A 64,080-nucleotide genomic window follows, 5' to 3' on the forward strand; every position below is an offset into this window, starting at 1 on the left:
GCTGTTAGACAGATCCCTGGTAAAGTTACCTCGAATTGTAACTTTACCAGCTTCGCTTTAGTATTGGATTTGCTGGACGACGATCACACAGATATATTACGTCGATCATGCTTATGGCCATTGTATTCATTGCGTGATGTATAGTGGTCTGGGCAGCTGCTGGATGCTCTGTTATGTCACTTGCTGAAGCCAGTTGACGGAGACGCCCTCCATTTTGATCTTGGGGGCAAGGTAGCCACGTTCTCTATATTTGAGTTTGCCCTCGTCACTGGATTGCGATGTACGGACTATGCAAATGCGAGGGCCTGTGTTCCGAGGAACAGGAGGCTGTTGAATGAATATTTTCATGGACAGACGACGGTTACTCTAGCGCAGCTAGGAGATGCATTAAGGAGATGTGATCGGATGTCTGATAGGTTGAAGTTAGGCTTGGTGCTTATCATCGAAAACATACTCCGGTGTCATCACAAGAAGACATCGATTGACATTTTTCATTTGGAGGTTGTTAATGATATTGATGCCTTCAACAACTACCCATGGGGTCGGAGATGTTTTCTTGATACATTACGCGTGTTTAGGAGGGGGTTTTCAATGCCAAAGGGGGATAAGCCCGAGCGCAAGTACGATTCTTGATACATTACGCGTGTTTAGGAGGGGATTTTCAATGCCAAAGGGGGATAAGCCCGAGCGCAAGTACGATGCATATGGACTGCCGTTGGCGCTGCAGGTATATGTTTAAGTTAATGAATTACCTACACTTTTTTTATTGAATTCTATACATAATAATTGTAATTGTTTCAGATATGGGTGTACGAGACTGTCCCCATCTTGGCCAGTCGGTATGCGAGGAGAGGAGAGATACGCTATCCTCGGATGCATCACTAGCGAGCACAAGACAAGCCGCTTGCCAGACAGTTATCGGCTCTCCTCGACGATCCTGAGGTACGTATTATACAATTGCTATTTATGTTGTACGTCCTTTTACAATCTGAATACATAGTCATTAACTGTGACATATCAAAATGACAGCTTGAAGTTCTCACTGAATTAGCACCGTCGATCGAGGAGGAGAGTCAATTTTATATTCGCGAATTGCCTCTTCGTACTACACATGACGATCAGATGTTTGAGTCCAGGATGGATCGAGATAAGGTATGTCACTGTGCAGGATTTGTTGAATATCGCTTTGATCTTGTAATTAAGTGCTTCACTTGTAATATTTATTTTTTCAGGAGGATCGTTCAGTACTACATCCATTGATGATATCACCTCCACCGAGGAGAGCACGTCCAGCGAGGATGTCACCTCCGCTGAGAAGATCACGTCCAGCTACGCCAGAGGTTCAGATGCCTGAGTCCAGCGTTGATCGAGATAGAGTATGTTACTTAAAAATAATTCTTCGATTGTCGTTTTATTTTATTTGTTAGGTTATTCATTTGTAATAGTTATTTTTTCAGGAGGGCCATCTAGTATCGCCTCCTGCACCTAGTCCCCGTGCTTCGGCGATTGATTTGTTCGAACTCCTGATGGAGATGAGAGGAGACATGGCAGAGTTACGGGATAATGTCGTGACACTACGAGCTGAGTTCGGGGACATGGCACAGTTATGATATGATGTCGCGATGTTACGAGCTGGGTTAGGAGACTTTCATGCTGAGGTTGCAGCGATACGGGGTGACATAGCAGGCTTGCGTGGGACGAGCGATTATCGAAATGGAGGAGATAGTGGAGGGACAGGTCACTATCGGGATGGAGGGGGTGACGGAGGGGTCGGTGGTTATCAGGGGAGAGGGGGTCAGATGGGGTATGTTGACTCATCGTGGCTATCAGTTGCTGCATTTGATTCATTTTTAAATGACACGATGGGGATGGAGGAGCGAGAGAGAATACCTGTGGTGGAGGGGGTGCCCGTGCAGGATATACCTGAGGACGTGGAGGGGGTACATGAGGAGGAGAGGGTACCGGAGATGGAGGTGGAGGTGGTACCTGAGATGACGTCACCCGATGCAGAGGGGATACCCGAGGAGGTGGGGGTGCTTGTGCAGGGGATACCCGAGGACGTCGAGGGGGCATCGGAGGTGGAGGTGGAACCCGTGCAGGGGATACCCGGGGATGCCGAGGGGGCACCGGAGGAGGATAGGGTACTGGAGATGGAGGTGGTACCCGTGCAGGGGATACCCGAGGATGCCGAGGGGGCACCGGAGGAGGATAGGGTACTGGAGCTGGAGGTGGTACCCGTGTACGGGATACCCAGGGATGTCGAGGGGGCACCGGAGGAGGTGAGGGTACCGGAGGTGGAGGTGGTACCCGAGAAGACGCCAGACTCGCCGGCCGTGGTCTTTGTGTCGGAGGAGGTGGTCCCGATAGCGGGCGAGGGGGTCGTCCCGATGGTTGGGGAGATGGAGATTCTCGAGACGCATGATGAGAGGACGATGGCTGTTGACGTGGTGGAGCGGGTGGTCGGCAAGAGGCCAAGGGTGCCATCACAGTACGTTCTTTCTTCCTTTACCACGGAGGTGAAGAGGAGAAGGTTCGTCGACGGGACGCACCCGAATTTATTCAGGGAGGTGGACCACGCCAAGTGGAAAGCCTTTGAGACAGAGTGGAGAGCACTGTAGCCTGGGTAAGTTTTGTATTTTATGTAATTAGTATAGTACGCAGACGCAGACGCTGACGCTGACGCATGTATACTTCTTATAACTAAAAATTCTGTTCTTATTTTTTCAGGGCCAACCGCACGATTGCTGAGAAGACGATCTCAAATGCTTACAAGTGGTTCCATGACATCACCACTTCAGGGGCTTGACTCGCCGATGATGTAAGTGAAATGAAAATATTGTTATTTATTATGTATGTTCAAAATCAATTTTTTGAATGAAATTCATAGATTAACTCCTTTCTTTATTGGTGTTTCTTGATGTAGCACATCGACTTGAGCATGGATTTGCTGCGAGATCATGCTGAAAGACATCCAAAATCGTTCAACATTCCTGGCAGACTCATATTGAACACCGAGTTCATCCGTGCCGTTGACATTGAGTACAAGTCGTTCCAGGCCGTGGGTAGCGAGTACACGGTGTCGGAATATATGATGGAATGGGTCGTAGGGATGTGGCTGAGTGTCGGTGGAAAGCCATGGGATGGCTGTACGCATATGTACGTACCAGTATGTGTGAATCATCACTACATTGCAGTGGAAATCGTATTCGCCGACTCCACGATGTATGTGTACGACCCCGATCATTCATGCCTGACACAAGGCTAGCTCGAGCAAAATCTAGAGTTGGTGTCTGTGATCGTTCCCATGATAGCTAGACGAGCGAACATCACTGTACATGACAGATTGGCCACCGTGCGGAACACGACGACGGCGATGCAGCAAATATCGTAAGTGTTTGTAATTTTCTTTTTGTCATTTACATCTTAGGTTCTAACTAATTTTCGATGTGCTAATACAACATTGTTTAATTGTAGGGGTGATTGCGGCATGTTCGTCATCAAGTACATAGAATTTTTGAGTGTGGCACATAAGGTTGATGCAATCAACCAGGCATGGATACAAAATTGGAGAAATAAACTAGCACGTGATTTATTTGAATTTAATGGGGATCTGTAAATAATTGTACATATTTTACATTTATTTAAATATTGTACAGTTCATTCATTTATTTGTAATTACGAAAAAATTGTAAAATGTTGATTATTTATGTAATATTTAAATATTTATTTTACAATGCAGCCTACCGTATAATGCAGTGTCTAGAAAAAGTTTCGATTTCAAATAATTAACATAAATAATATGAATAATAAATGAATGTAATGAATAAAATGTTTGAAAAAAATACTAAATCTAATAATTCACATAAATAATATGCATAAAAAATTAACGTCAATATTATAAATAATTACATTGCCAATAGTTATTAAAATTACACATCCGTTACATTGTCATGTAGAGGAATCTGACTTGTACAATATCTTCTAGTATGCCCTGTTGCACCGCACCTACTGCACTTACGAGGCTGGGGAAACTCTCTGGTAGATGGTATTCTAGACGTACGTGTACGTCCAGGAGTACGTGGTCCAACTGCTGGTGGCAACAAGTTATTCAGTGGAAGAATGTGGTCGGGCACTTCCCACTCGACTTCATTTGGTACAGGAAATATTGTTTCCGCATATGCTGCTCTCCAATAATCAGTCATGTAATACACACTGCATAAGGTGTGTGGTGGTAATCCTCTATGCATAGTCACTGCCACTGCATGTGTACATGAAAAACTCTCCAACTGAAACCGTCTACACGTGCACGTGTTATCATTCAAGTCCACAATGTATCCGAAATTACGTGCACATCTCACGGAGAAGTGAAATTGATCAAGTGGTTCTACATATACTTTTCTTGCCACATCTAGATTCTTGAAGAGCTTATCTTCTTGAGCCGGGGTTAGCACACTTGCACAACTCTGTGATTCCTCACGTCGATCATGAAACCACTGTTGTAGCTTGTCACGAATGTTCTCAATCATTGCGAGAATCGGTAACTCTCGATCTTTCTTGAATGAAGCGTTAAGCGACTCCGCATTGTTCGACGTCACCATGTTGTATCGACGTCCTGGAAAATGTGATCGTGCCCAATGTTCAATCCCTATCTCCGTTAGATACTCCCATGCAGCATGCGATTTACTGTCTATTTCGACCATGAACTTATCAAACTCTTTAAAACTGTAAGCCTCTGCAGCTCTCCTAAGCAACGTAACGACGCCATTGCCTCGATACCTGGTCTTCAAGTTTCCCTGTATATGGTACATACAATAACCATGATGTGCCTCGGGGAAGATTTCGGCGATACCATTTATTATTGACTGCCCTCGATCGGTTACGAATGCAAGATTTTCGACATCTCCAATTACTTCCCTCAACTTCGTGAAAAACCAACTCATTGCTACATCATTTTCTCCGTCGACTATGCCGAACGCAAGAGGGTAAATTTGGATGTTCGCATCTTGGCATGTTGCAATAATCAACTTGCCCCCGTATCTCGCCTTAAGGGTTGTACCGTCGACTAAGATTAGGGGTTGCATTGCATTTCGAAATCCTCGAACACATTGTCCAAGGGCCATAAAGAAATATTTGAAGCGATTTTCGTTATCCTTCTCAATAAAAAATGCCGACCCAATATTAATTCTTCCCATGTTATAGCAATACCTGGCCAATGTAAATAAAAATAATCATAATTTAGATAATATATTAAATATTAAATGAAGAGAAAAATAAACAATTCAATTAACTAATTAATTACATATAAATAAACAATCGAAATTAAATAATTACGGACTACAAGAACTCATTCGTGTCTATCTTAGTCGCTCGCAAACGCCAATGGCAACTGTCGTCAACGCAGATAATTGTGTACGTCGACTTGTTTGATTTCTTCACTTTAAACTCGAAGTTATGTTTTAAAGCAATCCGGTGCACAGCTTCTTGTAATTCTTTCTTTGATTCGAATAGTTGCTCGACATATACATCTACATCATCGGGAACTACACGCGAACAATTAGAGGACCGTGTACTCGGTCCGGCCTGTGAGCTCCCACCCGACTCATGTCTCCTACGAGATAAAGCAATCAAATCCTCGTTTGTAAATGCATTTTCATTCTCGTTGTTTTCAACTATCGATGGAATTCTGTGCGTAACAGCGTGATCATGGTGAATAACAGTGTTCTCGGGAATAACCACATCATCTTCACGAACAATCTGAATTGTATCACAAACATCATTTACATTACGATTCTCTTCATTTGAAACTTCGTGTTCACCCTCGCGGACATTCTTCCCCAATAAAGTTACGCAAATAGGAGTCGACTTTCGGCCTTGGTTCAATTTAATTAGATGTTTCATTTCCACTTCAGAAGTAACTTTCATAGGTGGAATTGAAACGGTTGAATGCTTATGAAACAAAAATCCCAATTTCATATCGTACTGAGAGGGATCGACGTTAAGCATGTTTTGTATATCACTGTACATTTCTGCGAACGATGTACTCCTTGTTATAAAAATTGCTTTAACCCCATCTCCTTCACTCGTCCATTTCCATTCCCACTGAGCATTTTCATTCATTTGAAATTCACCAAAGTAACAAATTGGGACACATGCTGATATCATATCTGCCACAAATTAAAAATAAGGAATTCATATATAATTTTTTAAATTGTTCATTTCATATTTAATTTAATTTAATATTTTAAATAATTCATTGATTATTTTAATTGTTTCAAAAATATTTATTTCAATTTGTATTTAAATATTCATTAATATTTATTTTAATAAACATATATTAATGAACAAATAAATTCTAAAATCTGAAAAGGGAAAAAAAAAAAAGCTGGCTGTTTCCAGCCGGCCCGGACAACTGGGCCGGCTGGAAACATTTGGCCTAACTTTTTTGTCCGTTTCATCTGAAATTTATGCTCAAATTTTTTATTTTTTCCCTTTTTCAACGAAATAATGTTTAAATATTTATTTTACAGACACCTATAAATTTTTCATGTAAAATATATGCATACAGAGATGAATTTTTTTGTTGTTTTTGCTATAAAAAAATTATAAATCTGTGTTTAAATACTGTAAAATTCATCTGCCTTTGTCAAAAAAATGATTTAAAGATTCAAACAGTAAATTTAACTAAAACAAAATTAAAAATACGTATTTATACTTACCAATTTCCAGTGCTAACTGTGAGTATTGTTTATTTGTTGAACCTTTGATAATTTTGGGAGATTTCAGTATTTTAGCAGATGGAAGGAAAAAATTCTTTTTTACTGTATTGGAGAAACTGATAAGCAAAACTGATTTTAAAATTTACGTATGAAAGTAACTGAATTTATTTAAACTATTAAGGATATTATTATCTTTTAAAGAATTGATATACTTTTGTAATTGTGAAACATAAATAAGGGCACAATTGTCTTTTTATTGACAAGAAGCCAATGTGGTGAATAAAAAAAAAAAATTGATTAAACTGAAAAATTGGTTATTTGACCAAGCCAATTTAAAAAGTACCCCCCTAATAATCCTCCCTTCCTCTCATTTCTAACAGCAAAAATTCTAAATATTTATGAATTTAATGGTTTGAGATTAATTTGTTTTTATTTCCGCTCAAATTGAATCTTCCCTTTAAATTCCCCAAATAGATCCCTGTAAATGAACAAGGAAATCAAAGTGTCTGCTTCCGAAATATTCCACGCTTCAATCTCCTCTCCTTTTTTCTATGGAGGTGAACTTTTGGCTATTTCTAAAATAATTAAGTAAATTTTTTATACATTTTTGTTTATATTAATTTAGTTTCTGCAATTTTGAATGATGTTGTTGAATTGGAATTTTGGGATTGCAAATCTTGTTAAATTGAATCTTTACTGAATTGAGAAAAATGACTCATGAGGTAGATTCTGAATTTATTAGTAATAAAATTTTGGTTTTGTTTGAATGCTATTGTGAATGGGCATCTTGTCAGTTTCAGGAAATTTGTTTCAATGACGTGATAATGTGAATCATGAATGCAACATTTTCGATGCCCCATTTTATTCATAATAAGTTTGGAGTTGAATGTATTATTTCAATGCCTTGATAATGTGAATCATGATTGCTTCATTTTTGTTGCCCATTTTATTCTTAATAAATTTGGAGTCTAATGTATGAATCACTTTTCACAACTAGTAGGCTATTCCCAATGAATTGTTTATAACAATTAATGATGTTAACTGTCAACCTAACACAACCTGCCTTCCTTCTGAGGATGGGATCTCCAGTTAAGAGCAAAACATAAGAAGATTGGATTCTTCATTTATACTTTCTATTAATGTTATAATTAATCATGAGGAAATGTGTTCATTGCTTAACATCCCAGATAAAGTAGTCTACACTAATTTGATTGGTAAGTTGTTTAATATTGCTATTTGAAGTTGCAAACTCTTGTAATCTTATTGCTGCTTTTTTCTTCAGTGTGCGATCTTGCAAAACAGGAGCTGAAGTGGATAATTATTTGTTTACGAACACCTTATCTGTATTAGACAAGCCAAATTCTTATCATTTTTTCATCGTTGATGATCAATTTTCTCTTATACAGATACGATGCATCTTTACCCCCATTGTGGATAGTATTCTATCACGGCTTTTAGCAGTCATAGAAGATCTTAATTCACATACTACATAGTCTTGAAATAATTAAAGCATTAATTTATGCTCGATGCATTAGTCAATGTGCTTCATGACCAAGGGGATATTGACTAATGCATATTCATGTGGCAGGCATTTGATGATCACATATGAATGAATAACTTTCTCCACTTCATAATCGCTTGAGCTTTAGATGAGATGAGATGATATTATCAAATATGGCATATTAATGTTTGTATTATCTGTTCAATTTGTATTTACTGATCTTATTTATTTCTATTTTTCTTGACTGGCAGAAAAATTGGAAAGCTGTGCCTGAATTTGGAGGGTGGGATAACAAGGCTGGAACTAATACTAATTACTCAGTAGTGTTTTCACAAGCTCGTGCCAATAGGAAGCAGCACAAAAGTGACTTAACACGCTACAGCATTGGAAACGAACAAGAACTTCTGACTAAACCTTCAAATGATGAACCTGGTGTGGTAAGTTTCCATTTCATACCTAATTGCAATTTATTTTTTGTTATTTTTTATGATGAAATCTGCTCAGCGTGTTAATCATGATGCGTTTAAACTATCTTCTACATAAGATTTTTCTTCAACGTGTACTCTAGCATTGTTTCGATCCATATCCCCTTGGTCAAACTCAATGCACATGGATCTTGACATGCCAGAGAATGTTGTTCTATACTATATCAATTTTACAGGAGTTGTGTGTCGTGGCACGTATTTACATGTGTCTAACATGTTATGTGATGTGTTTGATATGCTAGGTGTGTTGTGAAAGCTCCAGTAAGTTTTAGGCAAAATGTAAAAGAGAAAACAAACACAAGAAATTTGTGTGTTAGGCGCTTAGCTTAGGTACATAGGCGGAGAGAAGAAGATTTTTACTAAACAAAAGCGGAGAATACAAAAGAGTACTACATACTCAATCTTGAACCCCCTACAATACATAATAAGCTAAGAAGCACAAACATGTTTTCAGAAAAGTAAGACGAGGACACGTCGGTGACATCTATTTAAATTCTTTAAACTTTCACATTTAGTAATTTTATCGTATGTTATATTTTTTATTTTTATTTTTGAATATAGGATATGAATAATCAAAGTTTATTAAATCAATCATTCCACATAGGAGTCATTCCTTAGCTATCTTTCTACGAGATTCTAATATTAGATCTTCTTATTATAAGGAAAAGGACGTTAGGGTGCATGGCATGTCATACACTTGTTCGAGGAGTGTATTTAATGTATCTCTGAGTGTATCAAATTTTAAAATTATAAAAATAGGAGATGGTATACTACTTAACAGTTACATTTTTTGTGAAGTCCAATGCGTGTCGGCGTTGAACACGACACGTGGACCTAATAGAAGTGTTAGTATTTGATAGGACACAAAAGTGATCCTAAAAGGAGTCTTTGTACTTTTTGGATACTGAAAGAGTACAAGGTACTCCAACCAAAATCCCCCACCAAAAGTAGGTGGACTAGGTGAGCACAAAAGGTCTGAGATTCTCACCCCAAAATAATGTATGACTTTGTCCAAATTGACAATTAAAAAATACAAAAGGAAGCTCATAAATATATAGGTGAACAAAGGGGTTGACTTGCTATCTTTCTTTCTTTTGACATAGGACTAGTAAACCTATTGTACATAGATGATAGAACGACAAAGTCACCTTATAGCGTAGAATTGAACAAATTCAATTTCTACCGTTTGTGGGACAACACAAAGTCAACATACAACACAAGAAACATTTACCAACACACTTTCGACATTTTTATCATGTCACGTGGTCAAATTCAATGCACGTGGAGCATACCAGACTAAATTACATGTTTTTCAAAGCTTATAATTGCTTATAAGTTGGCCAAATTCTATTTTTATCTATGCATTCGTAAGACCACAATTTTTATCTACTTTTGAACCACGCAGTCAATGGGACTCACCGCTTATAAGCAATTATAAGCTTTGATAAATATGCACAAAGAAGGAAGGTATGTAATTACATTTAGTAAAACGTTGACATTCCTCTTAAGGTGGAGTCATGTATGTTCTTAGGACACATTAGGCATAGGACATGTATTGACTACTGCTTGTCCTACATATATATGAAATATAATCTACTAGGCATCGATGCTTAATTATGTTAAGCACTTGTAACATGTTACATCAATTAATTTGTAAATAAGTTTTGATAGGTCCTAAGAATTAAATTATTTGCCTATTAATTGATGCACCATGCAACTGTCATTTACCGGTGCTTATTATATCATTTTTCACTCTTTCTCTATATATAATATTGTTTTCTGACAAGCGAGGGACATGCCTTCAACATGTCAAGGACACCAAAACTCCTATCCTATAAATTTTAATATGTAGAATCTAGGAAGCTTTTAATTGTGCTATCTTCCTACTAATATTGGAGCCAGAATCTAGTCTAAATTACATCACAAACATGTGAAATGGGTTGAGCAACTCAAAATTGAGCCCCGATTGAGAGTTGTAAAATATATTATATAAAAAAACTAGGGCATATGGCTACCTTTCGAACATAATTCAATTTCTTCTGAATGGAAGGTATAAAGTTCTCCAGCTTTTTTCCATACTGTCTTGAGAATTTGTTATCAAAGAGACAAAAATCTATGTGCAAAGTAAAAAGAAGAAAAGGCCTTGGAGTACTACTAAGAACCTAACACAACTTATAGAAATATAGAAGGAGCAAACACTTGTTTAAATTATCAAAGTAATGTTAGAAAAAACTTCATATACTTCATTTCGAGCTTGGTTTGCATCTACTATAGGCATTTTTTTGATACATGAAGATTTGTAATTCGTTGACACTAGTAACAAACAGGATTATCATGATCCGAAGTTATCTTGATAAATCAAATGGCCACTCATTTAATTCAAAAGATTGCAAATGCCAACTTTAAAATCAGAGGTGAAATGTATTAATTATGCTTAAACTTCAAAGTCAAGAAGCATAAAACTAAAGATCATATAATATATTATTCTATAATTTTAATTGATGTATCATACTACTATTTTAAAACATTACGGCATCTTCACGTCGTGCTGGTGTCTGTGTCCGTGAATTATAGGCTACCTGCATCACTCTTTCTAATCTTGTTGAGAACTGTCCATTGTGCAGAGGAAAAAGAAGATGCTGAGGTGCTTCAGTTGTTGTGTTCTGCCCTGATTTCATCATTGACATGATCTTGGACTGTGTATATTGCTGAATATCTGCAGCCTGTTTATTCAAGAACTGAAGCAAACTAAAGCAGATATGGTTATATGCCCGTGTAAATAATCAAGAATGTATCTCTATGTGGATGTAAATTGTTCAATGAATGCAAATGAATATATACACATATTATATATTTTTTCGTCTTTCTAAGTGAGATGGTATATTAGAGCATATCATAAAAAAAATCATCAAATCTCAGTGTCTATGAAAATTCTAGTCATTGGGCATTCAACGTAAAATGAATTCAGTTTTAGTGCCACATGGGAATGTTTGGCTTAGGTTTAATTTGGCTTCTTTTCTAGCTTTCATGACTGTATCAAGTGTGACATTGTACTTGAGCAAGGCCAAACACAACCAAAGTTATCAAAACATCAGATCTGGTTTATTTTAGGTTGCTTCGTACTTGATACTCTATAGAATTTCAAATAGAGCAAACATGTAAACCATGTTACTTTCTTTTTCTATACAATCCACTTTTGTGGAATGCTTGGTCTTGTAGATTAGGGAAAAAAATGTAGAATGGTACGAGAAGAAAATAGCTCCTGACCTTAAAAAATTACAATAGTAAGAGAAATACATACAAGAATTAAACTCAGGGATACAAGCTTGCCTCATAAGGTTGGGAAGAGGATGAAGAAGGTAAGGAAGGGACGATTGAAGGTAGGGGAAGTGAAGGCTTGGACGGAGCAGAAGAAGAAGGAAGTGAGAGAACATCTTTAAAAAGGAGCGAGATGTTCTTCAAGGAGACCCATGTGCATTTCTTCTATTCTGTGCGGTGTTCTTCAAGGAGACCCATTTGCATTTCTTCTATTCTGAGCTCTTGATACCAAGTGCCTTTAGTTTAAGTATAGGTCAGTTGATTAAATCTATCTTGATGGAATTTTTGCTTTTGTTGTAGCATAAAAAGGATTTATGTAATAGGTAGCGTCAAGACTGGTAGTATCAACAAGAGGCTACATCATCAATAGCTGCAACTTTTTTCCGGGTAGGGTAGGCTTGAAGTCAGAAGTCCTATTTTTCAGTTTTGAAAGAGATTTAAATATAAATATACGGTAAGCACTTAATCAAAGAAATACTCCGAGCACTATATAGGTGGGTTTGAGTCATCAAGATTGGAGATGGCCTCACCCTTGTTCTTTTCAACTGTTTTGTTCTTCAGGAAATTAACTGTAAAACATAAATAACTGCCAAGCATGACCTGGCCCGACCTAGCCTGTTAAAACTATGGTATTGGATCCCCATCGGGCTTATCTGACCCATTTTATGCCAGCGGCCTGGGAAAGATTTGAAACCAAAACAAGAAAATCCCATTATACTGCCTTTCTTGTATTCTTGTGTCTCTCTATATTATCTATTTACTGATTCATCTGAATATTATATAATTTATTAGTTTACAACAGGTGAGCCATTTTTTTACTTGGTTTTCTTGCATTTTGTTGAACGAATAAATTGAATTCTTTCTTCTTTCGTTTTGACAAGATATGGTCTAGCAACTCCCTCATTCTTCCATGAGCAGTGAGGGTGATTGTCTTGGAGGATTCATTTGCCTTATTCATTGAGGTGAAAAGAAAATAGAAAGTTTTGAAACCAAATGTTTCCTGCTTAAATAAACAGAACTAAAGTTTTCGGAACATCTGTCAAAATTCTAGTTCAACAGACACTGAGAAATTCAGAAGACTGAAACTGGAGCTTTTCTGAATATTGAGAAAATTTGCCCTGAACTAATGATTGAATGCAGAAGTTCATCCTTCAGACTTCAATGTTCCTGGTCACAAATTTCACCACCACTGAACGAGAGGAATTAGTTCTGTTTGCAGTTCCTACTATCTCCTTATTTAGTGTTTATGTTGGAGTGTTGCCATTGTATATATTTGTTTTGGGAATTGGACTGTTTGCAATATTATTGCAAACTGCCTCAGCATTTGTGAAACTACATCTTTTAGATTTTGCATTATCTAAAATTGATTCAATTGCCATTTTCCAGCATTATTTATTGATGTTTCTCTAGATTCGCCTGATCCCATTTCGAAGAAACATAATCAACTTAATAAGGGTTCCCAGATTTGCAAAAGCTCCAAAAGTCGTCAGCTAGATGGCTCACCCGATCAGGTTCTAGTCTGGTTATAAGAGTAGTAGTCAGCAGGTATGCTGTTTTGATGCCTTTCTGATGACTAATTTTTTCTTTTATGTAACATTTCTATGAAAATCTTTATAGTTCTCTAAATCTTGTTTCTCTTGAGGTGGCTTTAATTGTGCTTTCAAAAATGTGCATACCTAGTGTAGTTTTGTTATTCGATTTTCCCTTCGTTGGCAGAGAGTATTTAAGTTCTTGTTTTGTAGTGCTTATAAGTTGTTGATTTTACGGATTATATGGATAATAAATTGATAGTAAGTTGTGGATCCCTACGAATGTGTGATAAAAAGTACGTTAATTTATGCTTTGCCAAGCATGCTTTTAGACACTTAATATTTCGTAGTCAATCGCGTATTACTTGCAGGTATTTGGAATATTAGCTTTAACCGATCTTCTCCAATGAACTGCTTTGTCACTGTGTAATGCAGATAATTTTTCATGCCATTGGATATGCATGGCAGTTAATTAATTGCTTGTTGACAGCATCATATTCTGTGGGTACTCCTATCTCTTACATTACTTCTCAATAAGACAATGAACGATATGATGATTTTTCTTATTATGTCACCGTTACCTTTATAACAAGTGATCCCAAGTGGGTTTTGTTGATCTAGGTAAGTGTATGAGCCTGTGACAAGGTTCCTAGAGTTTTTTACGGGGATTATTCTATATGTACATAAAAATGGTATATAAGGAATTACATAAAATGATATGGATGGAAAATATTGGACAAAAAATTTATTTGTATTTTAAACTGACAAATAAAAGAATGACATGCGGTATTATGCAAAGTTTAATGTACATATAACAATGTCTTTTTAATGGTAGATTTTAGAAAGGAACCAAGTGAGAAGTACGAATATTGTGAAGTTGTTACTTGATGAAGATGTCTTAGGAGCCTTTGACGAGAATTCTTGTAGGAGAGTCATTTGAGTTCACCGAATAATCTTGCGTTGTAACAGTTGTCAGCTTTAAGTCCTCGTTTGTTCTAATTATGGATGAATTATCTGAGGGTATTCGCGATGAGATCCCATATTGTATTGCTTTTTGTGGATGACATTGTCTTGAGGATGAGACTGTAAGGGGAATTGTTTCCATTTAAGAGTTCTAGAGAGAATATGGTGAAAAATTATGTACAGGTAATTTTTTATATATATAACGGGCTTAATCAGAAGGAGAGGAGAGGAGAGAGACGATGGTATCAATTGTATCAAAGCAGTTCAAGAATTAAAGTGATCATGACATGTTTGTTAAAGAGAACTGAATAACACCCGTGGGATCGTTAAATACTTTTTTTTGTTGGTATCCTTCTCTTTAAAGTCCAGACATGGTAAGTTCCTATCAACTTTGCATGCGTAACGGCTTTGTTATAGTACAAACCACATGTTAACTCATCCCGCGTTTCGTGGGCTTGTCGGTAGGAGTGTGTTTTGCAAGAGTAAAATTCACGACGGATCTCAATCTTTAAGAACTTTTGTAACTTGCTCTATGAATCAGTAGCTTTTTTTGGTCTCCTTTTTTCTGAAGAATTACGCTAGCTAATTTTTCTCATTTTGATTGATGTTGTGATAGAAATTGGTCATTATGTCTCTTGTATCTCAAAAGCTTCATGTTTTATGCAAAATACTGTAGATGTTTAGATGACAAAATAAACAAAGGCCTCGTTTGTTTCTCATTCTTTGATCACAAAAATGAAAAATATGACCGTTATGAATCACATCAAACCATAATATTTGACTTTCTATCTCATGTGTAAAAGTCCCATAATGATTATATTTTCCATTCTCGTTCTTATAAGCATGAGAATCAAACGGGGGTAAAATTTTAGTTTTTTTTTGTTCTCTAAACTATCCAATATTGTAAAACTCACGTTATCACATCACTCCATGTATGAAAGTCACCAGTTGTGCCTGCTGTGTTGACGCCAGGGACGAATTTAGGGGTTGAGTTCGGCTAGGGTGAACCGCGAGCGTTGAAAGCTTACTATCGACGGTCAACGTTCGTGATAGTAGGATTGTTTATTAATATTTGATTAAATAATGTTGACCTTGAAAATTGGACTTTCCACGTGGCCAACCGATAGCTACTCCACGTATTCCTCCCTGCACATAATCAACGCACGTTCAGACGCACACGGCTGGGACCAGTGGGGGCGGCGGCGGCCGTATACACTCCGACGATCAAGTCAGGTTCAGGTGGTTGGAACAGTACTCAGATGTTGTGTCAAAAACACTAAGGGGAAGAAGAAAATATATAAACTTGCTATGGAGTGCTATGTAGTAAGAGTTTCATTACCTTTGTCTCTTGCCAAACCTTAAGGTATTTATAGGTGAGATGAATCGTTGAATGTGGGACATGTGTATACATCTGACGGTATGAGGCGTTCGCTCATAGGCGTCTATCAGCCACGTCTGTAGAGTGGGCGGGCAATTTGTTTCTCCCGAGTTGAGTTGACATAAAGTTGATAAGTCACGTCAACTAATCTCATGGAGACGTCAAATCAATTTAAACCTTAGGTGCAGAGAGAATCTTGGCAAAAATCTCTTTCTGAAATTGGCGGCGAATCTTCTGACAGAGGTCCACTTCGCTTCGGCCTCAGGGGCGAGGGCGCTTCTATCAGTTCAGCAGGGTCGCTTATGTCTCGCAGTGTGTTATCAGGTTGTTAACATTGGTGAGATCACTTCAAAAACACTTCGGATGGGTGTCTATCAGGTCGGAATGTGTGGTTGTAGGCATTTCGAGGCGTTTTAGATAGGGACGTAACAGTGGTCCCCCAAGTCCAGGTATGAATATTTATATCATGGGTGGACTTGCTTTCGTGATCGGATGTGCATGCCTCGGTACTGGGGATCGTGACTCGTGGGAGCTTGTGGGTCGATCTTCTGCAGTAACTGAAGCCATGATCTTAGGCAGATGTGCCAAACCTTCGTTACTGCATAAGGGAAACAATAACTGATGTGAGGTCGAAGTGCTGCAAGACTGGACGATTAGTAGAAAAAAAGGTCAATGCGACAATCGAGGCGATGACCCACAGGGGACTCGCGTCAGGCGTGCCTAAGCTTTGTAAAATTCAGTGAGGAGCTCATCTGCCACCGGTGCGCTAACTCACGGGGGACAACACGTTGGGAGATGATTAAAACTTCGTCAAGTTTAGGAGGGGACGCAGCGGCCAAGGCGATGACCCACAGGGGACTCCGCGTCAGGTGCGTCTAAACTTTGTAAAGTTGAGTATGGAGCTCATCTGCCACCGGTGCGCTGACCCACAGGGGACGACGCGTTGGGAGATGGCTAAAACTTTGTAAAGCTTAGGAGGGAACGCAGCGGCCTAGGCGATGACCCTCAGGGGACTTCGCGTCAGGTGCGTCTAAACTTTGTAAAGTTGAGTGAGGGGCTCACCTACCATCGGTACGCTGACCCACAGGGGACGACGCGTTGGGAGATAGCTAAAACTTTGTAAAGCTTAGGAGGAAACGCAGCGGCCGAGGCGATGACCCACAGGGACTCCGCGTCAGGTGCGTCTAAGTTTTGTAAACTTTGTAAAGTTGAGTAAGGAGCTCACCTGCCACCGGTGCGCTGACCCACAGGGGACGACGCGTTGGGAGATGACTAAAACTTTGTAAAGCTTAGGGGAGAACGCAGCAGCCGAGACGATGACCCATAGGGGACTTTGCGTCAGGTACATCTAAACTTTGTAAAGTTGAGTGAGGAGTGTTGACCCCAAAAAGTGCGCCAACAGATGCCAGTCCCACCCGCGCTTGCGTGGGCGAATGTCCAACACGCTAAGACACGTGGATGGTCTCAAACGAGCGGTTCAAAGGGCGTGGGAGTAGCCCAACGACGCAGGACGGTGACGTTCGGAATCCGACGGGTTGTTCGTAATTCGATTGTACAATAATTACCAACCGGTGTTCATAAATGTATATGTAAATGTGTATAAACTTGATTTGTGTATTGCAAGTGAACTGAGAGAGAGTTGAGTAAATGTAGTTCTTTGTATTGATTATTGCATTAGTCTTTTGATATTACACAAGGGAGTATTTATAATAGTACATATGAAATGGGAGCCCTTGGATGAAGTGGCACGTGGCCTCATCTCTTTAGTTCAACCATCTCTTCCTAGGTATGGGGCTTGACTTGCTAGCTTACGGCGCATTTATTGCTTGTGCAGGGCCTCCATGCTAGTGACAAGACTCAACCTTTATGCTTATGACAAACGTTCCATCAATCATTCGAATAAGATCTGTGCAGGTGATCTCTTGGGAGAAGTGACCATGGAGGATGTTTCTTTGTGGTTCAGAGGCTCGCGCATCAGATTCGGGGCTTCGGCCATTTGTCATGATACTTCCACTTCAGGGCTCAGCTGCTCTCAACAGGTTCCAGCAGCCTGGCTTCGGTTAGTAGGCCTTGGACAAAAAGGAGCCTCGATAGATGGACTTCGGCTCGAAGCAGTTCGGATGTAGCCCACCTCGACATTGTGTGCCACCTTGGCAGGAATGCCACGTGGATCGCCATGAGTGGGCCATTATCCCAGGTAGGTGGGCCTGGTGTGACAACCCGCAACAATAGTCCCACAAGTCTAAGTATATTCATTTATGTCATGCGTGGACTTTAATGGAGTAAAAAATTGAAAGAATTTTTGAACCCCAAATAATAATCCCCCAAGTCCAAGTATAGATATTTATATCATGGTTGGAGTTTAAAGAAGTGTTGCTGTGGGTTTGCGATGAAGTAGGCGAGGTGTTGAACTTTTGAAGATGAAGCCGAAGTGGTTGAGGAACCGAACCTGTTAGGCTTGTTGCTGAATGATGAAGAGGAGCCGAGGTGGTTGAGGAACCGAACCTGCGAGGCTTGTCGCTGAATGGTGATGTGGGGCCGAGGCGATTGAGGAACCGAACCTGCGAGGCTTGTTGCTGAATGATGAAGAGGAACCGAACCTGCGAGGCTTGTTGATGAATGATGAAGAGGAACCGAACCTGCGAGGCTTGTTGATGAATGATGAGGAGGAAGCCGATGTCGAATGGTAATGATTGTGTCTTGATAGTTGAGCCAATGATTTGATGTCTTGTGCTTGTTTTCGAGGAAAAGTGGCTGAACCGTTACGACTTCCAAGGTGCCTGCTGCCGTCGTATTAATAGCGCAATTATGAGGGCAGCTGGCGCTTCTAGAAGCAGACGCGCTGGAAGAGGTGCGTGGGCGGTACGCATGAATCTGAGGCATAGGATTGAAAAAGCCTTTGAATTCAACGCCTCGGATTGGATCTGAAATTGAGGGCTCAGATTGAGTGAGATTCGATCTAACGGTCGAAGTTCGTCCTGGACCCCTATAAAAGGTGAGGAAATCTCATTTTTCAGGATTTTCGAACACTTGCACTCTGATATTCTCTCAAATCTTCAAAATTTTTCGGCGTCGAGGTTGATTGTAATTTCAATTTCCGGCCAATCTCCGTTTGTGTCGAATTTCGTTAGGTATTTTTTGCAGAAAATTCCATTTTACTTTCTTTTTACCGGAAAAATGGAGTCCACTTCGGGTAGGGAGCTAGTGACAGTGGCGTCTTTAGACCATGGGGTCGGTCAGATGGGGGAGTCCGAGGTGGATAGGTATGCCAGGACCAAGGACCCTGTAGATTATACCCAGGAGTGGGGGGCATCTAGGGTACCTTCGAACATGAGGTGGAAGAGGTTGGGGGAACTTAGGGAGAGGTATAGTGTACCCCACTCCATAGAAATGTTAGTCCCCGAGTCGAACAAGCGGGCCTGCTATCCGAGGCCCGGCTGCGTGGCCGTCAGTGAATACCTGTTCAAGGTAGGTATGCGTCTACCTCTGCACCCCTTCTTCAGGGCGGTGCTTGGGAACTTTATGCTGTCCCCGACCTAGGTTCTGCTGAATGGTTAGAGCCAGCTGGTCGGCTCGTACTTCCTATGGAAAGAAGTGTCACTTGGGGAGGACATTCCTCTCCATGTATTTATGACCCTGTTCCAGCCTCGGGTGATTGGGAAGGAGTCTAAGGGGTAGTACTACCTCACGCCTTGGGGGGCTCACGTACCTTTTGTGGTGGGACTTCCTTCCTCTATCAAGGGGTGGAAGGAGTCTTGGTTCTGGGTGCGAGGTAAGTGGCAAGCAGTGGAGGGGGACAAAGCCCCTACTTGCACCATGCCGACCCAGTACTACGAAGCTCGTGAGTCTCCCAGACCCTACTTGTTTTTTGAAGCCAAGGTTTGAATTTGTCTAACTGTTGGGACTTCCTTTGCAGATAGTAGTACGAGGTTCGAGCTCAGCCGCGAGGAGTTCGAGGTGATAGAGGACATCTACAGGAGGCCTCTGAAGCTTCCCCACTTCGACCATTTGATTGACAGGAGTCGTTATTTTCTGGACTTTGAGCTGATGGCATCCAGAGGTACGAAGCTCCCACAGTTACAATTTTCTTGTCCCTTTGTTCTGATACTGATGCTGACCTAATGTATTGTGCAGATAAATTCAAGAAGAGGGAGTATCCAGCTCCAGATATGGCTTCCATTCTGAAGGCCACTTCTACCGTGAAAGCGAGGCCTCTGAAGCTGGGCTCCAATGGGGCAAAGGAAGTCCGAGGTAGGGTTGAACGCCTGTCCAAGGACTGTACTCCGCGGGCCTCGGATGAGGCAACACCTCAGAGGCAGGAGAAGCCGAAGGAGCCTCGGGGGAAGGAGAAGGTTACTAAGGAGCCAAAAAGGAGGAAGCTGGTGCATATCTCCAGCTCGACCGGAAAATTTGGGACCTCTGTATCCTATGAGGCAAAGCAAACTGGCGAGCCAAAGTTGCTTGCAGCCGCCTCAAAGGCCATCAAAATTGAGATGGTTAGAGAGGTAGAGGCCGAGGAGGCTAGAGCGGATGCTGCGAGGCGCGCTTCGGAGGCTGCCGAGGAGGAGGCTGCGAAGCAAAAGCCGGTTCGTGAGAAGGGGAAGTCTCCGAGCTTCTTAGCTGGGAGGGAGGAGGCACTGGCCCCCACCTTGGTGGAGGCTCTCCCTGAAGAGATCCGAAGTGCCACTGAGAACTTCTACAAGTTCTGGACAGAGAGGTGGCAGCTGCACGACTCCGCTTGCGATGCCACTGATCTGACGAGGGCATTAGTGAGCCAGAGCGTCAGGACTTTTGGCCTCACGCTTGAATGCAGGGAGGCCCTTAGTGAATTTCAAACAAGGACCCAGGCCTCGGAGGGGAAGATGGCCTCCCTCGCAGAGGAGCTGAAAGTTGCTAAGGCCGAGGCTGAGGAAGCCAAGGCCCAAAAAGTTGAAGAATCGACGAAGCTTGAGTCTGCACTGGCCTAGATCGAGGCCTTAAAAAAGGAAGTATACGAGTCATAGTGCGAGGTGGCCTCCTTAACAAAGAAGGTGGAGGTCTCCAATGAGCACCAAAAGGTGACTGCTGAGGCCCTGGAAAAGGCAAACCTCTCCTTGACAGGTGCTCAGGACGCTTATAAGTATCTGGAAGGCCAGATAAAGTGGTACGTGGACGACGCTTCTTATGCAAGGGAAGAGGCCCGAACTGCAGGGGAGGAGGCGGTGAAGGAGTACATCGCCAACTTCCATACAACCGAGGAATATAAGAGCTTTAGTGCATACTGGAGGAACTTCGCCTATGCCGAGGTGATGGAGCGGGCGGAGGAGCTGTATCCCAACTTGGATTTGACTCAACTCAGGTCTGAATTTGTGGATTAGGTTTCTCAGACCCCAGCTGAGAAGGTGCAAAGTGATGAGGCAGCAGATGCCGAAGCCCCAAATGCTGAGGCAGATGAAGCAACTGCTGATGCCCAAGATGCTGAAGCCCCAAGTGCTGAGGCGCCTCCGCCATCTAGCCAGGCTTAGACTAGGTTTTCCTTTTCAATACTTTGAATGTAATGGCCAGAGGCCCTCCTTTGTAGTCCCTTTTGAATATTAATATAATGTTTTTCTTCATTCATTGTTGTTCTTTATCCAAGTTTTTGTGCCTTGTTTAAACAAACGAACTGGAAGTTGATAAGAGCACGAACTAAATAACTTTAACTTGGTACCTTGACTTTAATCAGTCAACTGTATGAGCCTCGGACTTAAGCAAATGAACATAACTTCAACTATTGGAGCCTAGGACTTAAGCAAATGAAAAACTTAAGGAGATGAACTGTGTGGGCCTCGGACTTAAGCAAATGAACATAACTTAAGGAGATGAACTGTGTGAGCCTCGGACTTAAGCAAATGAACATAACTTAAGGAGATGAATTGTGTGAGCCTCGGACTATGGCGTTGGTGGCTTCTCCCCTTTGCGTTCGGCGGAGGCATGTGCTAATGCCTCGGAGTTCGAGCGAGGTGGCCCAGAGATGGGTCCCATGCCTCTCATCCGAGGCTGCGACGCATCCTAGACATGATGGATGGTGCAGCCATGTTGATGCTTCTCCCCTTGGTGTTCAGCAGGGCCAAAGGGAGGCATGTGCTAGCGCCTTGGAGTTCAAGCGAGGTGGCCCAGAGGTGGGTCGCGAGCCTCTCCTCTAAGGTGACGACGCATCCCAGACATGGTGGATGGTGCAGCCATGTTGAGGCTTCTCCCCTTGGCGTTCAGCAGGGCCAAAGGGGGGCATGTGCTAGCGCTTCGGAGTTCAAGCGAGGTGGCCCAGAGGTGGGTCGCGAGCCTCTCCTCCGAGGTGACGACGCATCCCAGACATGGTGGATGATGCAGCCATGTTGAGGCTTCTTCCCTTGGAGTTCAGCAGGGCGAAAGGGAGGTATGTGCTAGCGCCTCTGAGTTCAAGCGAGGTGGCCCAGAGGTGGGTCGCGAGCCTCTCCTCCGAGGTGACGACGCATCCCAGACATGGTGGATAGTGTAGCCATGTTGAGGCTTCTCCCCTTGGCGTTCATCAAGGCCAAAGGGAGGCATGTGCTAGAGTCCGGAGTTCAAGCGAGGTGGCCTAGAGGTGGGTCACGAGCCTCTCCTCCAAGGTGACGATGCAGTACAACACGCTGATTTAACCAATGAATTTTATTGAACCATAGAAATATTACAAAGGCTGGGGAATGTCATCCAGCATGTTGGTACAATTTATTGATAATAGATCCTGAGGTGCTCAATGTTCCATGGACGGGGTTGTGCCTTGCCGTCCATGTCTTCAATCCAGTAGGTGCCAGGTCGAACTTCCTCTCTGATCTTGTATGGGCCTTCCCAATTCGGGCCTAGGGAATCGGAATCAGGTTCCTTTGAAGATAGGAAGACCTTTCTGAGTACAAGGTCGTTGATTGGGAATGACTTTTTCTTGACTTTGGAGTTGAAGTACTTTGTCATTTTTCTTTGATAGGTGCCGAGCTTCAGCTGGGAGTCGTCTCTTCTCTCTTCAATGAAATCGAGGTCGAGCCTCCGAAGCTCGTTGTTAGTCACTTCGCTGAAGTGTAGACGTCATGGAGATGGAAGTCCGACCTCCACGGGGCTCATCGCCTCAGTTCCATATGCCATGAGAAAAGGGGTCTCCCCGGTTGGGGTCCTAGTGGTGGTTCGGATCGCCCAAAGTACTTGGGGCAGCTCATTAACCCAAGCTCCTTTGGATACATCAAGCTTCCTTTTTAGGACGTGCTTGATGGTCTTGTTTACGGCTTCTACTTGGCCATTTGCTTGAGGGTGGTGAGGTGTGGAGAAGTGCTTCTTTATGCCGAGCTCCTCACATAGTTGTCTGACCCTTTTGTTGTCAAACTGTCTGCCATTGTCTGAGACGATCGAGTAGGGAATTTCGAACCGGCAAATAATATTTTTCCATAGGAACTTGGAAGTGTTGGCTTCTGTGATTTTTGCCAGTGGTTCAGCTTCGACCCACTTTGTGAAGTAATCAATGGCCACTATTGCGAAACTTGCACCTCCTCTACCCTTAGGTAGGGGACCTATGAGGTCCACGCCCCATTTTGAGAAAGGCTAAGGGCTGGAGACTACAATCAAGTCCTGTGATGGTTGTCTTTGCACGGGAGAGAATCGTTGGCATTTATCGCATTTTTGTACAAATTCGAGGGCGTCCTGTTTCAGGGTAGGCCAGTAGTACCCTTGCCTCAGTATTTTTTGTGCCAGAGATAGGCCTCCGGAGTGGTTGCCGCACACTCCATCGTGGATTTCTCTTAGTATGTAGGGAGCCTCTTCTCCTCCGACGCATCGTAGGAGTGGAGAGGAGAAGCTTCTCTTGTAGAGAATGTCATCAATGAAGAGGAAGTGGGCCGACCTCCTCCTTAGCTTATAAGCCTCATTCTTGTTGGTGGGCAGCACCTGGTCCTTCAGATATGCTATGATCGGTTGTATCCAGGTGGGAGTTCCCGCGACCCACATGACATTAGGGGCCTAGGTTGAAGGCAGGAGGAGGTGCTCAATAGGCACTACTATGAGTAGCTCTGAGTCTTTGCTACTAGCAAACTTTGAGAGTGCATCCGCATGTGTGTTTTCGATGCGGGGAATCTGGATTAACTTGAACTTTTCAAAGGACGGGATGAGGTTCATCACCGTTTTCAAATAAGAGGCCATCGTTTTGTCTTTGGCTGAGAAGTTACCATTGACCTGGCTAACAACTAGCTGGGAGTCACTATTGATGAGTACCCTCTTTACTTGCATTTCCTTGGCCAGTCTGAGGCCCGCAAGGAGTGCCTCATACTCCGCTACATTATTGGTGGCTTTGAATCCAAACCTCACCGTCGAAGTGAGCTTGTGACCCTCGGGGCTAATGAGGACCACACCGATGCCTGAGCCGATCTCCCCAGCTGAACCATCGACGAAGAGGCTCCACATGGGGGGCTCAATGGGTTCCATAATTGCATCCACCTCGGGTAGGTTAGCGAATTCAACCACAAAAGCCTTAGCCTTGAACACAAGGTCGAATTCACTTAGTTCCACTGCCAATTTCAATAGTCTTCCTGAGGCATCGGGCTTTTGGAGTACCTGCCTCAGGGGAAAATTTGTAAGTACATGGATGGTATGGGCTTGGAAGTAGGGCCTCAATTTCCTGGAGGCTGTGATTGAGGCCAGAGCGAGCTTCTCCATATCGGGGTAATGGGTTTCCAACGATAGGAGCGCTTTACTCGTATAGTAGATGGGGAGTTGGGTGGACCCTTCTTCTCGAATCAGAACCGAACTGATGGCCTCATTGGAGACGGCCAGATATAATTGCAAGATATCACCGGGCTTCGGCTTGGAGAGGAGGGGGCCTATCCCAGGTGCCTTTTCAGGCCTTGGAAGGCCTCTTCACATTCCTCAGCCTATTGGAATTTCTTCCCAGCCTTAAGTACTTTGAAAAATGGGAGGCATTTGTCAGTCGCTTTGGAGACGAAGCGACTAAGTGCTGCCATTCGTTCAGTTAAGCTTTGCACTTCCTTTGGCTTTTGAGGGGATCTCATCTAGCACAAAGCCTCAATCTTCTCGGGGTTGGCCTCGATTCCTCGTTGGTTGACCATGTACCCCAAGAACTTGCCGGAAGCCACCCCAAAGGCACATTTAAGCGGGTTGAGCCTCATCCTGTACCTTCTGAGGATTTGGAAGGTATCGTTGAGGTGCGCTATGTGGTCCTCTGCTTCTAAACTCTTCACCAGCATGTCATCCACATAGACCTCCATTGTCTTGCCAGTGAGGTCCGTAAACATTTTGTTCACGAGTCTTTGGTAGGTTGCTTCGGTGTTTTTCAACCCAAAGGGCATCATTCTATAGCAATAGAGACCTCGGTCCGTGATGAAAGAGGTGTGCTCTTCATCGGCCGGATGTATGGGGATTTGGTTGTAGTTGGAGTATGCATCCATGAAGCTCAACAACTCGTGTCCGGCAGTGGAGTCTACCAATTGGTCAATCCTTGGAAGCGGAAAGCTGTCTTTCGGGCAAGCTCTATTGAGGTTGGTAAAGTCGATGCATACCCTCCATTTGTCATTGTGTTTCTTAACCAGGACTGGGTTGGAAACCCACCTCGGATAGGTGGCCTCCCTGATGAAGCCATTTTGGATGAGCTTCTGAACCTCTTCCTTCAGGGTCTCATACCTCTCAGGGTTGAGGGCTCTCCTTTTTTGTCTATGCGGGGCAACCTTAGGATCAATCTTCAAGTGGTGGCAGCTGACCTTGGGGTCAATGCCCACCATGTCCTCATGCCTCCAAACAAAGATGTCAAGGTTCTTGCCTAGGAAGTCCTTAATCTTTTCTCTCAAAATATCGGATAGGCCTTTGCCTACCTTCAGCACCTTGGAAGGGTCTCGGGGGTCGGCTGAGAAGCTCTCAAGTTCCTCTACAGGGGATGCTTGAGGCTCATGTTCCATTATGCGGGGGTCAATCTCGTCAGTAATCAGCACCTCAGGATTAAGCGGCGCGTTAATCATATCAACATCTTCTTGTTCAGCGGGAGCGTCACCTGGGACATCCGCCATGACCACATCAGCCATGATCACGTGGATGTCCCGGGGCTCTACCTTCTTAATGGAGCTTAGATAGCACTCTCTCGAGCCTCTCTGGTCGCCTCTCACCGTTACCACCCCGTTTTCTGTCGGGAATTTCATGCATAGGTGGTGGATGGAAGTGACTGCTCCCAATTCCTTTAGGGCTGGTCTGCCCAAGACTCCGTGGTAAGTCGACCGGCTGTCAACTATGAAAAATTCCATGAAGTTCATCGTAGTTTGAGGAGACTCTCCCATTTCCATTGCCAGCATTATCTTTCCCCTCGGAGTGATGCTATCTCTGGTAAATCCATACAGTGGAGTGGTGGTGGGTGTCAACTGATAGTCCAATATCATTTTGTCAAAGGCGGACCCAAACAGGATGTTGACGGAGCTGTCGTGTCGACTAGCATTCGTTTGAGCCCATTCCGGGCTATGACAGCCCTCACCACAAGCGCATCGCAATGGGGGTAATGAACTCCTTCGGCGTCTTCCTGGGTGAAGACAATGGGTGGTACTTGATTTCTTCGGGAGATATTGTCCACAATGTAATTCGTCAAAGGGGGGTGTTTAGCCTCTCGAGCATAATTTCTTTTGGCGTTTCGTGTTTCGCCACCAACATAAGGGCCTCCAAATATGGTATCCACCTCGTGGATAGGGGCCTCATCTTGAGCGTGCCAGTTTCTTCGGTGCCTACGCCTTTCCCTGGGCCTCTTTGCATCATGCTCCCTTCGTCGTGGGATTCATCCCTTTGACGGGGAGCGGCGTCCTCATGCCCACGTCGGTTGTCGTACCTGGGCGGGGGCCTGTTCGCCTGGGCCAATCATGTCTGTCTCTGGCGGGTTCCTGTTGGGAGTGGTGTACATAGTCTCTGCAATCCACGGTGTCATGCCCGTAGGACCTGTGGTACAAACAGTATCCTGGGAGGTTCGGATTGGACCTATTTCTAGGTGCAAAGCCTCGGCCTCGGCCTCTCCCCTTGCGGGGTCCCCGCTGGGCCTCCATCTGATGTGGGTCAGCAATTGGGTTGACATCCTCATATGCCGTGGTAGGAACCAGGTTCAAAGTTGTGGTGGCCAGTGCTTGTCTAGAGTTCTCATTTTCGGTCTGGTTCATCTGGTAGTCCATGAGGTGGGAGGTCGGACCCCTACCTCGCTGCCTTTGAGGAGGTGGGAGGCCTTTGTTTGCCCTGTTCCTATGCTCAATCAATTCCTCATTGATTATCTTCCTTCTCATCATCTCTAGTAGGGCGTCATAGGTGGTGGGGTCTTGATTCTGCACATTTCTCCAGAATAGGGTGTTCATGTTCAGGCCTCCCCTCAATACAGATAGTGCTTCTCTGTCGGTGACTTGTACACAGTAAGTCATCTCGTCGGTGAAGCGTGATAGGAAGCTCTTTAGGGACTCTCCATGTGCCTGTCTCATGTCTTGGAGACGTTGGATGGGGGCCTCTCCTTCCTTGCTCACTGCAAATCGCTTCAAGAATGTTGTCTTGGACCCGAGCCAGCTTCGGATGCTCCCAGACGGCAACCTGCTATACCAGATTTTAGCCGCTCCACTGAGGGTTAAGTGGAAAGCCCTGCACTTCACGGCTGGGGTGGCACCCCTAAGGCTCATGTGAGTTTTGTAAGCGTTGAGGTGCTTCTCCGGGTCGCCTCTCCTATCATACTTTGGTATTTTTGGCATGACGTAGTGGCTCAGGACCTGGGCATTCCTTAGTTCTCTTGAGAATGGTAGGTTCTCATCATCATCATCCAAGTCACAGGACCTCTGCTGCTTATCAGAATCGTAGTCATCGGCCTCGTACCTTGGTTGTTGGTGAGAGGGTTTGGGCCGGTTCCTAGCCTCTTCCTCCCTCCTTTGCTGGGCAGCGCGGGGGGTATTTTCATGCCTTCTCTCCAACTGCTGGGGCATTGGAGGTGGAGGCTGTGGCCTCTTCCGAGACTGCTGAGCCTGCTGTTGATTGAGCCTTGGTTCGGCGGGGCTAATTCTGTCAAAAACACTGCCAGCTCTCCTATGTCTTGGATCTTGCTCATATGGAGGTGGAAAATTATCGTGGCACAATTGGGCCTCGATGGGTCGGCCAGAAGCATAGTTGGAGGAAATGTCGACTCCCACTTCCCTCTCGAACGGGCTTCCACCTCGGCCATAGTTTGGTGAGGCAGCCCTATGACTCTGAACCTCGTCCTCTTGCTGATAGTGCCCGTGGGGGGCGTATGGAGGAATGGGGAAGCCTCCTTGGCCTTGCATTTGGGCCATGAGCTCCCTCATAGCTAAGTTTTGGTTGGCAATATTCCTTATGTTGGCTGCCATAGTAGCCATTTCTCTTGACAGTCATGCTGTCGCACGCATTTCACCTCTCCTTTGGTGGTGGTGGAGCCTTGGCCGAGCTGCTGGGGCAGCAGGCTAGGGAGGCACATTCGTGCTTTCTCTTACCCTCCTGGGAAGGGGTATCTTCGTTGGAACTCATATTTCTTTTATCAAACTCAGATTTGTCCAAGTGATAGGGGTTCTTCCTTTTTTTTTCGAGAACAAATCCTTTTTTAAGGGGGGTTGCCCAAATATTTTTCAGTAAGCTTTTACCACAATGTTGCTCGTGGTTATGGTATGGTTTCCCACAGACGGCGCCAATCTGTTGACCCCAAAAAGTGCGCCAACAGATGCTGGTCCCACCCGCGCTTGTGTGGGCGAATGTCCAACATGTTAAGACACGTGGACGGTCTCAAACGAGCGGTTCAAAGGGCGTGGGAGTAGCCCAACGACGTGGGACGGTGACGTTTAAAATCCGACGGGTTGTTCGTAATCCGATTGTATAATAATTACCAACCGGTGTTCATAAATGTATATGTAAATGTGCATAAACTTGATTTGTGTATTGCAAGTGAACTGAGAGAGAGTTGAGTAAATGTAGTTCTTTGTATTGATTATTGCATTAGTCTTTTGATATTACACAAGGGAGTATTTATAATAGTACATATGAAATGGGAGCCCTTGGATGAAGTGGCACGTGGCCTCATCTCTTTAGTTCAACCATCTCTTCCTAGGTATGGGGCTTGACTTGCTAGCTTACGGCGCATTTATTGCTTGTGCAGGGCCTCCATGCTAGTGACAAGACTCAACCTTTATGCTTATGACAAACGTTCCATCAATCATTCGAATAAGATCTGTGCAGGTGATCTCTTGGGAGAAGTGACCATGGAGGATGTTTCTTTGTGGTTCAGAGGCTCGCGCATCAGCTTCGGGGCTTCGGCAATTTGTCATGATACTTCCACTTGAGGGCCTCAGCTACTCTCAACAGGTTCCAGCAGCCTGGCTTCGGTTAGTAGGCCTTGGACAAAAAGGAGCTTCGGCAGATGGACTTCGGCTCGAAATAGTTCGGATGTAACCCACCTCAGCATTATGTGCCACCTCGGCAGGAATGCCACGTGGATCGCCATGAGTGGGCCATTGTCCCAGGTAGGTGGGCCTGGTGTGACAACTCGCAACAAGGAGCTCATCTGCCACCGGTGCGCTGACCCACAGGGGACGATGAATTGGGAGATGGCTAAAATTTTGTAAAGCTTAGGAGGAAATGCAGCGGCCGAGGCGATGACCCACAGGGGACTCCATGTCGGGTGCGTCTAAGTTTTGTAAAGTTGAGTGAGGAGCTCATCTGCCATCGGTGCGCTGACCCACAGGGGACGATGCGTTGGGTGATGGTTAAAACTTTGTAAAGCTTAGGAGGGAACGTAGCGGTCGAGGTGATGACCCACAAGGGACTTCGCGTCAGGTGCGTCTAAACTTTGTAAAGTTGAGTGAGGAGCTCGATCTGAGGCGATTCAAATGTCAAATGATTGGACAACTGTTGCGTATTTCCAAGGTGATAGTTGGGTGTCATGCCCATTCTCCTAAAAGGTTGCTGCAGCTACTTATTATTGACGGCTGGTGGTGACCGAGGTGACGCGTTTTAAGCGAGCGTAAAGGTCATAGCGACATCTTGGGCGTAGATCAAATCTGACATTTCATTTCAATGGCCTAGATTGAAGATGCGACGAACGGTTTAGATTGATTGCATTTGAATTCAACGGTGAAGATCGGATGGGTCTTTCTATAAAAGGCGGACTCTGAGCTTTTCTCAAGCTTTCTATCCTTGCGAAAACAGACAATACACTTTGCTCTCAAGCCATTTGCGGTTTTCGGCGTTTTCTAAGCAATTCTGGTGAGAAACTTGAACTTCCGGCGAGAAATACCAACATCCGGCGACCTTACACCATTTCCGACTAGGAAAACCTTCAAACTCGTAAGTTTCAGTACCTTTTAGGATTTTTAACTTCTGAAAAATAGCTTCTGAGGGGATTCTGGTTCGGGGAGGGGGTTAGAACTAGTGAGGATGGACGAGCCCATTGTGGCGAACTCTTCAGAAATAGTCGAAACGATAATAGGAGGAAAATATATGGAAGCGATCGCATAGCCCAGTAAATACTTCTGTGCACTGGGGGGCATCGGACTACTCATCTAAACTAAGCGAGGCCAACCTGGAGAGACTTAGGGTAGAGTATAGGATCTCAGATAATATAGATCTGATCCTCCTCGAGCCCGAAGAGAGGGCCTATTACCCTAGGCCAGGTTGTGTGGCCATTAGTGAGGTGATCCTTAGGGCCGGACTTAGGTTGCCAATTTACCCATTCTTTAGGATGGTGCTTAGATCCTATGGGCTAGCCCCGACCCAACTCAATCCGAACTCCTGGAACCAAATGGTGGGCTCCTGGATGTTGTGGAAAGAGGCGTCACTAGGGGTGGAGATGCCCTTCTTCGTCTTCCAGACCCTTTACATACCTAAGGTAACTGTCGAGGGATAAGACCCGGGGGTGGTACTACCTTACTTCATGGGGTTCCCACACTCCATTCGTGCTCGATCTGTCGAGCTCTATCAAAGAATGAAAGAGCTCGTGGTGCTGGGCCGCTAGGCGATGGGACACGATAGAGGGGGACCCCTGGCATCCCTTATGGTCCCGACGAAGTACTCAACACTTAGTGAGTATAGTAGTTGCTTTTCTTCATATTTCTCTTTGGTTTGAACCGTGACTAATATTTGCATTTCTTTTGTAGGTACTCTTCCTCGATGCGAACTGTCTTCCGAAGACTTCAACACCATCTGCATCATCTATCAGCTGCCTCAAAAGAAGAGGTCATACTATCGGCTGATCCGGAAGAACATTCACTTCGTTATACATGACTTGACGGCATCCCAAGGTAACCGGACCGAAGTCTTTACCCTTTATTCTGAACTTTTAACACTTGTACTAATTCGTCATTTGTTCCTTGTAGACAATTTTAATAAGAAGATGCCTGTGCGCCCCAACTTTAAGACCATCCAGCAGATGATGGCAGAGGCACGGGCACTGAAGGTCTCCTCCTCCTCCTACAAGAAGCAAATGGAGGATCTGGTGGATGCCAGTAAGAGGCTTCAGCCTCTGACAGAGGAGGAGGTACCGGAGGCTGATCTATGGAGGAAGGGCAAGATGAGCGCCGCCTCTCCAAAACGCCCAACTGTGGCGAGGCTACCCCTCGTTCTGAAGCAGACCACAATTCCAATTGGGGTGGCCATTCCGGAGAAGAGGCTACCATTGCCCCGGCCACAGCACCACTTGCTGCTGTGCCAATCGCTCAAGTACCAGGGCAGCAGAAGAGGAAGAGAGTCCGTCCCTCTAAGGAGGTCGACTTTTGGGGCACAAATCCAGAGGAGCCGGTGAGGGAAGTGCTAGAGGCCCTTCCTCCAGACACAGCTGCAGTGGCGGTGGTCCACAACAAATATTGGACCGAGGAGTGGAAGGACCACACCGCCTCCTGCACAGCTGAAGACTTGGTGGCTGCCAACAGCGCTTGCGTGGCTCGAGCCCTGAGTATAAACATCCAACTCGAGGACCTGGTGAAGGATCTGAACTCCAAGAAGGAGGACCTCGCCAAGTGCCTCGAGGAGGCGATGCAATATGGGGATGCCGTGTGAGAGGCCCGGGCCAAGGCCACGAACGGAAGAGGGAAAGAAGGAGGCCGAGGCCCAGCTAACTATCATCAAAGCAGAAGAGCGGCTGAAGAATGAGTTATACGAGGTGGAGTGCCAAGTGGCTGCTATGACTCGGTGAGTTGATCACGCCAAGGAGCACCACAAGCTCACCATCGAGGCTCTGGAGGCCTCAAACAAAGAGAAGGCGGAGCTGAGGCAGAAGGCAGAGGTTCAATCTGAGAAGATTGCCTCCTTGAAGGAGGAGTTGAAGTCTGCAGGGGAGGTGGCAGTTCAGAACTTCATCAACCATTTTGAAGACCATCCCCTGTATGACGACTTCGCCAATTTTTGGGCCTCTTGGAGTGTCCAAGGCTTATTGGGTCGACCGAAAGAGGTCTACCCCACTCTGGACATCTCCTCTTTTGAGGCAGATTTCGAGGGACCAACTGGAGGTTGGCCTGATAGGCTTGCTGAGGAAGTTTCGGAGGCCCCGGAGGCGGTCGAGGCAGAGGTCCTCCCACTAGAATAGGGCCATCTTTTGTAATGGCTTCGGCCTTCTTGTACTTCAATTCTCATTAAATGAAATGAAATTTTTTGCTAAGTATTTATGCTTCTGCTTTCTTACCTTTTGGATCTGTTTATACTTGTATGAATGATAAACATCAGACTAAGCGTCTTGTAACAATAACCAGTTAATAATTGAGGATCGAACCCCTCAAGTTAATATATGTTGAATCACTTAAGCGAACATGAAGAGCCTCTTAACGTTAATCAGTTAATAATTGAAGATTGGATCACTTAAGTAAACATATTGAAGGACTGAGGAAACTATTTACTAACCGATGTGGCACAGAATTGAAGTTTCATTCCTTGAGATAAATTACACCACTCTTTACCAAGGCAATTCCAGCACTTAGTAAGCTAGGGAATTTACATCTGAGATCAGATCAGAACAATCGATTCATTAAACAATATTGAGATCGGATCGGAACAAAGGCTCATCATTAATAGTACTTCCTCAAGTGTTCGATGTTCCATTGATGAGGCAGTGCCTTTCCTGCCATGTCTTCAATTTCAAAAATACCAGGTCGGGACTCCTTGCGGATGCGGTAAGGGCCCTCCCAGTTTGGTCCAAACACTCCTAACCCGGTCGATTTTGAAGATTGGAAAACCCTTCTGAGGACGAGGTCGCTCAGGTGAAGAGTTCTATTTCTGACCTTGGAGTTATAATAGCGGGTCATCTTTCGATGATACTTTGCCAAGTTCACTTGGGAGGCATCCCTCTTTTCCTCAAGAAGGTGCAGTTCGCTTATTCGAGCCTTATCGTTGCTGATTTTGTTGAAGTGTATTCGACGGTGTGATAGGACCCCGACCTCGACTGGGCTCATGGCCTCGGCTCCGTAGGTCATGGAAAATGGTGTTTCACCTATTGCAGTTCTGCTAGAAGTTCTGATAGCCCAGAGGACGTGGGGGAGTTCGTCAACCCAGACTCCCTTTGAGGTGTCAAGCTTCCTTTTCAGGGTGTGCTTGATAGTCTTGTTCATTGCTTCAACTTGCCCATTTGCTTGAAAGTGATGAGGCGTTGAGAAGTCCTTCTTAATGCCCAGCTCGTCGCACAATTCTCGCATCCTCCTGTTGTTGAACTGTCTTTCATTGTCGGATACTAAGGAGTGGGGAAATGCCGAACCTACAAATGATGTTCTTCCAGACGAATTTAGTAGTGTTCGCTTGGGTGATCTTGGCAAGGGGTTCAGCCTCGTCCCACTTAGTGAAGTAATCAATGGCGACAATGACGAAAGTTGCGCTTCCTCTTCCTTTTGGGAGGGGACTAATGAAGTCAATGTCCCACTTGACGAATGGCCAGGGCTGGTTACTACAGAGAGGATCTGAGAAGGCTGCCTTTGAATATTTGAGAAGCCCTGGCACTTATCGCATTTCTGGACAAACTGACATGCGTCCCCTTTTAGGGTCGATCAGAAGTAGCCTTGACAGAAAAGCTTGTGTGCTACAGCCGTTTCTCCGAAGTGATTTTCGCAGATTTCCTCATAGATTTCCCCGAGTATGTATGTGGCCTCTTCGCCTCCCACGCATCGGAGAAGTGGCGAGGCGAAGCCTCTCTTGTAAAGGGTATCTTCTTGTAGGACAAAATGTGCAGGCCTTCTTTTTAACTTCCACGCCTCGCTTCTAGAGGCAGGTAGGGATTGATCTTTCAGATTTCCGACTTTCGTAGCGAGTTTAAGTAGCATGCCTTGGAGCCCATCTGATCGCCTTGGACCGTAGCAATCCTATGTTCAGTTGGGAGTTTCATGCACAAGTAGTGGATGGACGTGACGGCCCAAAGATCTTTCAAAGCAGGTCTGCCCAATACTCCATGATAGGTCGATCTGTGATCTACCACCAAAAATTCCATGAAGTGCTGGGCCACTAGAGGTACCGAACTCATCTTGACGGGCAGAGTAATCCGCCCTCGTGGGATGGTGCTGTCTCCAGTGAATCCGAATAGTGGGTCGGTCATGGGGATCAACCCATGTTCAATTTGCATTTTGTTAAAGGTGGAGCTGAACAATATGTTCACTGAACTGCCATTGTCGACGAGCATGCATTTCAGTCCGTTTCAAGCCACTACGGCTCTTACAACCAAAGCATCACAATGGGGGTGGTGAACTCCCTTTGCGTCTTCCTGGGAGAAGGTGATTGAGGCCATCCTATCAGCTGCTTACGACTCGTTGACAATGTAAGTGATCATTGTCGGGTCCTTTGCTTCCCTTGTATAATTCCTTTAGGCATTCCTGGTATTGCCACCGATGTGGGGTCCTCCAATGATGGTATCGATTTCCCTGGTGACCTGGCTCCCAGAAAATGGGGCATGATTTCTCTGTCTAGATTGACCTCGGTCCCTTGATTCTCTTCTCCGAGGTGATTGCTCTCTGTGACCTCTCTCTCCCCTGCTTGGGGAGGCGGATCTGCGAGGATATTCATTCCTGCTGGAAGGGTGTGGGTTGCTTCGATCAAGGCACCAATCGACGTCTTGGCACTCACTAGTGTCATGCCTATACAGTTGATGGAAAGTGCAAAACCTTACTCCTTCCAAGGGCCTGTTTGATTGTTTCTTCTTCTTTTTCTTGCTATCGGTTCTTCCAGATGCCACGCGATTTATGTAACGTGATTTTATGCCGCAAGCGCACGGTGTCAAGTTTTGGAGTATATTAAAGAATTGAAAAGTGTCGAACCCACAGGGGTTGATATTCGACTTCCACTGAGTACTATAATTAAGTTGCGTTTACTTTATCTAGACAATCGGATGTTAAATTGATATTTGAATGCTAAACTAATGTCGATGAATTTAATAATGCAAGAAAAGTGAGGCAATTTCTAAATATTAATTCAGAATTTCGTAAAGTCTAGGGAGTGATTTCACAGTATTATCAACATGATTCTCAACCCCTATAGATACTTCCATTAATTATTTCTCGAATTCATAGGCAAGAATCCTAAATTAATTCTATTTCCCCCTCTCGAGCGTCAAATAGAACCTATCTCTATAATTCAACCCCAATATCTCTATTCCGAGTTAAATTTATAAAGATTGTCACGCGCTTGGTTCTTGTTTTACCCTCAAAGAATTGTACTTTCTCTCGAAATCTACAAATCTAGGTTATATTGTTCTTAGATCATGCCTAAATTTCCCTCTCTCGAGCGTTAAACTTAGAGCATCAATTCATTCAATTGGTGATCAANTTCTTCTCTCAATTAGTGTATATCCTTGCCTCCTTTCTTCAGCCGTCAAAAACCTCCTTTCTTAGATCTATCCATATGTATTTATAATCCCCTTAATTTGCATTACGAGTTGGAGTTGAGCCGGGTCAAAAAATATTTGAAAAATCGTGTTTTTTCTTTTCTCGGCATGCAGCGCCTGGGCGCTGCCAAAGTGGCGCCCAAGCGCTGCGTTTCTGCATCGTTCTCAGGCGCTGCACTGTGGCGCCTAGGCACTGCAATTCTGCTTCCTCTCTGATTGTGCAGCGCCTAGGCGCTGCATTGTGGCGCCTAGGCACTGCAGTTCTGCTTCCTCTACGTGTTCAGCGCCTGGGCACTATTTTGTGGCGCCTAGGCGCTGTGTTATAGTTGGTTTTCTTCCTTCTTTCTTCCATCATCTTCCACGTGTATCTTGATGCTTTTTCTTGTCCATTCACTTCTATGAAACTTTGACTGTTTTCTACCCTTCAAACTCACCATTTCATCAATTTGGTTTACTTATAAAACAACACGAATACCCGCATCAAAACGTTCTACTTTTCTCGAAAACAATCAAATATTTCAAGTTTATGAGACATTAAATTAATGAGTGAAATTCACTCATCAAACACCCCCAAACTTAAGATTTTGCTAGTCCTTGAGTAAATACTAAACCAAAGAAAATCATTGGCAAACACACAGGCACAATTAAAATCATGCACGATCACTTTAGAATAAATTCGTTAGATGCCTTGCCTTCATGGCTCAAGATTAAAAACATAGCGTCGACTACAAGAATTTCTTCAAAACTATAATACATAAGTCAAATTCCCGCCAAATCGATGCAAATGGGTTTGTGTGTGGAGAGTTAAGAGCAACGCTGTGCCATAATAAGTTGACCCAATTCCCAAGCTTAAAAGTCAAATATTTCCTTGCCTCGCTCGTGGGATTCACACACCCCCAAACTTGTTCTCTTTTCACTTCTCAAGGTCGATTCTAAAATTACTTTTCAATACTAATATCTTACACCACTCAAGTTTGGTTAGATTTTACTGATTGTAGTTCAACATACCAACAAATGAGGACTCTCCTTATTTTTGACTGCTTCAACCTCTAGGAATCAACAAAGTTACTAACCCCTTATCAAAGATCTAATCCTCTAAAACAAGTGTTCGGGGTTTAATTAAGGCATTTGTTACCTATTTTTTTTAAATAGAAATTTATTCTTTAATCATCATTTGTGCGGACGTCTCTCCCTTAAGCTTTCTAAATGACCTATGTAGCGAGCTTTAGGTCGATGACTCCCAAATCAGACGACTTTAGGGCACCAGGTTTTGAACCCTTGCAGGATTAATCACTTGAGTCGTAAAAGCTATGAAGAGACGATTCACAATGAGATTATTAAAGTTGTCCTCATTGGGATCTTTTCTCTCTTTTTTTTTCAATACAGTGATTAGTGCAATGCCCCTTATTAAACACCTATTCTCGAAAATCGACATCTAACTTAAGGTTTTCACCCAATTTTCATCCTATTAGTCTCAACCGATCCACACAAAATTTAGCACACATGGAATCCACATTTATCTCCAAATTTTCCTACAACAGTGCAATCATCCAAACGTTCTAAGTTTGGTTTAAGGGTATTGTGATGTTTAATGGTTGTTTGGATTTAGCATCTAAGTTCTTTATCCAACCTATAAATATGAATCAACCTACTCATGCACAACACCACAATTAACTCACGTGCAAAAATAGTTTCCGTTTCACATGATTAATCAAAAATTTAACCTAAACACATAATTCATTCATAATCCAAGATCAACGGATGATCTCAATAATATATATCATCGCCGACAGGGATATCTAACTCACACAAGCATGCAAAAAATAATTTTTTTTTTATAAGAGTGGATAAGTTGACTGCTCCCCCCAAACTTGAACCAAACATTGTCCCCAATGTTAAGAAAAAGAGAAAGGAAGAGGATGTAACTGAGCAGAGATATCAAGTGTCTCCATCGCTGTCCATGTCACGGTGAGGTGGGTCGGAGTTGCGATCGGAAAGTAGCGGTGGTTGGGGAAAAGTCCTATCCGAGTAGACGGATCCCAAAACTGCATTAAACTCATTTTGGTGACGAAACTGCTCATACATGACATTTTGCAGCGTATTCATTTGCAGTTGCATCCCACGTAACTGGGTAGCGAGATCATTGCTCGGGTCACTGGATGAGCGGGGTCTACGTGATTGAGCTGGTCGTGTCTCCGATCCCGAGGGTGTGGTACTAGTGGAGCCCTGCCGGCTCATGAACTTCCAAGCCCAACTCCTAGTGATAGGTGGTTTGGGATGTACCACCTCTTCCGATGAGAATGTTATAATGCCCCCCTTTCTGCACAATTCATAAATCAAACACGGGTGCCCAAGACTGCCAGTCGTTGAACCTTTCAGGGTATGCAAAATACTATTGTGAATAACCTGACCAACATCTATGGACTTATCACATTGAATAGCATAATTGAGTATTGCATGCTCCTTCGTGACTTCACCGAGGTTGCTACTTGGGAGGAATTTGGCTGAGATGAAATGATGCCACGCTTTATGTTCAACAATCATCCCAGTGACAGGAAAATATGGCACGTCGTCACCAACCCATTTCCAAGTAGTGCCCGGACGAGCTAACACTCGTAATAGTTCACCGGGATCTACTCCTTCTTCACGCAACATAGAGTAGTCACTGTTATCCACATCCGGAAGATTGTAAAATTGATTGATGGAAGTTCTGTCAAAAGCAATCCATTTGCCCCTCACAAATGCCCGAAAATTTCTGTGTTCCTTTGCGTTAGCATAGAACTCCCGAACAACAGGAATAAGGGCTGGTTGCTGCTGTTGAGCAAATAATTGCCATCCCCTCTGTTGAATTTGTGTAGTCATATATTTGTCAAAACCCCTCTCCTGAATATAGTTTTTATGCACCACCGAAGTGTTGTACCGTTCCGCAGCTGCTTCACTTATAAATTTGGTTCTGTCAAAAGAAGCAGAGGAAGAAGAGGTGGTGTTGCGAGCCCGCTTGGGAGGCATACTGAAATATAAACAAACCTGAGCAAAGTGCAAAAGTAAGCAATTAGCTTGAGGTTATTTCAACAAGAAAAATTCTCCTAAGAATTTAATCAAACACCTTGGGAGCAAGGCAATTTCATCATATTTCGCATAATATCCCAGCAATAATTTTATCCCATCAGATTTTCAATCATCACAACTCCATAAAAAAAATCCAAGAATCCAAATATACCCAATCAATAATGAAGTTGAAGTGCCAAAATAAAAATTGAAAGTTAGAGCACTTACAAGTAGAAAGATGGAGATCCCAAAGATCAAGCAAGTGGCCCCTTCACTAATTGTAGAGTATGAAATACAAGAAAATGTATTGATTGTGTTTTAAAAGAAAAAAATTAATAGTGAAATAGAAGAGGAGCAATTCTTATAGGGGAGGGGAAAGAGAGGAAAAAAGGAAGGAATAGAATAAGGGGGAAGGTAGGTTTTTGTTTTTTTTTTTTGTTTTTTTTTTGTTTTTTTTATATAAACTAAAATTTTTTTTTAAAAGACAGCGCCTAGGCGCTGACTTACTGCCCCGGTTGGGGATTACAGCGCCTGGGCGCTAAGTTTCTGAATTTTTTTTTTTTTTTTTTTTTTTTACCTTCCATGTAGTCTTACAATGTGGTCCTTCCCTATTTCCTTTCTTGGTTTGATGCTTCCAATTCGAGCATGTACCTATAAAAAGAAGACGAAAATCAAATCACTTAAATAGATAAAATAACGAAAACCGAAATAAATGAATTTTATGAAAACTTAAGGATAGAGCTTGGGTTGCCTCCCAAAAAGCGCTTCTTTTACGTTTTTAGCTAGACGTGGATGTGGTTTCAAGTTGGTTCATCAAGGGCAATTTCTTCCACATCCCAATTTTTCTCTTCATAGTAATGTTTGAGGCGTTGCCCATTTGCCTGAAAGGTAGACCCGTCCTCGCCTACTAATTCCACTGCACCATAAGGGAATACCTTACGGATTACAAATGGTCTTGACCATCGGGATTTGAGCTTGCCTGGAAAGAGTTTCAAGCAAGAATTGAATAGGAGAACGGGTTCTCCTGTCTTGAAATCCCTCCTTAATATTCTCTTGTCATGCCACATCTTTGTCCGTTCTTTATATATCTTTGCATTTTCATATGCATCGTTCCTGAATTCCTCCAGTTCATCAAGTTGCAACAAGCATTGTGGACCGGCCAATTTCATGTCTAAATTCAATTTCTTCATCGCCTAATAAGCTTAATGCTCCAATTCTACCGGTAGATGACAAGCTTTCCCGAATACTAGATGGTAGGGCGACATTCTAATTGGAGTCTTAAATGCTATTCGGTATGCCCAAAGAGCGTCATCTAGTCTGAGAGACCAGTCCTTCCGATTGGTATTCACTGTCTTTTCCAAAATCTGTTTAATCTCTCTGTTAGACACCTATGCTTGCCCATTTGACTATGGATGATAACCCAATGCCAACTTGTGCTTGATATCATACTTAGTTAGAAGAGAATTGAATAGCTTGTTACAGAAATGTGTACCTCTATCGCTTATGATCGCCCTAGGCATGCGAAATCGAGTGAAGATATTTTTCTGTAAAAATCTCAACACCACTTTTGCATCATTTGTTGGTGTGGCAATGGCTTCAACCCACTTAGACACGTAATCTACTGCGAGGAGAATATACTCTTGACCAAAGGAAGGTGGAAATGGACCCATGAAATCAATACCCCACACATCAAATAATTCCACTTCAAGCATACTGGTTAATGGTAGCTCATGATGTCTTGAAATGTTTCCAGTGCGCTGACAGCGGTCACATGTCTTTACAAAAGCATAACAGTCTTTGAACAGATTTGGCCAATAGAAACCAGATTGCAATACCTTTGCAGCAGTACGTGTAGGACCGAAATGACCTCCATAAGGTGAAGAGTGGCAATGCTGCATGATTGATGGTGTTTCTTCCACAGGGACACACCGCCTAATTATTCTATCAGCATACCTTTTGAACAAGATTGGATCATCCCACATGTATGACTTGACATTATGTAGGAATTTCTTCTTTTGATGAAAGGTCAAGTCAGGTGGCAATCTTCCAGACACTAAATAGTTAACAAAATCAGCATACCATGGGACTTTGTTGATAAAGCTAGCAAGATCTCATCGGGGAACGTTTTTCGAATTTGACTATCATCCACCACCTTTTCATTCTCCAATCGTGAGAGATGGTCTGCAACGACATTCTCACTACCTTTCTTATCCCGAATCTCTACATCAAATTCCTGTAGTAGCAGTATCCATCGAATTAGGCATGGTTTGGCATCCTTCTTTTGAAAGAGATAACGGATTGCAGCATGGTCCGTGTAAATTATCACTTTGGTGCCAATGAGGTAAGATCTGAATTTGTCACATGCAAAGACTACTGCTAGCATTTCCTTCTCTGTTGTTGTGTAATTTAGTTGAGCTCCATTAAGAGTTTTGCTGGCATAGTGGATTGACCGAAAAATCTTATCATGCCTTTGTCCCAAAACTGCCCCTACTGCGTAATCACTAGTGTCACACATAACCTCAAATGGCTAATCCCAATCTGGTACTACCATCATTGGGGCAGTCACTAATTTTGCCTTTATGATTTCAAAAGCCCGTAAGCAGTCTTCATCAAATACGAACGTTGTGTCCTTCTCCAAAAGGTTACATAGGGGTTTTGCCACTTTTGAGAAGTCTTTGATGAATCTCCTGTAGAATTCAGCGTGCCCTAAAAAACTTCGAATGCCTTTGACATTGGTGGGTGGTGGTAGCTTTTCAATTGTATCAATTTTTGCTCTGTCCACTTCCAATCCCCTCGTCGAAACATGATGGCCTAGCACAATACCTTCTTGTACCATGAAGCGACACTTTTCCCAATTGAGAACTAAATTCCTTTCCTCACAGTGTTGCAGCACTAAGGAGAGATTGTGAAGGAAGTTATCAAAAGAAGTACCAAACACGGAGAAATCATCCATAAATACCTCCATGATGTCTTCAACCATGTCTGCAAAGATTGCCATCATGCATCTCTGAAAAGTGGCCGGTGCATTGCATAATCCGAATTGCATCCGTCTGTAAGCAAAAGTTCCATAAGGATAGGTGAAGGTTGTCTTTTCCTGATCTTCTGGTGCTATAGCAATCTGGTTGTAGCCCAAATATCCATCGAGAAAGCAATAGTAAGAGTAGCCAGCTAATCTATCTAACATTTGATCTATGAACGGCAGTGGGAAATGGTCCTTTCTAGTTGCCTTGTTTAGTTTCCTGTAGTCAATGCACACCCTCCAGCCAGTTACTGTTCTTGTTGGAATTAGCTCATTATTGTCGTTCTTAACTATTGTCATCCCTCCTTTCTTTGGTACCACTTGCACTGGGTTGACCCATTCACTGTCTAAAATGACGAAAATGATTCCTGCCTTCAATAGTTTTAGAATCTCCGCTCGAACCACTTCTTTCATTGCTGGGTTTAACCTTCTTTGATGTTTGATGGATGGCTTGTAAGACTCTTCCATGAGGATTTTATGCATGCAGATTGTAGGACTTATCCCTTTGATGTCAGCTATCGACCATCCCAAAGCGGCCTTATGATCCCTTAACACTTTCAATAATCTATCTTCTTCGTCTCTGGTGAGTGATGAAGAAATAATCACTGGAAATGCAGAATTGTCCCCCAAAAATGCGTAGCGAAGGTGATCTGGTAATTGCTTCAGTTCAATCTTATTGTTTTCATTGCTTTCTTTATTATCTGCTTCCTCTGACTGTTGAATATCCTCACATTGTGATGGGTTTTTCACAACTGATGTAGACTCAAGAGCCAATATGTAATCAACCAAATCCTTGCTCCCTATGTAATCTCCAAAAGTGCTAATATCATCATTTGTTGTGCTAAACATCATACATTGCTCTAGAGGATCTTTAATACATAATTTCTCATCTCTCACAGCAGAATCAATGAAGTCAATCCTGTGGCAAGTGTCATTGTCGTCTGAGTACTTCATTGCTTGGTAAATGTTGAACCTCACCTCTTCTCCATTCAATCTCAATGTCAATTGTCCCCCTTATACATCAATTAATGCCCTTCCAGTTGCTAAAAATGGTCTGCCTAAAATTAGTGGGATTTCCTGATCTTCTTCCATATCCAATACCACAAAATCAGCTGGGAAGTTGAATTTGTCGACATTTACCAACACGTCTTCAATAATTCCTTGTGGGTAGGTGAGGGACCTATCAGCTAGTTGTAGAGTCACTGTTGTTGGCTTGACCTCCCCGAGGCCTAACTTCTTGAATACTGATAACGGAATTAAATTGATGCTTGCTCCTAGATCACAGAGGGCCTTTTCAAAGGAAGAGCTTCCAATGGTGCACGGAATAGTGAAGCTGCCCTGATCTTTTCTCTTCTGAGGAAGTTTCTTTTGAAGAATAGCGTTGCATTCTTCTGTCAATTTTACTGTTTCATATTCCTCCAATTTACGTTTATTTGACATCACTTCCTTCATAAATTTTGCGTAATTTGGCATTTGTTCCAAAGCATCTGCAAAAGGAATATTAATGTGAATTTTCTTGAAAATTTCTAAAAACTTTGCAAATTGATTATCAAATTTTTTCTTTTGAAAACGCTGTGGAAATGGAAGTGGTGGTGTGAGAATTGGTGGGTTGTCAGGGAAGGATACGGAGTAAGGTTTGTGGGCCTTATTTGTTCCTTTGGCCTGCTTTTCTTGCTCTTCTACTACTTGTTCTTTCTCCTTATCAGGTGTAGGGTTGATATTTTCGGTGAGTTCACTTTCTCCAATTTGCTTGCCACTCCTTAATACAACAGCTTTACAGTGCTACTTTGGATTGACCTCTGCATCACTTGGAAATTTTCCTTTTTGCTGAGACTTCATTGAGGTAGCCAATTGGCCAATTTGCACTTCAAGATTCTTCATTGTGGCTCCCATGTTGGACACATGTGTTTCAATATTATCCAAACGTGATTCATCTTTGTTGAAGCGTGATCTTGTCTCAGAAATGAATGTCCCAAGGATATCTTCCAAGGGTGGTTTCCCATCAGAATTATGAGTGTTGAATCCGGGTGGAGGTTGAAGTGTGTTTCTATTGTTACCATATGACAAGTTCTCGTGATTTCTCAGCCCTGGATGATAGTGATTAGCTTGGTAGCTTCCTCTTTGATTGTAGTTTCTACTGTTGACATATTGGGCCTGCTCGTTTGCAACCTCTGTCTCTTGGTGTGATGAAGAAGTACTCATGACTGAATCTACCTTTTGTTTATTTCCTTGAGTGGTAAGCGTGACTATTTGATTTGTGAGTGATGCAACCTGAGCTGCTAGTGCGGTGATGGGATCCACTTCATGAAGTCCTGCTACTTTCTTTACACCCGATCTCTCACTTGGCCATTGGTAACTGTTGTTGGCTATGTCATCTAATAAAGCATATGCAGCCTCTGCTATTTTAGCCATTAAAATGCCTCCCGCAGCTGCATCTACCATAGTCCTTGTTTGCCCATTTAGCCCATTATAAAATATCTCAATCTGCACCCATTTCTGGAACCCATGTTGAGGACATCTCCTAAGCAAGTCTTTAAATCTTTCCCAGGCTTCATAGAATGGCTCGAAGTCGAGTTGTTTGAATTGACTAATTTCACCGCGAAGTTGAGCTGATTTAGAAGGCGAAAAGTACTTGGTCAGGAATTTCTGAGCCAAATCATCCCAAGTTGTAATTGAGCCATACGATAGTGATTGGAACCAAGCCTTTGCTTTATCCCTTAAAGAGAATGAGAATAGGCAGAGTCTAATTGCATCTTCAGTAACCCCATTCATCTTCACCGTATCACAAATTTCCAAAAAGGATCCAAGATGAGCATTTGGATCTTCTATTACAGCACCCCCAAACTGATTTTGCTGCACCATATGTATCAACCCTGGCTTCAATTCGAAATTGTTTGCAGCAATTGCTGGGCGTGCGATGCCGAAATAGTTGTCATTGACAACCGGCCTTATGTAGTCCCGAATAGCCCTTTGTTGGTTATCCTCATTGGCTGCTCTAGCATCCTATTCTACCATTGCTTCTCGTTCGTTTCTTTGTATGCCTCTGAGAATGCGAAATGTGCGTTCTGGTTCAGGATCAACAGGTAGTAGATCTAGATTTCTCGCCCTTCGCATAAACAGCTGAAAATAATCACAAGGAAGCTTTTAAAGATAGACACAAAAAGAGTAAATTAAAATAAAAATTACGGTAAAAATAAAAATCTAGAGTAAAATGAACGCCGATTGGTAATAATATCAATTGAATTCGAATGAATCAATCCCCGGCAACGGCGCCAAAAACTTGCCACGTGATTTATGTAACGTGATTTTATACCGCAAGCGCACGGTGTCAAGTTTTGTAGTATATTAAAGAATTGAAAATTGTCGAATCCACTGTGATTGATATTCGACTTCTACTGAGTACTATAATTATGTTGCATTTACTATATGTAGACAATCGGATGTTAAATTGATGTTTGAATGCTAAACTAATGTTGATGAATTTAATAATGCAAGAAAAGTGAGGCAATTTCTAAAGATTAATTCAGAATTTCGTAAAGTCTAGGGAGTGATTTCACAGTATTATCAACATGATTCTCAACCCCTATAGATACTTCCATTAATTATTTCTCGAATTCATAGGCAAGAATCCTAAATTAATTCTATTTCCCCCTCTCGAGCGTCAAATAGAACCTATCTCTATAATTCAACCCCAATATCTCTATTCCGAGTTAAATTTATGAAGATTGTCATGCGCTTGGTTCTTGTTTTACCCTCAAAGAATTGTACTTTCTCTCGAAATCTACAAATCTAAGTTATATTGTTCTTAGATCATGCCTAAATTTCCCTCTCTCGAGCGTTAAACTTAGAGCATCAATTCATTCAATTGGTGATCAAGCAACCGAAAGCATTAAGCAAGAACAATACAAATCAATTCTGGAAAATTAAATGGAAATACTATAAAGAAATTGAATCATGTCTCAAATAGGTTACATCAAACCCTAGATTTAATAACTTAGTTCATGATTAAGGAGAAGAACATGATAAAATATAAATTAAATCTCATGGAGAAAAGAAAGATAAGAAAAAACTCAGGTTGCAGCTTGATTCCTTCTCCAAGATCCGATGATTCTTCTCTCAATTAGTGTATATCCTTGCCTCCTTTCTTCAGCCGTCAAAAACCTCCTTTCTTAGATCTATCCATATGTATTTGTAATCCCCTTAATTTGCATTACGAGTTGGAGTTGAGCCGGGTCAAAAAATATTTGAAAAATCGCGTTTTTTCTTTTCTCGGCATGCAGCGCCTGGGCGCTGCCAAAGTGGCGCCTAGGCGCTATGTTTCTGCATCGTTTTCAGGCGCTGCACTGTGGCGCCTAGGCGCTGCAGTTCTGCTTCCTCTGAGTGTTCAGCGCCTGGGCGTTATTTTGTGGTACCTAGGCACTGTGTTATAGTTGGTTTTCTTCCTTCTTTCTTCCATCGTCTTCCACGTGCATCTTGATGCTTCTTCTTGTCCATTCACTTCTATGAAACTTTGACTCTTTTCCACCCTTCAAACTCCCAATTTCATCAATTTGGTTTACCTATAAAACAACACGAATACCCGCATCAAAATGTTCTACTTTTCTCGAAAACAACCAAATATTTCAAGTTTATGAGACATTAAATCAATGAGTGAAATTCACTCATCACCAGATGGCCTTGCTTCGCCAGGAGCATTTTCATATGTCAATACCGGCACTGCATTTAGTGTGGCAGAAGCCAGTGCCTGCCCGGAGGTGGGAGCTATTGTGTGACCTGCCCGAGTCCATTACTGAGCAACAAGGTGTGATGCGGGTCCTCGACCTACCTGCCTCTGAGGCGGAGGGAGTCCCTGCACGGCACGGTTTCGGTGATCAATCATTTCTTCACTCATAATTTCCACCAGTTCATTATAGGTGGAGGGATTCTTGCTGCGCACCTCCCTCCAGAACAAAGTGTTTATGTTGAGCCCGTCTTTCAGGACTGAAAGGGCTTCTCTGTCAGTGACTTGTTCACAGTAGGTGATTTCGTCTATAAACCTGGCGAGATAGCTTTTCAGCGTCTCCCCAGGGGCCTGCCTCATATTTTGCAGGCGTTGCACTGGTGTCTCTTCTTCTCTGTGTGAGAGGTATTGGTTCAAGAATGCTTTCTTCAAATTTGACAAACTTCTAACGCTTAGGGGAGGAAGCTTGTTGTACCACACTTTGGCGGCTCCGCCTAGTGTTAAATGGAAGGCTCTGCATTTCAAGGCGGGCGAGGCTCCCCTTAGGCTCATCTGTGTCATATACTTGGTGAGGTGCTTCTTCGGGTCCCCCTTTCCTTCATACTTGGGGATCTTAGGGGGCATGAAATTTGCTGGCATTGGGAAGCTTCGGATCTCCCTTGAGAAAGGGAGGTTATCATCATCATCGTCAATCTCATAAGATCGACAGGGCCCATCTGACCTTTCATCATCTTGAATGTTCTGGGGAGGTAGAGGTGCCCTTCCTCAACTCCTCCAATCAACTAGGTTCCTCATGTCCTTCCTATTTCTAGGAGGAGAAGGGGCATGTTCTTGTTCCTGATCCGGTCGAACTGATCTTCTCACTGGGCGGACCCTATTGCTAGGATCCTCCCCTATCCAGTCGAAGATGCTTACGGATCTTTATTCTTCATATTCTTGAGGGAAGTTATCCCCCAAGTGGGGTTCTGATGGCTAGCTCCCTTGCACATAAGATGTGGCTTCAACGCCCACTTCTCTTTCGAGGGGGCATTCTCTGTGCTGACTAGTGTGGCCTCGAGAACGAGATACTGGGGCTTCCTGCACTGGGTAATATCCTTGGGGCATTTGAAAATCCGAGTGACCTTGGGCTTGCATGAGGAGTTCATGCATTGCCATATTCTGAGCTGCGATGTCTCTCATACCCGCAGCTATTTGAGTCATTCCTTCAGTGAGCATGGTTGTTCTTCCATCTCGGCGACACTGGTGATGGGGTCTTTGATGAGTAACATTGTTATGGAGCACCTCTTCTTCAGAGGCCCCTCTCATGGGGTTGTTGTCTTCATGGCTGTAGCTCATCCTATCTCCTTTTTCAAGGGTGGTGAGAACTTGGATTGTAACTCGACTTTGTTCTTTTCAAGAACGTGCCCTTTTTAGGGTTAGTCGCTAGTTTTCCGGTAACTTCTCCGATGGAGAATGTAGAACTTTGAACGGGAAGTGCTTTCCACAGACAGCGCCAATCTGTTGACCTCGAAAATTGGACCTTCCACATGGCCAACCGATAGCTACTCCACGTATTCCTCCCTGCACACAATCAACGCACGGTCAGACGCACAGGGCCGGGACCAGCGGGGGTGGCGGCGGTCGTATACACTTCGACGGTCAAATTAGGTTCAGGTGGTACCTAGAGGTTGTGTCAAAAACACTAAGGGGGAGGAGAAAATATATAAACTTGCTATGGAGTGTTATGTAGTAAGAGTTTCATTACCTTTGCCTCTTGCCAAACCTTGGGTATTTATAGGTGGGATGAACCGTTGGATGTGAGACACGTGTATACATCTGACGGTATGAGGCGTCCGCTCATAGGCGTCAATCAGCTGCATCTGTAGAGTGGGCGGGCAGTTTGTTTCTCCCGTGTTGAGTTGACATAAAGTTGATAAGTCACATCAACTAGCCTCATGAAGACGTCAAATCAATTTAAACCTTAGGTGCAGAGAGGATCTTGGCAAAAATCTCTTTCTGAAATTGACGGCGAATCTTCTAACAGAGGTGCACTTCGCCTCGGCCTCAGGGGCGAGGGCGCTTTGGTCAGTTCAGCAAGATCACCTATGTCTCACAGTGTGTTATCAGGTCGTTCACATTGGTGAGATCACTTCAGAAACATTTCGAATGGGTGTCTATCAGGTCGGAATGTATGGTGGTGAGCATTTCGAGGCGATTCAGATAGGGGCGTAACAAATAATATTCAAAAAATCGTACAAATTAAAATTAGAAGAAATAGATACACCACTGGATTGGAACTAGGTACGAACTTTCATTTTGAATGAAAAATCGTTCAATAATTTGCAAAATGTCCTAATTTATTTTTCAATTAAATAGGCAATATATGTTAACAAAATGTCAATACTCAGTTTACAATCAAAATTAATTAAACAAACATTATTATATTAACAAAATTGAAATTATTTATGTGCTTATAGCTTATATCAATTTTATGTGTTTGTATGATTTCATTTTTTCGCAATTAATTTTTTATGAATGAAAAGTAAAATTTTTAAGTTTTATTGAAAGATTCCTCATGACACTAAGGCCAATTTTTCTACAAATTCATCCATCATTAATTGATCAAACTCTCAAATCAAGTGATTAGAGGGAAAAAAAGAAAAGAAAATCAAGAAGAGGGACAAAGCAAGCACCGATTAAAATGTTTGTACTTGCATTAAATCAGTAAAATTGAATATATATTATTTTGTTACATTATGTGTTAAAAATCAGGAAGTGCTGTGATGGTAAAGTGGACAATACCTTTAAGTAATGTAGTAGATTTGAATCACTTTTCTTGTATTTATTTTGGTAAAAATTGTTAAAATACAAAAATTATAAAAAAATATTGCTCTTTAAGAGTTTCGAACACAGGAACTCCAATTCAATAGTAGAAGGGTTAACCAACTGAACTACTAGGGATGTTTGTTGTTAATATGAATTATCAAATATATAATCTAACAATTCTATCTATTATGAGAAAAAAAAATTCTCCTCGATAAATCCAGCTAGGACGGCCAGCACCTAAATCCACCTCTGGTTGACACTACTATAAGATGGGAGTGACTGTTACCCTATAAACCTCTAAATTAACCTAAGGGAACGGGAGATGGCGAAATAGATTCGTTTCAATTTTTCCTTGTGATTTATCTTTCTAAAGTTAAGCAGATCAATTTAATAGTTTAACTCTACTTATAAGTAATTATTTTGAAATTACTTAAAAAGGACATTTATTTGAATATATGTACCGAGAAAGTGCTACTAGTTTTTTGGGCAAATTGCATTGGAGGTAACTAAACTTTAACCAATCTAGTATACGTTAATTTACAAGCAATCAGGTCAATCAATATAGATTTCTTCAATGAATCTGCTGATATATCTGTCAAAACTAATGTATGCCAAAATGCAAATCCATTTTCCCAGTATATATTTCTTGAGTTGTCAACCAGATTGAGCTAAACTACCGATCCATGTTTATTATAGCTATGCGCTAAGGGGCTGTTTTTAATTCTCCAATCAATAGAAAATAGGGGTGAACTACTGGAAATGCTATGTTTTTTGAAGATGACTCGATCTTATTTGTCAGAGACTTCACTTGGATGCCTCTTCTTTATATTGATATCTATGCGAAAAATATTATAAATTTTCCATTACATGTATAGGTATAAAAAGGATTAGCCGCGTACCAAATCCTAGCCCAGTCTTTTAGAGAGGTGCTAACAAGAGCAAGTAGCTCAGCTCGACTAGTTTGACAACTCTAGAAAGATCATTTTAGACCGACTTGAACACGACGAGGGAGTTAAAGCATGGTTTTTAACTGTTTATTATTTCGAAAGGGCTGAGCACAAGCCCAAATATCGGACTATTTGTATTTGATATTGGGCCGACTCGGCCTTCTCATGTGCAAGCTGCTTATGCGACTACATAAATCGTTTGCTGTAGCGCGAAAACTTAGGAACGCTGTAGGAGAAACTGGAGAGAAGTGCGAAACCCAATTTATTCAAATTTTCCATTTTGATTTTTCAGATTTCGACTGTAATTCCTTCGTCTTTATCCTCTTTGATTTTCTCTTCACTAAATTCCGATTTATAGTAGTGTACAAAAGTAATCAGTAAATCCCATGGATGAATCTGAATTTCGACGCTGTCTTCAGCTCTTTCCTGTCGTCCGATCTCGCGATTATCACGTAAGCCTCCCCAAACCCATGTTACTTGTATATGCTTTTTTTATCCATGTGTTTGCTTGCATATAGATGCATGAAATGGATCTTCATTTATTAATTTTGAGCAACCAAGATGGTTTGAGGATATTTTGATCTAAGGTTCTCGTTTTCTGTTTGTATTTTTTTTTTTTTTAAATTGTTCTTGTGGCTTATGTATGGAATTTTGCAAGTCATGTGTTAATCGTTTTGTTCTTTTGATGGTTAATTTGTGCGGAATTTGGCCATTTGGCCTAACTAAACAATGTACTTGATGAAATGACCTTTGATCAATAATAAAAACAAATAGAAAATGTAAAACAAAATCCCCCTTTAGTTGTTAATTTAATGCCTTCCAATTTTACTCATTTTATCCCATCATTTTTCCTTCAAATTAATCTTAAAACCCTATTTTTATCTGTTAAAAATAACATATTCTTCCCCCGGTTCTTCTTCTTCAATTTTAACTTCTCAAAATTACATTCACATATTTCTTCTCTTCAATCACATTTGAACAAGGATTTGATTAGCATACATTTACATTAAAAGAAAGAGGATAGATGTTCTTAGAAATTCCATATATGTTGTATTTTTATTATTAAAAATAGTATTAAATAGTATTTGGTTGGTATTGTTTGCGTATTTAGTGTGCTTTTTGTATTATCTATAACCATTAGATGTAATAACACTCCAATTGTTATTTATAGAACACCACTCCAACCGTTATTTGTAAAGTAAAACGATACTACAGTCGTTATCTATTGTAGTTTGATTTTTTCAACGAAATGACTCTAATAATGGACTCACTAACGTATATAACACAAAAAAATTAACTAGTCACAAAGAACGATTGAAATGACATAATTTTTATATTATTGAGATGGTGAAAATACAAGTTATTACAATTATATGTGTCGATTAAGTTAATAAACATATCTATTAATTTTTGTACATATCATGTACATATTACAATATAAATAAGTTCCATTTATTATTTTTCAGGGAAAGAATGGACTGTGACTACTTATACTTATATTTATGCACATAACAGCACAAGTGTCGTTTTTATGTCCAGTAACGACACTTGTATCGTTCTGAAATTTTCACCGTATATGTAGTTTAAATACCAATTTTAAGTATACCGTATATGTCGCTTACCGTATTTGCAGGTAGCTTACCGTATATGTAGGTTATCGTATTTGCACCTATTGTATTTGCAGGAAACTTATCGTATTTGTAGCTTACCGTATATGCTGTCTACCGTATTTGTAGAAAGCTCACCGTATTTGCACAAAATTTTCACAAACTATTTTTATTCCATTTCATATACAGTGAGTGATTTACACATATTTGCTAGATACCTATACGCAACTAACATACCGGATATGCACTTACATACACCAAAATGTAGAAATATCATATTTGCATATATTATCTAAATAAATACCGGTTGGACAACTACCAAATCGGATGTTATCAAATTAATTAATTTTCTTCAGATTTTTTTCTTAACATACAGATAATAAACTGTAAAATTATATGAAGCACATAAAACAAAATAAATTGGAAAATTTACGAAGTATAAGATTAAACTGTAAATATGTAAATCGTTAAATAAATAAATATGTGAATTGCAGAAAATAAATAAATCTTCAATTCAAGGCCTGTGCGAACACGGTTTCCTTAAAACAGATTCGTCCTCTCACCGTAAGTGCTTGAGGTTTAATCCGAGTGTCTATTTCTCAGGATACAATGGTAAAATCCGTAGAATCTGAGCACCACAAAAACTACTCCGGCAAATTGATTTAGCGTCTGAACAATATCACCACCACGACTTTGGACAATAATTGAGATTACGTAGACAAAAAAATTATGCAGTATGCAGACTATATTTGTGTGTGCAGACATAGTTTATTTTTTCTCCAGTATTTTCGAGTATGCTGGAATTGCCAGAAAAATTATGAGATTTAATATATAAAATAAATTTGCTATTTGCAGGGGTATAAGTAGCCATGAGCCTTTCGAGCCTCGATATTCGATAATTTGAATCCATTAAAGTCGCGAAATGGACATGCCTCTCACATAATTTGAGAGATACTCTTATTACTTTTGTTTTCCAACAAATGTGAATGATGACTTGTGATTTCACTAACACGGCATCTACAATCTATGCCAATTCTGCTGTTATTCACCACGTAATCAATAATTCTGACTCTCTTATATTAGGAGGCTGATCCTTCAGGTCGACGCGATGGAAATGAAACGAAATATAGGAGAAATCAATAGAACGACACAGGTGCTGTTAAGTCGATAATTTGCAAACACGAGCCTTCCGGAGCTCGATATTCGATAATTTGAACTCATTTAAGTCGTGAGATGGACATGCCGCTTACATAATTTGAGAGATACTCTCATTACTTTTGTTTTCCAACAAACGTGGATGGTGACTTGTGATTTCACCAACACGACATCTACAATTTATGCCAATTTTACCGTTATTCGTCATGTAATTAATAATTCTGACTTTTTTAAGTTAGGAGGTCCAATCCTTGAGGTCGATGCGATGGAAATGAAGCGAAATATAAGAAAATCCAACAGAACGACACAGGTACCGTCAAACGTCACTTGTGTCGTTCTGTCGATAAACACGAGTATGAGCAGCCACGAGCCTTTCGGGTCTTGATATTCCATAATTTGAACTCATTTAAGTCGCGAGATGGACATGTCGCTCACATAATTTGGGAGATACTCTCATTACTTTTGTTTTCCAATGAACGTGAATGGTGACTTGTGATTTCACCAACACGACATTTACAATCTATGTTAATTCTACCTTTATTCGTCACGTAATTAATAATTCTGACTTTCTTAAGTTAGGAGGTCCGATCCTTGAGGTCGACGCGATGAAAATGAAGCGAAATATAGGAAAATCCAATAGAACGACATAGGTACCGTCAAACGTCACTTGTGTCGTTCTGTCGATAAACACGAGTATGAGCAGCCATGAGCCTTCCGAGCCTTGATATTCCATAATTTGAACTCATTTAAGTCGCAAGATGGACATGTCGCTCACATAATTTGGGAGATATTCTCGTTACTTTTGTTTTTCAACGAACGTGGATGGTGACTTGTGATTTCATCAACGCGACATCTATAATCTATGCCAATTCTACCGTTATTCGTCACGTAATTAATAATTTTGACTTTCTTATGTTAGGAGGTTCGATCCTTCAGGTCGACGCGGTGAAAATGAAGCGAAATATAGGAGAAACCAATAGAACGACATAGTTGTCGTTAAACGTCACGTGTCGTTTTGTCGATAAACACGAGTATGAGCAGCCACGAGCTTTCCGGACTTCGATATTCGATAATTTGAACTCATTTAAGTCGCGAGATGGACGTGCCACTCACATAATTTGGGAGATATTCTCATTACTTTTATTTTCCAACGAATGTAGATGGTGACTTGTGATTTTACCAACGCGACATCTACAATCTATGTCAATTCTATCGTTATTCGTAACGTAATTAATAATTCTGATTTTCTTAAGTTAGGAGATCCGATTCTTGAAGTTGACGCGAAGGAAATGAAGCGAAATATCGGAAAATCCAACAGAACGACACAGGTGCCGTCAAACGTCACTTGTGTCGTTCTGTCGATAAACACGAGTATGAGCAGTCACGAGCCTTCCGAGCCTTGATATTCCATAATTTGAACTCATTTAAGTCGCGAGATGGACACGCCGCTCGTATAATTCGCAAGATACTCTCATTACTTTTGTTTTCCAATGAATGTAGATGATGACTTGTGATTTCACCAACATGACATTTACAATCTATGTCAATTCTGTCGTTATTCGCCACATAATTAATAATTCTTTCTTATGTTAGGAGGTTCAATCCTTTGGGTCGACGCGATGGAAATGAAACGAAATATAGGAGAAACCAACAGAATGACACAAGTGTCGTTCTGTCGATAAACACAAGTATGAGTAGCCACGAGCCTTTTGGGCCTCAATATTCAATAATTTGCACTCATTTAAGTCGCGAGATGGATATGCCGCTCATATAATTTGGGAGATATTCTCATTACTTTTGTTTTCCAACGAATGTGGATGGTGACTTGTGATTTCACCAACGCTACATCTACAATCTATGTCAATTCTACCGTTATTCTTCACGTAATTAATAATTCTGACTTTCTTAAGTTAGGAGGTCCGATCTTTGAGGTCGATGCGATAGAAATGAAGCGAAATATAGGAAAAATTAAAAGAACGACACAGGCGTCGTTAAACGTCACTAATGTCTTTCTATCGATAAACACGAGTATGAGCAGTCACGAGCTTTCCGGGCTTTGATATTCTATAATTTGAACTTATTTAAGTCACGAGATGGACATGCTGCTCACATAATTTGGGAGACACTCTCATTACTTTTGTTTTGCAACGAATGTGAATGGTGACTTGTGATTTCACCAACACGACATCTACAACCTATGTCAATTCTACCGTTATTTGTCACGTAATTAATAATTCTGACTTTTTTATGTTAGGAGGTCCGATCCTTCAGGTCGATGGAAATGAATCGAAATATAGGAGAAATCAACAGAACGACGCAGGTGCTATTAAACGTCACATGTGTCGTTTTGTCGATAAACACGAGTATGAGCAGCCACGAGCCTTCCGGACTTCGATATTCGATAATTTGAACTCATTTAAGTCGTGAAATGGACATGCCGCTCACATAATTTGGGAGATATTCTCATTACTTTTATTTTCCAACGAATGTGGATGGTGACTTGTGATTTCACCAACGCGACATCTACAATCTATGCCAATTCTACTGTTATTCGTCACGTAATTAATAATTCTGACTTTCTTAAGTTAAGAGTTTCAATCCTTGAGGTCAACACGATGGAAATGAAGCGAAATATAGAAAAACCAACAGAACGACACAGGTGCCGTTAAACGTCACTAGTGTCGTTCTGTCGATAAACACGAGTATGAGCAGCCACGAGCATTCCGGGCCTTGATATTCCGTAATTTAAACTCATTTAAGTCGCGAGATGGACATGCCGCTCACATAATTCAGGAGATACTCTCATTACTTTTGTTTTCCAATGAATGTAGATGGTGACTTGTGATTTCACCAACGCGACATCTACAATTTATGTCGATTCTGTCGTTATTCGCCACGTAATCAATAATTTCGACTTTCTTATGTTAGGAGGTCTGATTCTTCGAGTCGACATGATGGAAATGAAGAGAAATATAGGAGAAAACAAGAGAACGATACAGGTGTTGTTAATCGTCACTTGTGTCGTTTTGTCGATAAACACGAGTATGAGCAGCCACGAGTCTTCCGGACATTGATATTCGATAATTTGAACTCATGTGAATCGTGAGATGGACATGCTGCTCACATAATTTGAAAGATACTCATTGTTTGGACAACATGAAAAATGAGAACAACACTAGTGCTGTTATTGTTATGAAAACAACACAAGTATTGTTACTTATGTAAATACGATACGAATAATTGATAACTTGTATATTTAAAAATAAATTGTTATTAGATCAATGATATTTAACTTCTGAACATCATTTCTATATTTTCTAGATAAAATACTAAAAACAGTACCAGTGATGTTTTGTTATAATAAAAAATAAATATCTGTCATTATGGTTTTATCGATTCAAGGATATATTAAAATAATATGAAAATAGATACCATATTTAAATTATCAAAATAACCACAATATATTATCAATAAGGGACAAATCATAACAGATAACTGTTGTACTATCGTTTTACATGGAGAATAACGACTGTAGTGTCGTTCTACACTACAGATAACGATTGAAGTGTCATTATCGTTCAATAATTGCGGAGGATACAAATATACACCAAATGAAAAAATAAAATCAATTAAAATATCATTTTATACTATATTCAACAATAAAAGTACCAATGTAAATGAGATTTCTAAAAATACATTTCTTTTTTTTTTTAAATATAGTAGAGATTTCAATGTAGATAATATAGATATCAAAACTCTTGTTCAAATGCTCACAATATTGGAGAAGATAGAAGAAGAATACAATGAATAACAAGATTTTAGGGAAGAAAACACGTTGATGTGTTTTGTAGATGAATTGAGGGATTTAATTGGATTGAAAGGGTATTTGAGTATTTTCCATGGTGAGGGCATTTTAGATATTTGATATTATTAATTTATCGTATTTTGTAAGTGAAGGTCATTTGACCCAAAAACATTAAAGGAAGGTTATTTTATCAACATCATTGTTTGACTAAGCTTTTTTATCAAATCCCACTTAATTTTTTGGTTCAGCAACTTTGTTTCTTGATGGCATTATTATTTCTTTTAAACTCAAGCAAGTGTTAAAATGAATTGTATATGCATGGTGCTCGGTGACATTGCTATTTGTTTTCCTACTTAAGTTAAATCATGATATCTTTTTCTATTCATCATTATGATTGGTTTTGCTTGAGTGGTAATTTATTGCTATTGCATATGTAATAAGTGCCCAATTAGTTGGGGAAAATTCCCATGTAATAATATGCAGTGGAGAGTTTTCCCTTCTTTGTGTGATGAAAATTGGATTACAACAAAGCCAAAAATAACAAAATATTTGAAAACAAATGAAACGAGGAAGAAATCTATTTTTACTTTCAAAACCCTCCAATGCAAAGGGAAAATCCAGGGGACTGTAACCCACATTAAACTTCCACTATAACTCAATTAATGGGGTTTCAATACTCTCTCTACAATAGACTAGAGGCTTTATGAAACGTGCAGAACAATGTTTTCTTAGCTAACCACAAGTACTTACTCTATTCTATTTCTGCTTTTTGCAGAGTTAACTGCTAGTAATTTTTCTGTATAACTCTCGTGTTTGAGGCTTGTACAGTTCTTCTGAAATTTTCCCAACAATTTTCATACAATTTGGTTGATATGTGGTTCAGAGCAACTTTGGCAGCTATCTTTGAAATTTGTACTGGAAATTGAATATTTCATGTAGGGACCAACTTTGTTTTTATTGATTCACCGTTCATAGCTGCAGCTGCAGCTCTTTTGGTCTCCACATAGGGTGAACCCTCGCACAATTTTGTGTATAATTTGGTTTTAAATTAATTTTTTTTTCAAAAAAAATAAAATTTGAAAAGTCTTAGGTTGTCAAATAATTGCATTAAATGATGAAGTGAATTGTCATGAAAAGCTAACTTTGTTATTTTGTATTTCTTTTCAAGATAGATAGGGACATATATGGATCTTTTGGCTGCCAAGATTCTTGTAGTGCTTACAGACTCGTCTATGCATGAAAAATCTTGCGTTAAGATGAGGTGGTTCAATATAAACAATTGCCTATCTATAATATTTAATAAATAATGATGTACTAAAATAGGAGGATGTCGGAGATCATTTAGGAAAACATTGTAGACCCCTTTGAGAAATCAAAACTATTTTTGTAGTCTGTTCTTTTAGCAGTTATTTCGTGTTTTTGCTCATAGCATATCGTAATTTCTATATTTTCAGTAGGAAATATCATTTTTTGTGTGTATGGTCGAACTTTTTACGGTTTTTTTTTTAAGATAACTAGAAAGCAACATTCACTTTATAGTTCTAAGTGCTTGTCTATTTTTATGTGCTCTACTCTAAACCATCCATTCTCAAATATTTTATTTAAATCAATAAAAATTAGTGAAACATGTTTGGGTTGTTTATTCAGAATGCTTTGGTTTGTGAGGCGTGCCCCAATGATTGGATAATGCTCTTACCCTTTATTGTCATTGTAATTGCCTTTTGGGATTGGAATGTTAACTTTCATGTTTTTATTTTAGATGGATTTGGATGGTTCGAGGCAATCAACTTCTCTGTCTGCACAAACTGAGGTACATCATAATTAATAGGAATCTTCTGAGTTCGAGTATCCTGCATTTTAACTTAATAAAATTTACTCAGGTGGAGTGGGAAGATGCATGGGATGGTGATAATGATAGAGGTACACAGGCAATTCAATTTTGACCTTTTGTCATTTTGATCGTGAGCATTTGAAAGCAATCAACAAAATAGTTAAGATGATAGTTTAATACTCATGTCTTTTATTTTATGAATGTGTAGGATGTCTCAGAAGAAATATGCTTCTGAAGATTGTCCTTATCAAGGAACTTAATCTGCAAATATACTGTGAAGCTAATCTTTCTTGATATAACTGGGAGATTTAATATTAACTATATTATTTAATTATTTGACACCTTATGTTTTCTCTTTCATCTCGCTTCTTTTCAGAACTCACTTATTCAATGCTATTCTTTCGCTAACTCGCTTAAACTACAGCAATGACTAAAAGTGGATGGAGTGAACTATTCTGATGCTTTTCTCCATTTATATAAGTTGTTTCTTGGAACCAATATAAACTGGAAAAAGGATGTTGGGACCACATAAATTTTTTATGCACTAGCAATTTCAATGCTGTACAATTGTATTTTTCTTCGTTATAATGAAATCCATATTTTACATTAATGCATGTGACAGAAGCATTTTGGGACAAACTAAAGTTGGCTGCCACAGAGAAGGTATGCTTTCTTCTTTTAGAATTTTGAGATCTTTTCTTCATATTATTAAATGATTCAAAGTTCTTCACTAGCTTGTTTATTAGGATCTGATGAGCCGTCTTTATATATTTAAGATTTAGCCCCTGTTTGACATAATATATATATATATATATATATATATATTTTTTTTTTTTTTTTTTTTTTTTTTTTTTTTTTGGGGAAAGAATGAGTTTTTGAATAATAAATTTTGGGAGAATGTGTGGTTAGAAAGAAAGGAAAAGTTTTGAGTTTACGTGAAGAATTTTTTATTGTGAGAATGTGTGGTTGAAAATGAGTATGAGAAAAAAGAATAAGAAAGAATAGTTGTCAAACAAGGGCTTAATGTTCTATATTATGAAGCAGATTTTAGTATTATGGTTATATGTCACTCTCTCGCTCCATTTTTTTTTTTTTTTTTTTTTGGGGGGGTTCATATAGCAGATTCCATCCATTGTTCAATTTTCTCTCATCTTCATTGAAATAAATGCTTGCTTTTCTGGTTTCTAAAAATTCCATTTACTTCATTGTTTCCAGTATGCTGACGTACCCATTTCTCATCTGACTTACTAGATAGCTGTCCAAAGATTTCAATTATGAGCATGCTTGGCTAATCTTAAAAAGCTTACTGACAAGTAAATAAGTATACAATATTTTTTATTTATTGGTTAAATTTGGATGCAAGCAAGTTGATTATATTGACCGAGTTACTTTCAAAATAAGTAACTTTTTTTACTTATTAATGTTGTTCTTTACTCTCTAGTAAGCTATAACTGGTTGCCGCATCTATCAACATGAAGTTTTTAGGTGGTTTTCGTTTGATATGCGTGTTATGGTAAATCAACTGTTTACCGCTTCTTGCAATGGGAAATGTCAATAATTTATTTAGCGTTCCCTTGTTGCTTTCAGATGGGTCCAGCTGAAGCAGAAAGATTTTGCAAGGCATTTCAACGGGTTTATAATAAACTTGTAAGTATATTAAATGGATACGTTTCTTTGCTCTGCAAGTAACCATTATAACGCATTTCTTTTTCTTTAATTCGTTCGTTTCATTATCCGTCTCTTCTTAATATGATCCAGGTTTATGAAGAACTGACGCTAGATGCTGCTCGGAAGTTCGTAAACTCTTCAGGATCTTCTGGAAAATAGCTGTTGACGACCTGTGCCTATACGTTTATGTATGTAGCACCGTAACTTGTTATGGATGATGAAATAGTAATTTGAGTTAACAGATGTCTTCTCTTTGAATGATCAGTGTTTATTGGTGGTTTTTTTCCCCAGTAAAAAAGAATTTTATATTTGTTTTTATACACTATATTTTTCTTTTGTTTTTTTAATACGCTTTTGCTTTCCTGCACTGTATTTTGTGCTCGGATTGAGGATAAATTAAGGGAATGGTGATTCAAGGTAACTAGAAAATGTTCTCTAGGGCCACTATATCTCTTTGGCTATGAGCTATTTGTAGAAGAGGTGTTGAGAGCTTCCTTAGGTTTAAGGAATGGGAAAAATTCATAACTTTGCGCTCGAGGGCCAATCCCTGTCCGGCCTGAGGAAATCTTTGCACGCCTCCGTTACCTTTTGGAAGGCCTACGCCCTATAGAAATTGTCTACCTGAGATTGTCCCTTGGTCCGTAGGTCCTGACACAAGGTTTGTATTGTTTACATCAATTCAATTTTCAAGTCTTAAGTTTAAAAGTGCAAAAATCAAGTATTTATTTACTAATTAAAAATATTTTATTAATTAAATGTAATAAGGTCACAATTATAAAATTAATAGTCATAGATACAAAATTTTAGGTCACAATTTATTTATTTGTCACATATTATTGAATTAATTAATCACATATTATTTGGAGATGAAAAATAATTTTTTTTATAAATCATAGATTATTTTGATGGTCACTGATTTAAAAATTTATAGGTCATAATTTATTTCGGTTGTCACATATCTAAAAATTTATTGGTTCCATATTTTCAAATTTGTTGATGATAGTTAAATATTTGATCACGGATGGTCACATAAGTCAAATAGTGGTCACAGATCATCGCCACTAATCCTATTACATTGCCACTGCCATCACGACCACTTGCTACCACCCTCACCCGGTTACCATTGCCAAAGTCACATAGTCACATATAATTAAATAGTTGGTCACAGACCACCACCACCACCCCTATGGCACTGTCATTGACGTCACAGGCACTTGCAATCACCCTCACCTTGTTATTGATGCCAACACCAACAAAAACAAAAATCAAGGCAACCACAACCAACCACCACGACCTCCGTCACCAGAGACCACCACGACTGCCACCACCACACACATCAACAAATACCCAATTTGATGGAAAACCACCATGATCGCCACCACCAAAAACACATAACCAACGTCTCCATTGTCAACGCTACTACCGCCATAAACCACACGATATCACCCACCACCATCCAAACACTATCATCGCCACCACCATCCAAATTTGAACACACCACGTTTCGTCGCTACAGCCACCACCAAAAGATCAATATTCGCACCATTCAGACACCGACAGATCAATATTCACATGATGGCGATCTAGAAGCCACCACAGACCACCGCCAGATCCAACAAGCCACCACCGCCTCAAGTTCCCACAAAGAAAAATCTCAAAAATTCGTCGTCGAGCAACATCGCAAACACAGTGCAGTCGCCAGCAAAAACCAACCCAATCGTCAGATCCACCACCTCTGTCGCCACCGCCTCAAATTCCCACAAAAAAAATCTTCAAAATCAGTTGTTGAGCAATGTCGATCTCAAAGCGCTGACAGTAATGGTGATGTTGTCGCCGGATGGTCGTGGTTAGCGTCGCCGCTGGATGGTTGTTCTGGTGCCACTTTCTATTTCATAACCAATATAAACACTGGTGCCTGGTAATGAAGATGGGGGGAGAGAGAGAGAGAGAGAGAGGGTGAATTGAAATGGTAAGGGTTGGAATTAGGGGAGATATTTAATTATCATATTCATCCTGGATTTTTGAATAACAAAACTTTATACTAGATTTTTGCACTGTAAAGCTAAAACACCGAGGACGGTGCAATTTCCTCTTAAGGAAAATATATCTCGCGATCTAAAGTGTCTTTCTCATAATATAATCGAGCCCAAAACTAAATGAAAATTTCCCTCCCTTGCAAACCTTCAAACGATCTTGTTTTTCATCAAATCTCTTATTTTTTTATCATTTTGGAAACCCTCTGTTGCGGAAGCTCTCTCAAAAGGATCTTCAAACGGTGGTTTTCCAGGCTCAGTCCAACGTACCTTTCTCTACCAACAACCAATCCAAAACGGCTCCAAACCACAACCAATTGATTCACCTTGGTTGCTATACAATCTTACCCACGTAGGACAAGAAGACACCACAAAGGTATACTATGAAAGAACTACCAATTGCACACGTTATACAAGCGTTTTGGACACTTTTGGACACCTTTTTCTCACACAAAAGGGGGGCAGTCGGGATTCACTAGTTTCTTCTCTCAAAATCACACAATCATCATATCAAAGAGGCTAAGGTTATATTCATATATATACTCTAGGGTTAGGCTTTAAGTTGGGCCATTAAAGGGGTAAACGGGCCAAGATTCAAGCCATCCATAAGGAATACAATTGGGCCGGGTGTAGCTCATGGACTTGGTTGTTGGACTTATTTCATTCATCGGCCTATGCCTATAAAATAATATTAACCCACGTTAACATCATAGCCCGGGATTTATTGGGTATCAAAAACCCAACAAATCTCCACTTTGATGCCCAATAAATCTGCAAGCAATCAAAACACACAGTTAACACTTGCATAATCAAGGTAGCCAATAAAATTGGATCACAGACCTTACCTCGTGTTTCCAACTTGAAACACATACCATACCTGCTCCATGTACTCACTGGGGCTAAGGTCAAAAACACCCAAGTAGAAGCAAATATTTAACAGTAAACAATCAAGAGCAAATACACATGCGATGACGATATACTATAGGATAACACACACAGATCTTTTCAGAAACATGTTCACATAGAACCATAGATTAATACCAAGTCAATCAAACCACGGTCAACCACATATGCAACACATGCATAAATGACCCTAAAAAAAGATCTCACCACACTTATCCTATTCCATTCCGTGTTGCTCACACCTCAAGAACACATATCTCCTCTCATCGCCCACCACGCTCACTAGACAAATCACTCAACTCATGTCTAACTGGTGAGTCACAATAGATCCTAAGTCCACGGGATAATCCTCTATCTCCACATCACTTCTCCCAACCTACGTGGATAATGGGTCTCCACCTAACAGAAGTGATAGAAGTGCCTCTCTCACACTCCACCTACTCAGGGTCTCTTTCCAGATAAAGGATCCTAGACATTTGATCACATCTCCACTCGTGATCCAAATGTTACACTCTACATCCCTCGGTACAAACCACCATATACCCTTAGGCATCTATACTCTACCTCACCAAAAGACACACAACACACTGCTAATGCATCCTGACTCACTATGCATGCAAGCAATTACACAAAGTAATCATAATGTTTCAAATTCATGCAAATGCACATATCAAACACATTGAAATGTAGTAGATAATCATGCAACAAAATTTAGACAATCACACACATGCAGAAAGGATCACACAAAAATGCATATGCAGTGACTAGGTTTACACTCAATAAACCTCACTGGGGTCATAACTCGACCCCTCAACCAAATTCGTCTCACC

At 41.2% G+C, this 64,080-nt stretch overlaps 3 protein-coding genes and 1 long non-coding RNA gene across 5 annotated transcripts; 3 read left to right on the forward strand and 1 right to left on the reverse strand.

The window, feature by feature from the left end:
- The first annotated feature begins 641 nt into the window (after positions 1–641).
- On the forward strand, positions 642–1,071 carry LOC111383566. Its single transcript, XR_002700763.1, has 3 exons — positions 642–727; positions 802–942; positions 1,030–1,071. It is a non-coding gene; the product is annotated as an uncharacterized LOC111383566 (long non-coding RNA).
- A 5,999-nt stretch (positions 1,072–7,070) lies between these two features.
- On the forward strand, positions 7,071–11,564 carry LOC111383572. The gene is made up of 3 exons (XM_023007686.1): positions 7,071–7,273; positions 8,469–8,654; positions 11,327–11,564. The coding sequence occupies exons 1-3, from the start codon at positions 7,268–7,270 to the stop codon at positions 11,372–11,374; spliced, it is 240 nt and encodes a 79-aa protein (XP_022863454.1). The 5' UTR covers positions 7,071–7,267; the 3' UTR covers positions 11,375–11,564.
- Positions 11,565–42,790: 31,226 nt separating this feature from the next.
- On the reverse strand, positions 42,791–44,638 carry LOC111383569. Its single transcript, XM_023007684.1, has 3 exons — positions 43,574–44,638; positions 43,348–43,525; positions 42,791–43,263 (listed from the first exon to the last, which is right to left on the reverse strand). Exons 1-3 carry the CDS (start codon positions 44,636–44,638, stop codon positions 42,791–42,793), a joined length of 1,716 nt encoding a protein of 571 aa, XP_022863452.1.
- Positions 44,639–50,434: 5,796 nt separating this feature from the next.
- LOC111383567 lies at positions 50,435–60,658 on the forward strand. Of its 2 annotated transcripts, none has more exons than XM_023007682.1 (6): positions 50,435–50,700; positions 58,575–58,625; positions 58,696–58,735; positions 59,269–59,309; positions 60,244–60,293; positions 60,405–60,658. In XM_023007682.1, exons 1-6 carry the CDS (start codon positions 50,635–50,637, stop codon positions 60,418–60,420), a joined length of 264 nt encoding a protein of 87 aa, XP_022863450.1. In that variant the 5' UTR covers positions 50,435–50,634; the 3' UTR covers positions 60,421–60,658. The 2 variants fall into 2 exon arrangements, with proteins under 2 accessions (XP_022863450.1, XP_022863449.1); XM_023007681.1 differs by having other exon boundaries at positions 50,438–50,700; positions 60,234–60,293.
- The last annotated feature ends 3,422 nt before the right edge of the window (positions 60,659–64,080 follow it).

The sequence above is a fragment of the Olea europaea genome, unplaced genomic scaffold (assembly GCF_002742605.1).
Source record: "Olea europaea var. sylvestris unplaced genomic scaffold, O_europaea_v1 scaffold2718, whole genome shotgun sequence".
NCBI classification, from domain to species: domain Eukaryota; kingdom Viridiplantae; phylum Streptophyta; class Magnoliopsida; order Lamiales; family Oleaceae; genus Olea; species Olea europaea.

Coding starts and splice junctions, on each gene's coding strand:
- LOC111383567 (XM_023007681.1), top strand. CDS start 50,635: ATGGATGAATCTGAATTTCGACGCTGTCTTCAGCTCTTTCCTGTCGTC. Junction 58,736..59,268: donor GGATGGTGATAATGATAGAG/GTACACAGGCAA, acceptor TGCATGTGACAG/AAGCATTTTGGGACAAACTA. Junction 60,294..60,404: donor AACGGGTTTATAATAAACTT/GTAAGTATATTA, acceptor AATATGATCCAG/GTTTATGAAGAACTGACGCT.
- LOC111383569 (XM_023007684.1), bottom strand. CDS start 44,638: ATGGTGCAGCAAAATCAGTTTGGGGGTGCTGTAATAGAAGATCCAAAT. Junction 43,526..43,573: donor AATTTCCAAGTGATGCAGAG/GTCAATCCAAAG, acceptor AGGAGTGGCAAG/CAAATTGGAGAAAGTGAACT. Junction 43,264..43,347: donor ACCACTTCCATTTCCACAGC/GTTTTCAAAAGA, acceptor TTCCTTTTGCAG/ATGCTTTGGAACAAATGCCA.
- LOC111383572 (XM_023007686.1), top strand. Junction 8,655..11,326: donor CAAATGATGAACCTGGTGTG/GTAAGTTTCCAT, acceptor TCCATTGTGCAG/AGGAAAAAGAAGATGCTGAG.